This window comes from Amblyraja radiata, chromosome 39 (genome assembly GCF_010909765.2).
Source record: "Amblyraja radiata isolate CabotCenter1 chromosome 39, sAmbRad1.1.pri, whole genome shotgun sequence".
Taxonomy (NCBI): Eukaryota; Metazoa; Chordata; class Chondrichthyes; order Rajiformes; family Rajidae; genus Amblyraja; species Amblyraja radiata.
This window is the reverse complement of record NC_045994.1, coordinates 7293993-7366081: the sequence shown is the minus strand read 5'-3', so window position 1 is coordinate 7366081 and position 72089 is coordinate 7293993. Positions and strand designations below refer to the sequence as shown.

The window sequence follows — 72089 nt, the reverse complement described above, 5'->3', positions numbered from 1 at the left end:
AAACAGGATTTCCCCTTCACAAAACCATGCTGGTTCTGTCCGATGAAGTCATGTTTATCCAAGTGCCCCGTTAGTGTTTCTTTAATAATTGTCTCTAACATTTTACCCACCACCGATGTTAGACTAACCGGTCTATAGTTACCCGCCTTCTGTCTACTTCCTTTTTTAAATATAGGTGTTACATTGGCCATTTTCCAATCCACTGGGACCGTTCCTGCCTCCAGGGAGTTTTGGAAAATTATCACCAATGCATCCACAATCCCCACCGCTATCTCCCTCAAGACCCTTGGATGTAATCCATCAGGCCCAGGGGATTTATCCTCCTTGAGTCTCATTAATTTCCCTAATACCACCTCCTTGGTGATCTTAATAGTATTTAGCTCCTCCATTCCTACCGCCCCCTGTTTATCCAGCGTTGGAATATTTTTTGTGTCTTCTATGGTGAAGACTGATACAAAATACTCGTTTAATGCCTTTGCCATTTCCATGTTCCCCACCAACAACTCTCCAGTCTCACCCTCCAATGGACCAACGTTCACCTTAGCCACCCTTTTTCTTTTTATATAGCTATAAAAACTCTTACTATTAGTTTTTATGTTGTTCGCTAAATTCCTTTCATAGTCTATTTTCCCCGTCTTAATTAATCTCTTAGTTATTTTTTGCTGACCTTTAAATGCTTCCCAATCCTCTACCCTCCCACTATCTCTGGCTACCTTATATGCCCTTGCCTTCAGCCGAATACTATCCTTTATAGTTTTACTGAGCCATTGCTTCCTGTCAGGTTGGGGACTGACTCAAATATGACGTTTCTGTATTGTTTTCAGTATTTTGTATCATCATCATTTTTTGCCGCTGTTTCAATTATTTAATGGAATTTTGTTCTTTCCATTCGATCTCGAAGCGTCCATGAATCTGACTATGATTGGTGATGACATGGCTGCTGTTTTTGCCCATGTAGAAGAACCCTGTTGTTGTATTATGGACAATGGTACTGCATTTACCAACGGAATGGATTTTATCTGAAAGTTGGCATCTAAGTTGGCACTTGGAACTTCACAAGTTCACAAGTTCACAAGTTATAGGAGTAGAATTAGTCCATTCGACCCATCGAGTCCACTCCGCCATTCAATCATCGCTGATCTCTGCCTCCTAATCCCATTTTTCTGCCTTCTCCCCATCACCCCTGACACCCATTTAAATCAAGATTTAGTCTATCTTTGCCTTAATAATATCCACTGACTTGGCCTCCACAGCCCACTGTGGCGATGAGTTCCACAGATTAACTGCCCTCTGACTAAACATCCTCCTCACCTTCTTTCTAAAACAGTGCTTTTAATTCTGATGCTGTCCCCCCCCCCCCCCCTGCGAGTGGCCCAGTGCTCATCACATGTAAACCCACTCATTCCTGGAATCATTCTTGTAAACCTCCTCTGGACCCACTCCAGTGCCAGCACATCCTTTCTCAGATCTGGGGCCCAAATGCCTTCAAAACAAATCCCATGATTGTCCTTTGTGGGTAGTTTGTGGCAGTTTGCTGGATATTTGCAGCAGATTTTAAGTTATGAATTCTAATAACACATCCTCATGCAGAAACTTATCGTTTCTACACACCAATGAGAGATAACGTATGTACCCTACACACAATTAGAAAAGGTCTGACGAGATGTTAACGTTGAACATTGCCCTTCATGTTTTAAACCCTGTATGTAAAATGAACTGGCCACATTCTGCAGAGGCACAGCAAGTCTCTGCAAAACCTGCTTGCATGTTGAGCTGGCAGGAAACACCTGGCATAGTGGTGTTTACTGGGCTTATCTCTAAATTGTCATATCCTCTGATTTACCAAAATATACAAAACATTTAGAGATAAATGCTGTACGTATTTCCACAGTACACTGTGCTTTGATTTGGAAGATTTTGGATCCAAGTTCTATTCCAGAACCTTAATTCAAAATCCTTTGGTCTGGAGAAGGGTCTGGACCCAAAATGTCACCTATTCCTTTGCTCCAGAGATGCTGCCTGACCTGCTGAGTTACTCCAGCTTGCGTTGTCTTTGATTTAAACCAACATCTGCAGTTCCTCCCGACACATTTTGTTTGCTCCACAGCAAAGGTTTGTAAGTTAATAGGCTTGGTATAAATGTAAAATTGTCCCTAGTGTGTGCAGAGTAGTGTTAATATGTGCGGGGATCACTGGTCGGAGCGGACTCAGTGGGCCAAAGGGCCTGTTTCCGCGCTGTATCTCTAAACTAAACTAAACTGATAGTTTGAAATGCAAACCCCCAGATTCAGGAACAGTTTCGTGCCGGCTATTATCAGGCAACTGAACTATCGTATCACCAATGAGAGAACAGTCTTGACCTCCCATCTACCTCATTGGAGACCCTCGGAGTAACTATAATCAGACTTTACTGGACTTTATCTTGTACTAAACGTTATTCACCTCGGTTACACGTGACAATCAATTAAATTGAGTTTCCATAGGATGATCCCACACCATCTGCTACCAGGGGGGAGATCTGATCAAACATGTTTTCGCCTTGGCAGCTTGGACAAACGTTGTGGAGGGTGGTTGTTAACAACACCACAGAAACTAATGTGGGTGATGTCACAAAGCCTCTCACCTTCTGAATTGAATGGAGTCACAAATACAGATACCAACCAGGGGATATGGGGAGAAGGGAGGAGAATGGTGCTGAGGGGGACAGATAGATCAGCCATGATTGAATGCCGAAGTAGACATGATGGGCCGAATGGTCTATTTGTGCTTCAATGACAAATGAAGTTATGAACACAATGTCAGGGAGAGCTCTTGTTGCTTTCCATAGATTCTCCCCTTATTATTCCCTTGTCATGTATCTGTTCATCGTAAGTTGCAGACTTACACTTGCAATTACCTTTTAGTCATCCATTTTTAAGAGGGTTTGCTCCTTTTAAATTCAATATATGACGATAAATTCTGAAATGTATTGGAACTTAACTTTAACAATGGTCATTCATTCTTCCAAACATCTTTATTAGCGGGCACTTGAGGTCTGCTCTCACAGTCCACATCTGCCCTCCGGTGGTCAATAATGCAACAGCATTTGAAGTCCCGAAAACCAAGACCAGTCACAGGATTTTTACACTAATGATCGTCAACTTCCCAAAATAGACAAATTAGAGTCATAGAGTGATACAGTGTGGAAACAGGCCCTTCGGCCCAACATGCCCACACTGGCCAACATGTCCCAGCTACACTAGTCCCACCTGCCTGCATTTGGTCCAAATCCCTCCAAACCTGTCCTATCCATGTACCTGTCTCACTGTTTCTTAAACGTTGGGATAGTCACAGCCTCAACTACCTCTTCTGGCAGCTTGTTCCATACACCCACCATCCTCTCTGTGGAAAAGTTACCCCTCAGATTCCTATTAAATCTTTTCCCCTTCACCTTAAACCTTTGTCCTCTGGTCCTAGATTCACCTACTCTGGACCATCTACTCGATATACCTGATCTTTTCCTCTCATGATTTTATACAGTGTCAGATGATTATGCAAGTGCATTATGAACTATTATGAACTAGTACACAAACACAACACCCAGCTCATTTTAGCTCTGCGTTGGTACTTGTTCATTTTGTGAAGTCGGGTATCAATCCTGACCACAGGTACTGTCTAAATGGAGTTTGTACATTCTCCCCGTGACCTGTGTGGGTTTTCTCCGTGTGCTCTGGTTTCCTCTCGCACTCCAACTATGTACAGGTTTGTAGGTTAATTGGCTTCGGTAAAATTGTAAATTGTCACCAGTGTGTGTAGGAGAGTGTTAATGTGCGGGGATCACTGGTCGGCGTTGACGTGCTGGGCCGAAGGGCCTGTTTCCGCGCTGTATCTCTATACTAAACTAAACTAAATTATTGAATGGCTGAGTAGACTAGATATTCTGCTCCAACGACTTATACACATGAATAACATTAAAACTCTGAGTTATCCTCAGTTTATAATATGTAAACATTAGGCTTCACTGTGTTTCCTACAGATTTCAGTTTATCTGCCTCTAGCATTTCTGCCTCTGCCATAGAGGAATTCCCACTGGATTATTGTAGCTATCTATCCAGGTGGATATTGTGGGAAAATGGAAAGTGATGTTTTAAATGGTTCGGTTTCAGCTGGATGTGAATCAAACAGCTAAAGTACAACTGCCCAGGAGAGGGCAGCTCTGAGCTGTAATGGCAGACCACAGAGAGCTCGTCGCTGCAGATAAACTGAATAGAATTAGACATTCAATTGGATTGAAATGTAAAGCAATATAAACACAGTAGTGTATGTCTATGTGCGTGTGTCTATGTGTGTGTGTCTATGTGTGTGTGTGTCTATGTGTGTGTCTATGTGTGTGTGTCTATGTGTGTGTGTGTCTATGTGTGTATCTATGTGTGTGTGTCTATGTGTGTGTGTATGTGTGTGCCTACGTGTGTGTCTATGTGTGTGTGTGTGTCTGTGTGTGTGTCTATGTGTGTGTGTGTGGCTATGTGTGTGTGTGTGTCTGTGTGTGTGTCTATGTGTGTGTCTGTGTGCGTGTCTATGTGTGTGTCTATGTGTGTGTCTATGTGTGTGTCTATGTGTGTCTATGTGTGTGTCTATGTGTGTCTATGTGTGTGTCTATGTGTGTGTGTGTATGTGTGTGTGTCTATGTGTGTGTCTATGTGTGTGTCTATGTGTGTCTATGTGTGTGTCTATGTGTGTCTATGTGCGTGTCTATGTGTGTGTCTATGTGTGTGTCTATGTGTGTGTCTATGTGTGTGTGTATGTGTGTGTGTGTATGTGTGTGTGTGTATGTGGGTGGCTATGTATGTGTTTATGTGTGTGTGTATGTGTGTGTCTATGTGTGTGTCTATGTGTGTGTGTGTGTGTGTGTGTGTGTGTGTGTGTGTGTGTGTGTGTGTGTCTATGTGTGTGTGTGTGTGTGTGTGTGTGTGTGTGTGTGTCTGTGTGTGTGTGTGTGTGTGTGTGTGTGTCTATGTGTGTGTATGTGTGTGTGTGTCTATGTGTGTGTGTGTGTGTGTGTGTGTGTCTATGTGTGTGTCTATGTGTGTGTGTGTGTGTGTGTGTGTGTGTGTGTGTGTGTGTGTGTGTGTGTGTGTGTGTGTGTGTGTGTGTGTGTGTGTGTGTGTGTGTGTGTGTGTGTCTATGTGTGTGTGTGTGTGTGTGTGTGTCTATGTGTGTGTATATGTTTGCATCTATGTGTGTGTCTAAGGTACACAAAAATGCTGGAGAAACTCAGCGGGTGCAGCAGCATCTATGGAGCGAAGGAAATAGGCAATTTTTCGGGCCGAACCTTCTTCAGCGCGTGTCTATGTGCGTGTCTATGTGCGTGTCTATGTGTGTGTCTATTTGTGTGTCTGTGTGTGTGTCTATGTGTGTGTCTGCGTGTGTGTCTGCCTGAGTGTCTATGTGTGTGTCTGCCTGTGTGTCTATTTGTGTATGTGCGTGAGTGTGTCTGTCTATGTGTGTCTGTGCATAGGGAGGGCTTGGCTAAGTCTGGCATGATCAGAGACACTGAGATATCTGTCGGAAGATGTTCAAAATTATCAGGAAGATCAGGAGAAATTATTCCCAGTGGGAGGTAGCGAACACAGGGCACAGATTGAAGGTGTTGCCAAAAGAACCCGAGGGGGTTTGAGATTTTTTTCATACACAGTGAAATTTATGAGGTGGAATTCACTCAGTGGAAGGGTAGTGGATGGATATTTAATAATGACTCTCAAAAGGGAATAATCTATATATTTATGATGACAGAATGTAAAGGTTATGGGGGAAGGAGCAGGGGTATGGGATTAATTGGACAATTCCACCAAAGTGTTGGCACTATACCAAGGGTCTTTGCTGTGAGATTCAATGATTCCAAAATCCACTCAGTACAAAAGGCACCACTAAACATCTATTTCAGCTGCTCTCGTCGTGCCATTTCTATTCAGCTAACGTCAGCCAAACCACCAATTAGTTTTCCTCAATTATTTATCTTCTGTTGTTCTGTTCATTTACTGCACCTATTTTCTATGTTTCTATGAAATAGATGCACACCAGGTTTGCCAGAGTCCAAACGCACGCAGCCAGAACTGAACCTCCTGTTCCACTTGAGCAGCTTACAACCCAATGGTATGAACACCCCATTCTCCAATTTTAGGCAATACACCCCCCACCCTCCCTCCACCCCGCACCTTTATTCCCTGTGCCACATGCCTCTCACTCATTATCATGCTCCCTATTACACATCCCCGTCATTTATCTCCCTTCCTTTAATTTAGTTTAGAGACACAACATAGAAACAGACCCTTTGGCCCATCGAGTCTGCACCGACCAGCGATCCCCGCACATTAACACTATCCTACACACACTATGGACAATTTACACTTATACCAATCCAATTAACCTACAAATCTGTACGTGTTTGGAGTGTGGGAGGCAAAACGAAGATCTCGGAGAAAACCCACACGGTCACGAGGGAACATACAAACTCCATAGAGACAGCACCCCCCCAGTCAGGATCGAACCCAGGTCTGTGGCACTGTAAGGCAGTAACTCTACCGCTGCACCACCATGCCTCCTCTGCCTTCGCATGCCACTCCTCTTCTCCACTTTGTCTCCTGTTCATCAGCAGTCTTTGTCCACCCATCTGCCAATGGAAACCCCGCTCGCCTGTATTCACCTATCACTTGTGTATGAAGGAACTGCAGATGCTGGTTGAAACCGAAGATAGACACAAAAAGCTAGGAGTAACTCAGCGGGTCAGGCAGTATCTCTGGAGAAAAGGAATTGGTGACGTTGCGGGTTGACCCCCTGCTCCAGACACCCCTATCACTTGCTAGGCTCTGTCCAACTTGGTCTGAAGAAGGGTCTGTGCCGAAACATCGCCTATCCATGTTCTCCAGAGATGCTGCCTGATCCGCTGAGCTACTCCAACCCTGTGAGAATGGTGCTTGAGTCAAAATAAAGGCCTGGTATTTCTGCACTTTTCTTTTCCAAGTGAATTTGTTCAACCTCTCGTAAAATGAAAATCAGTTTTACTAGAAGTAAAATAATTCGAACTATATGTTCCTCGTCTTAAACTGAGGCCTGGCAGCAGCTCTGAAGATCATGCACCCAATATGTTGTATGAAATTTTATATCTGGCAGCGCAGTTCTTTAATATTAAGGGGATTTTGATTTCCTTTCAAGTACTGAGTGGCCTGAAACATATTGCCAACAATGCCATTTACCGTTGTTTGAAGTCCTCCAGCAAACCGCTAATGGAACATTTGCACAAGACAAAGTTTCATAAGCAGCAAGATGAATGACCGGTTAATTTGATTCAGTGTTTGAATGTTGGCCAGGCCACCAGGAGCCTCAAGAGAACTGTACGTCGACCAAGATTCCAACATCTGTAAAGTGCTGGAAGAGCACAGTTGGTCAGGCAGCATCTGTGGGAGGGAATTAGAAGTTTGAGGGGGGATCTTATAGAAACTTACAAAATTCTTAAGGGGTTGGACAGGCTAGATACAGGAAGATTGTTCCCGATGTTGGATGACGTCCAGAACAAGGGGTCAAAGTTTAAGGATAAAGAGGAAATCTTTTAGGACCGAGATGAGAAAAACATTTTTCACACAGAGAGTGGTGAATCTCTGGAATTCTCTGCCACAGAAGTAAGTTGAGGTCAGTTCATTGGCTATATTTAAGATGGAGTTAGATGTGGCCCTTGTGGCTAAAGGGATCAGGGGTATGGAGAGAAGGCAGGTACAGGATACTGAGTTGGATGATCAGCCATGATCATATTGAATGGCAGTGCAGGCTCGAAGGGCCGAATGGCCTACTCCTGCATCTATTTTCTATGTTTCTATGTTTCTATGAAATGCACTCTAGTGGCACTTTGTGTGTCGGGTCGGGACCTTCCTTCAGATGTCCACTTCCCACTCCAGCTGCTGCCAGACTTGCTGATTTTCACCAGGCGCAAACTGAGTCTGAGGAAGCTTATGTCCAACAAGTCTGAAGAAGAATCTTGACCCGAAATGTCACCCATTCCTTCTCTACAGACATGCTGCCTGTCCCGCTGAGTTACTCCAGTTTTTTGTGTCTATCTTCAGGGGGAAAACTTCTGTTCTTCTTATAGAACATGGTTTGATGGGTAGCTTCACCTTGTGGAACAAAGAACAGGTGGAGTATTCAAACTGATGGGAGAATGAAAGGCGATAGTGTACCCAGGACCTGGGTCTCTCCGTATGTGGATAGCAGAAAGTTAGCATACAGGTACAGAGAACAATTAGATCTTTGTTGCAAGATAATATCAGCGCATGTGTAAAGACATTACGCTCCAATTTTAACTGGTCCTTGTGTGAAGACATCTGGACTAGAGGGCCCAGGTCCTCAGGAAGGAGAAACGTTGCAATTGAGGGAATGGGGTGAAGATTCACCAGGTTGATTCCTGGGATAGAGGGCTTGATGTACAAGGTGAGGTAAAGCAGATACCTTCGCTCAGTCCACCTTGGCCAATGCGATCTCCTGGTTGCTAAACACTAAATCCCCCTCCCATTCCCATACAACCTTTCATTCCTGGGCCTCCTCCACTATCACCATTTATCACTGTTAAGCCCAGGCATCCTCATCTTCCCTACAATGGGGGACGTTATCAAATGCCTTATTAGTTGGTAGATTAGAAATGTGCCCTTGTTTGGAGAAGTGTGTAGACGCATGCTAGAATTGGAGTGGAGTTAATTTGAATGTAGGGCGACTGAAATGGAATTATGGAGGATTTGTGTAAATGGATGCTTGGCTGTTGACATGGATATTTTGGGCTGAAGGGCCTGTTTACTTGCTGCCCTGCACTATGTCCACACTTTGCACTAGGTCTGAGGAAGGGTCTCGACTTGAAACACCACCAATTTCTTTTCTCCAGAGATGCTGTCTGGCCCGCTGAGTTACTCCAGCTTTTTGTCTATCTCACTTATTGGTCAAGAGAATTGACCGGCACCACCTTTTCTAAGGGGAGATTTTGATGGTCATTGTATGTTGCCTGGCAATTGATGCCATTTAGGGTCTGACCATGAATTGTATATTTTCTCCTTGCATTCGACCTTCCAAAGTGCGACACCTCTTACTTATGCCCCTGTCCCACTTAGGAAACCTGGACGGAAATCTCTGGAGACCTTGCGCCCCACCCAAGGTTTCCGTGCGGTTCCCAGAGGTTTTTGTCAGTCTCCCTACCTGCTTCCACCACCTGCAACCTCCGGCAACCACCTGCAACCTCCGGAACCGCACGGAAACCATGGGTGGGGTGCAAAGTCTCCAGAGGTTTCCTAAGTGGGACAGGAGCATTACTTGGATTAAACTCCATCTGCATTTGCCATCTCATCTCACAAAGAAGATTCACTCTGGTCCAATACCAACTGAGCCAGACGCACTCTTGCCCTTGATCGAGCTCCGACAAAGAATCTAACTTTATTAGTTGTGTTTTAATGAAATCCTGTAGCTTGAGGCAAAAGACCACCATGTGCCTGTGCAATTACTAAAGCAAATAATTCATCTTTTTTTTTTTGCCAGTCCCCTGAGGATTCCAACTTCAGCTGCGTACAGAGAGACTTTGCCAAAGAGCAGTTTTCTACAGTCAGATGTCAATTTTCTGAGTAAGCCTGAGTGAGATATCACTTAATGTTTAGTGAGCTTCTCTGCTGATGTGTTGGAATAGTTTAATAACCAAGATTATTACAGTTGGTAGACAAAAATGCTGGAGAAACTCAGCGGATGAGGCAGCATCTATGGAGCGAAGGAAATAGGCAATGTTTCAGGTCGAAACCCTTCTACGACCAGAAACGTTGCCCATTTCCAGTTATGGTCTCCTAATTTGAAGAAGGACATCCTTGTGATTTGAGGCAGTGCAGCGTAGGTTCACGAGATTGATCCCTGGGATGGCGGGACTGAGGAAAGATTGAAAAGACTGGGCTTGTATTCACTGGAGTTTAGAAGAATGAGGGGGGATCTTATAGAAACATATAAAATTATAAAAGGACTGAACAAGCTAGGTGCAGGAAAAATGGTCCCAATGTTGGGCGAGTCCAGAACCAGGGGCCACAGTCTTAGAATAAAGGGGAGGTCATTTAAGACTGAGGTGAGAAAAAAAATTTCACCCAGAGAGTTGTGAATTTGTGGAATTCCCTGCCACAGAGGGCAGTGGAGGCCAAATCACTGGATGGATTTAAGAGAGAGTTAGATAGAGCTCTAGGGGCTAGTGGAATCAAGGGATATGGGGAGAAGGCAGGCACGGGTTATAGATTTGGGACGATCAGGCATGATCACAATGAAGGGCGGTGCTGGCTCGAAAGGCCTGAATGGCCTCCTCCTGCACCTATTTTCTATCTTTCTATCTTTCTATGCTGCCTCACCAACTGAGTTTCTCCAGTATTTTTGTCTACCTTCGATTTTCCAGCATTTGCAGTTCCTTCTTAAACATTATTACAGTTGGTTTAATATTGATATTGATTAGAATGGTTTAATAATCAATAATCAAGGGGGCATGGTGGATGCAGCAGTAGAGTTGCTACCTTACAGCGTCTGAGACCAGGGTTAGATCCTGACCACCGGGACTGTCTGTACGGAGTTTGAACATTCTCCCCATGACCGCGTGGGTTTTCCCCAGGTGCATCGGGTTTCCTCCCACATCCCAAAGACGTACAGGTTTGTAGGTTAATTGGCTTCGGTAAAAATTGTAAGTTGCCCCTGGTGTGTAGGAGAGTGTTCGTGTACTGGGATTGTGGTCGGCGCTGACTCGTGGGCCAAATGGCTTGTTTCCTCTCTGTGTCCTCCAAACTAAACTAAACTCAACTAAAATTCGCATAAGTTGGACAATCACTGCGTCCCGCTGCGAGATTGGTTTTATCGCCACTGAACGAAATAAATAAATGTATTTTATAGCACCGGTCGAGGCAGTGAGACATTGCAAACCATTTGTGCATAACTAGTTCCTACATCCAGCTGTGCAATAACGAGGATATACGCTGATTCAATGACGTTGGTTCTGGAATTAGGTTGGGAAGCAGGGTAGAATTCCCTTGGACCTCTTCGAAACAGTGCCCATGGTTTTATACCTAAATGGGATCGGCAGTTTAGTTTATAGTTTAGTTCAGATATACAGCATGCAGCCGAGTCAACGCCGACCATCGATCACATGTTCACACTGGTTCTATGTTATCCCACTGTCATATCCACTCCCTAAACACTAGGGGCAGTGTTACAGAGGCCAACTAACCTCCGAACCTGCTTTGGGATGTGGGAGGAAACCGGAGCATCCGGAGAAAACCCACGCGGTCGCAGGTAGAACGTGCCAACTCCACACACACACACACACACACACACACACACACACACACACACACACACACAGCACCCAAAGTCAGGATCAAACCCGGGTCTCTGGTGCTTGTGAGGTAGCAGGTCTACCAGCTGTGCCACACTCAGAGAAGTCTTAGTTTAACATATGATGTGGATTTGCGGCACACTAGTGCATCACCCTGGATCATCTTTAAGGGATGTTAGTAACAACATCAGTGTGGTGGCGAGCTGTCCCGCAGAGCAACTGCAGACATGGTGATGGTGCTTTCAAACACACAGTGGAGCAGTGGTAGAGTTACCAGAGACCCGGGTTCGATCCTGACTACGAGTGCTGTCTGTACGAGTGCACCTTCTCCCTGTGACCGCGTGGGTTTTCTCCGGGTGTTCCGGTTTCCTACTACACGTCAAGGACATCCAGGTTTGTAGGTCAATTACCTTCAGTAAATTGTAAATTGTCCCAAGTCCTGCTCTGGTTTGGTCCCACCAAAACGCAGCACCTCACACTTATTCATATTAAACTCCATCTGCCATTCCACAGCCCATACACCAGTTGATCAAGATCCCGTGTGATTCACAGTACAACTTTCTTCACCATACTGTACCATCAGGTTTAGTTACAGAGTGCGTTTTAGTTACCATCAGTTTTAGTGCGACGCGTAAAGTTAACAATGCATCGTCATTCAAATCCAAATAGTTAACAAATAGTCAAATGGCACAGCTGTCGAGTTGCTGCCTTACCGCGTTTACAGCACCAGAGACCCGGGTTCGATCCTGACTACGGGTGCTGTCTGTACGGAGTTTGTATGTTCTCCCCGTGACCACGTGGGTTTTGTCTGAGATCTTTGGTTTCCTTCCTAAAGTTATTGGTGAAAAATAACTCGTTGCCCCAAGTCCATGGGCAAACCAAGACGTCCTTTCACCTGCTACCGAGGTATATTGAAAATGCTTGAAACATCTTCTAGTAACAATTAGTCATTTTTAATCAAACTTGAACAATTGGTGCGGATCAAGTGGAGACACAAGGTACTGCAAATGCGGGAATCTTGCACTAAACTCAAAGTCCTGCAGTGAAAATGTAGAAACAAGGAACTGCAGATGCTGGTTTACACAAATAGGAGACATAAAGCTGGTCATTATTTTGGTCAAGCAGCATCTCTGGAGAACATGGAGAGGTGACTCTAGTCTGAAGAAGTGTCTCGACCCGAAACGTCACCCATTCCTTCTCTCCAGAGATGCTGCCTGTCCCACTGAGTCACTCCAGCATTTTGTGCGTGTGTCTATGGATAGGCTGGTGTTTCAGTTCGGGACCTTCTTCAGATGTGGAGTAACTCAGAGTGTCTGGCAGATCTAATATTACTTTTGCATTCCTTTATCTAAACAGATAACCTTGATTTTCAAAGTTATCCACGACGGATTGAAATACAGTAAGTCTTGCCGGCTTTGTCATTTGTTTTGAAACTTCATTTCTCAGGATCCTAGACAATAACATGATGTATGGGGGCTCATGTGACTTCATTACATACAGACAATAACAATGTCAAAGCTAATCAGCATCAGGTTACATTAATAACTTGTAATCAAGACTTTCTTCCCTATTGACATGACACACATTATGTGACTATTCCTTGCATTCAACCAAGGATAACTAAAAATAAATACCTGTCTTTATTGTTTCTCTGATCATGTAATTGACATAATTGTGCCTTTTACATTTATATGTGTTGCCCTACATTTGGGCTTACTCTCAGCGCCAAGTTATAAGGTCACACACACACACAAGCCCTACTTCTGATCTGTCATGAAGTCCAGCGGAAAATGGCACTACAATATGAAAGGACAATAGAACAAACCAATAACATTCGGGCGCAAGGAACTGCAGATGCTGTTTAAAAAGAAGGGCACTGGAGTAACTCTACAGGTCAGGCAGCATCTAGATGATGTTTTGGGCCGGGCTGATTGTAGTGACTTCAGACATACAATGTGGAAAGAGGCCCTTGGTTGGGCCCACCGAGACCAAACCGACTGGCAATAACCCCATACACTAGTACATGAGGCCGCTTCTCTGGTTACTTTCAAGAGAGAGCTAGATAGCGGAGTCAGGGGATATGGGGAGAAGGCAGGAACGGGGTACTGATTGGGGATGATCAACCATGATCACATTGAATGGTGGTGCTGGCTCGAAGGGCCAAATGGTCTATTCCTGCACCTGTTGTTTATTGTCTATGTCTACTATCCTACACACTGGGAACAACTTGCAAGTTACAGAAGCCAATTAACCTTCAAACCTCCATGTCTTTGGTATGTGGTAAGAAATTGGAGTTCCTGGAAAATAACATGTGGTCGCAGGGGGAACGTACAAACTCCGTACAGACAGCCCCCTCATAACCAGGATCGAACTCGGGTCTCTGATGCTGTAAGGCTGCAACTTTACCAGCAATGACCGACTGATCAGTCATAGAGGCAGAAACTTGCAAAGCCAGTTTTTAAATAATCTGGCTTGGCATATAGGAGGATCAAAGATACTAGAGGAGTATCTCTGGGGGGGGGGGGGGGGGGGGGGTGGCTCTGGGGCATTTACCATAGAGGAACGAAGATGTACACAGCCAAACTAAATCACTTCAACCTGAGCAAAGTTTGGTGAAAGGGAATCCAATGAATAAAACCTGATTTGTTTCCTCTAACCCGGCCAGAATCCGGACTGGAAGACCCTCTGCCACGTGAAATGTCATCATTATGTATATCCGTGTGGAACTTTCTTTTCATTACTCTTGGAAAACTGCGAACATTGATGAATCCATCTCCCTGTTCAACCTTTAAACAGAGCAGCCTCAAAAAAAATTTAAAATGGAGCTTCAGAGAATTCTCCACATTTCTGTGGTGATTGCTTGTCATCTGTGTTTTATTAGTGGAGGAAACCTTGGGAGAAAATAAAAGCACTGGTAATTATTCAGAATATGTCTCTGAAAGCAGCAACTAATTCATCTTGGACATGAGATGAAATACTTAGGCTGTGTCTCACTGGCACCAATGCTTACAACCAATTGAATATGGAGCACACGCCATTATCACGGGAACATCTTGAATTGTGTTCTTATCATTGTGGTGGTCCCAACCTTTAGTTCAGAGCTCATAAGGTCATAAGTGATAGGAGAAAAATTAGGCCTATTGACAAACATCCTACGTTTATCTCCAAAGACAGACACAAAAAGCTGGAGTAACTCAGCGGGACAGGCAGCATCTCTGGAGAGAAGGAATGGGTGACGTTTTTGGTCGAAACCTTGAAAAAGGGTCTTGACCCAAAATGTCACATAGAAACATAGACATAGAAAATAATAATAATAATAATACATTTTATTTATGGGCGCCTTTCAAGAGTCTCAAGGACACCTTACAAAAATTGAGCATGTATAGGAAAAACATGTAAGGGGAATGAAATAAATAGTAGAGACATGACTAGTACACAAAGTAAAGACAGAATTCAATACAAAACACAGCATGAGGCAATTAATGCACAGATGAAAAGGGACGGGGACGTGGGGCTAAGGATAGGCAGAGGTGAAGAGATGGGTCTTGAGGCGGGACTGGAAGATGGGGAGGGACACGGAATTGCGGATCAGTTGGGGGAGGGAGTTCCAGAGCCTGGGAGCTGCCCTGGAGAAGGCTCTGTCCCCAAAACTGCGGAGGTTGGACTTGTGGATGGAGAGGAGACCGGCTGATGTGGATCTGAGGGACCGTGAGGGTTGGTAGGGGGAGAGGAGGTCAATGAGATATGTGGGGGCCAGATGGTGGAGGGCTTTGTAGGTGAGGACCAGGATTTTGTAGGTGATCCGGTGGGAGACGGGAAGCCAGTGAAGTTTTTTGAGGACTGGAGTGATGTGATGCCAGGATTTGGTGTGGGTGATGAGTCGGGCGGCTGCGTTCTGGACCAGTTGGAGTCGGTTGATGTAGGTGGAGCTGATGCCAAGGAGAAGTGAGTTGCAATAGTCCAGTCGGGAGGAGATGAAGGCATGGATGAGTCTTTCAGCAGCAGGCGGTGTGAGAGAGGGTCTGAGTTTGGCGATGTTGCGGAGATGAAAGAAGGAGGTTTTAATGACATGGCGGATGTGAGGCTCAAGGGAGAGGGTGGAATCAAAGATCACGCCAAGGTTGCGGGCCTGGGGAGATGGGGAGACAGTGGTGCCGTCGATGGTGAGAGTGGGGTTATTGATTTTGCTAAGTGTGGCTTTGGAGCCTATGAGGAGAAATTCTGTCTTATCGCTGTTGAGTTTGAGGAAATTATGTTGCATCCAGGTTTTTATTGCTGACAAACAGGAGTTGATATGGGAGAGGGGGGGGTTGTGGGGGGATTAGGTGCAGGAGTAGGCCATTCGGCCCTTCGAGCCTGCACTGCCATTCAATATGATCATGGCTGATTATCCAAATCAATATCCCATCCCTGCCTTCTCTCCATACCCCCTGATCTCTTTAGCCACAAGGGCCACATCTAACCCCCTCTTAAATCCAGCCAATGAACTGGCCTCAACTACCTTCTGTGGCAGAGAATTCCACAGATTCACCACTCTCTGTGCAAAAAATGATTTTCTCATCTCGGTCTTAAATGACTTCCCTCTTATCCTTAAACTGTGACCCCTTGTTCTGGACTTCCCCAACATCGGGAATAATCTTCCTGCATCTAGCCTGTCCAACCCCTTAAGAATTTTGTAAGTTTCTATAAGATCCCCCCTCAATCTTCTAAATTCTAGCGTGTACAAGCCAAGTCTATCCAGTCTTTCTTCATATGAAAGTCCTGTCATCCCAGGAATCAGTCTGGTGACCCTTCTCTGTACTCCCTCTATGGTAAGAATGTCTTTCCTCAGATTAGGAGACCAAAACTGTACGCAATACTCCAGGTGTGGTCTCACCAAGACCCTGTACAACTGCAGTAGAGCCTCCCTGCTCCTATACTCAAATCCTTGTTTTCACCCATTCCTTCTCTCCAGGAATCATCAATTGATGAGGTGGTAGTAACCAACACCATCCCACACGAATTACAGAAGCTCCAATGCCATAAATAAAGGCCGTTGACATCAGCATGATCTTGTCCGAGGCTATTCGAAGAAACCACAATGGTGAATCAATCTTATCTATTCCGAAATATTGGTATGGATAATTGAAATGGTGTTCCCTAATGCTGCCTGTCCCACTGAGTTACTCCAGCTTTTTGTGCCTACCTTCAGTTTAAAACAGCATCTGCAGTTCCTTCCTACACACTATGTTTATCTCCTTTTGTTTTCCTCCCTTTGTTATCATCTCGACCACATGTCTACACTAGCCAGCCCACACATCATTATGAGTTCATAAGTGATAGGAACAGAATAAGGCCATTCGGCCCATCAAGTCTGCTCCGCCATTCAATCACGGCTGATCTATCTCTCCTAACCCCATTCTCCTGCCTTCTCCCCATAACTCCCAACACCTGTTCTAATCAAGAATCTATCTATCTCTGTCTTAGAAATATCCATTGACTTGGCCTCCACAGCCTCCAGGAAACTGAAGGTGAGCAATGGCCAGAACAAATCCGGGCCAAAATTACAATATAAATGTTCGAGGGGACTGATGTGCTTTCCTTCAACGTGGAACATTCCTGGTAAACTGGTGCAAGTTTGTGCAGTGATGAATTTAGCTGTAGGATTAGAATGTCATTCCAGATGTAGGTACACAAAGAGTGACAAGCTAAAATTCAGTTAATGACTGGTTAATAAGGGAAATGGCCTGCCAGATGTCCAGAGTGTTGTACACACAAAGTGAAGTAATTTTATACATCACTGCTCCCAATTATGCCTTTACACACAGATCGACTTATTTAAGTACTTTGATGGATCAAGTTGAAAGTATGAATTGCTCCAGTAAATTCCGTTGATGAATGATGTACCTTCTGAAAACTTGGCTCCTATTTTTACTTGCTTCAGAAACATCATCATATTCTGCCCAGGATTTAAGGAGAGCTGAAAATTTAACAAAGGATTGGGTACTACTGCACATGATTCATAACTCATTTGTGGGCTAAAAAAAACCCCAAACTCTTGCTGAAGTATATCAAGTGCTAGTGAGGGGATCACAGGAAGGAAAAATGGATTGCAACAGAAAAATTTATAATAAATGGGTTGAGAGCTTACGATGAACTGAGTCATGAGAGCATGATGAGATTCAATTTGAAAATTACATCACCTCAAGTCAGTGATAAAGTACAGAGACTGCCTTGGGAAATACTCATCCAGCTTTGGCTTAATACAGCCACTGCCGCACAGAGTGAGAGATCCCAGTTCAATCCTGACTGGAGGCTTGGTCTGCATCGAGTTGATACATTATCCATAACTGTGTGGGTTTCAGAGACCTTGATATGTTATTTGGCCAGAGTAATGCATCGGCGCCATAGTGAAGCCTTATGTCAAGACCACCCCCCTCCGCAACTCCTGGGTTTACTTATCCCTTCCCACCCTAACCCAGGTACTTTCCCCTGCAATCGCAGGAGATGTAACTCCTGTCCCTAGATCTCCTCCCTCCTCTCCATCCAGGGACCCCAGCAGTCCTTGCAGGTAGGTGTGTCAGATGCTCACGTGCACTTCTTCTAACCTCATCGACTGCATACTTCATTTGTGTTCCTGATGTGGGCTCCTGTACTTCGGCGAGATCAAATGTAGGCTTTCGTTTGAACACTTGCGCTAGGTATGCCAAGGTCTCCTGGTTGCGAACCATTTTACCTCCCCTTCCCATTCCCACACTGACCTTTCTGTCCTGGGCCCCCTTGATTGCAGGAGTGAGGTCTCATGCATACTGGAGATACAGCATCTGTCAACCTATCACCTGCCACTCTTTGTCATGTCTCTCTCCTTTCCCAGCTTTCCACTCCACCCCCACCTCCCCCAATCTGATTGAAGTGTCTCGACCCGAAACATCACCTATTCATGTTCTCCAGGGATGCTGCCTGGCCCGTCGAATTACTCCTGCACCTGATATCCTTTTATGTCGCCTGTCCTTTTCCCTCCACGGGTGCTGTCTGGCATCCCGAGTTCCTCCAGCACTTTGGGTTTTTGCTCAAGATTTCAGCATCTGCAGTCTCTTGCGTCTCCAACTCCAAATAATGGGTGGAAGGAACATGCTAGTTCACCATCTACTCACATCTCCCTCCCCTGGTCTAGCAAGCACCTCCTGACCTATCTATCGAAGTGTCTGCAGTTCCAACGTTGGCCCATTGGAACCAACATCGTTCAGTGGAAGCAAGTCATCCTCCATCTTAATGGACTGCCTTCGGAGGGGGCAATAAAAGAATCGGGGGTGCTTGGATAGGGTAGGAAAATGGTGAAGATCGACACAAAAAGCTGGAGTAACTCAGCAGGTCCCGATATCACCACTGGAGGAAAGGAATAGGTGGCATTTCGGGTCAAGCCCCTTCTTCAGACTGAGAGTCAGGGGTTTGGAGGTAGAAGATAAGCCCCAGTCTATTGAACAAAGTAGGCTCAATGGGCCATTCCTATTCATGTTCATACACAATACACCTTCAGGAAACAGCAGCATTCTGTGGAAGCATTTTATTTTTTTAAATCAGCAAAGGTAGAAAACAGAAAGCAAAAAGTTCACACGAACTTGTATCAAAGGACAGGTTTGTTTTTAAAAAAGCATGTACAACAAGCATACAGTAACAAAATAGAATCAGAAGCATCTTAAGAGACAGGCACACCATAGAAACAAGGTCCTGAATTATACTAGATCAGAGGATTTTACACTAATTCCACCCATCAGATTAATTATCAAAGACCTGAGCAGTGGTTTCCATTCACAAATCATTCTACACTCTTAATTGGACTGATATTAAGGACAGATTTGTATAAATAGATAGAGGTTTGCACATTCTTTTTGATGCGGGTACCCTTTTTTTTGAAAAAAAGAAAAAAAAGGATCCTTTGCCTCGTTTTAGTACAACTGTATCAACACTTTAAATCTTACCCACAAAAGTTATCCCCCCCTATTTCAAAACCAGTGTTCGTAACAACTTTAGAAATCTAGGAACGTTGACGGTAGCTTGTGGATATAAAAATATACAATTTACGCATCCAACTTGGCTGAAGAACTAAAAACAGATCACAGCCAGTTTTAAAGCCTAACCAAAACTTTCTCATCCATCCAAAAATCATTAGGCGCAAACCTGATCGGTTCGGGACGTCTCAAGAGTTTGCAGTAACAAGAAAGAACCGTGGCAAGAGCCAGGGGCGTTTTCAATCAAAAGCCACTGACCCGAATTAGTAAAGATGGACTGTCACCCTGGTTCGTCCCAATATTCCCCAAAAGTACCACCCATGAGTGAAACTATCTGCATCACTTAATGTCACGGCATTGCTTGCACCCGACTTCACTGCAGAAAGAGTTGCAAACCCTCTGGATAGTCTCTGTCTGTGTTTTTGATAAAGTCTTGCCATTGGGGAAAAATCACCATCCAGAAATCTGAACATCATTCATTGCAGTGGGCTCCACAGCATTCAGTGTCATTACTGGCACACGGCATCTTTTTGTTTCGGAAAACCCAAGCATGTCTGAGGTGCAACAAAAAAAAATCCACATTATTTGGTCTTGCACATCTCAACTATGCCCATTTCCCCCGACCAAGAGATTAATGCCCCTGTCCCACTTAGGAAACCTGAACGGAAACCTCTGGAGACTTTGCGCCCCACCCAAGGTTTCCGTGCGGTTCCCGGAGGTTTTTGTCAGTCTCCCTACCTGCTTCCACTACCTGCAACCTCCAGCAACCACCTGCAACCTGCAGGAACCGCACGGAAACCTTGGGTGGGGCGCAAAGTCTCCAGAGGTTTCCGTTCAGGTTTCCTAAGTGGGACAGGGGTATTAGAAGCTTGCCGTTGCATGTGGGTTGCCGAAAATGCGTCTTAAGTTTAAAAACGATCTCGTACTGCACTGTCTTAAAAGGCGAAACAAACATGTTACATGATAATTTCTTCTCCCCTATTCAGGTGATAAGTTGCAAAGATTACTTCGGGGAACATATCAGATCACACGAGCAACAGCTGTCAGATACACCACCAAAAAAAACCCTCCATCTGCTGCTCCAGAGACCTCCACTTTCCACACCATCGTTATTCACTGCCAGCTCAAAATCCCAGAGACCCCTTTCCTCTCTGCAACAGACACATTAAATAAATTTCAATTGCCAAACCAAAACCTATGCCAGTACTATTTCTGACACCTTAGGTACTGCCAATTTTAGTGGTGAAATGTTGGGATTCAACAAAAACTTCACTACAATCAAAGCCAAATTCAAAACCTAGATTTATTTATTTTTAAGGTAGACCGTTGCGGAAAAGTTAGATTTAAATTCTTTACTTTTTCCTTGAGAAGTGACCACATTCTTTGTGGAAAAACTATCCGCGGGTTAAATTAAACTATGCAAGGGTTAAATTAAACTGCAAAAATCTCCTGTTGATTTCTGCTGACCCCGTCTCTGGCCTCTCAGAGGGAGATTGCCCTATTAGTGCCAGTCATGTTACAGGCAGCTTGTGTTATGGATGTGTCCACTGGGAACTGACTTGACACCATCAACCCTCCCACCCCCCTCCCCCTTCTCTCCCCCCCTCCCGCCCACTCTCCACCTTCCTCAGACTCCCCTTCACAATTGTGAAGGGGGTTCTAAGTCCACCAGTCTGAGCTGGATTGAAACTCAGGATTGAGAAGCTGAAAAGGTCAATGTTCTGCCCGTTCTACTTCACTGCATAGCTCAAAATGCGTTCCAGAGGTCAGACAAGGTCAGATTTAGTGTCAGACATGATTGGCACCCAATTGTCTTGGACTCTGTTCAAATTATTTTCCCGGGGTCAAGGTCAGGCTTTGTGTGTGTTTTTTTTTTCCTTCTTCTTCAGACTTTTCAAAAAATAAGCAGGAACGGCCCGAGCAACAACGAACACACAGTTAAACAGCGTTTGATACGTGACATTTTCCCCTTTGAAAACTGTAAGACTAAAAAAAGTTTACAAATATCAAAAGTATTTAGAAACTCTGTCGATTCGTGTCACAAAGTACACTTCTATATTACTTCTACAAGTTACAAGAGGAACACAACAAAACAAAATGTACTTCATGCCGACTGTACTGGCTCTAGAAGACTTCTTCCTTGCAGAATAAGCCCAAGTAGCCAACTGCTAAGTGGTGGCAGAGCACTGATAAGTTATTAACCACCAAGAGTACTCAATGCTCCATTCAAGACTTTCATAATGCTTTGACGAAGTTGTGCAAATTAACTTTTCATTACAAGAGTGCAGTCAACGGGTGCCACAAACCCAATTTTTAAGGACGGCTAGACTGAAATCTCGGACTTTCAGTCTGCAGATAGCAATTGTTTTATATTGGAGAGGAGGGTGGGGGGTGGGGACTGAGATCTGGGGGGGAGCAGATGCAGGATGAATGAACGGGAAGAAAAAGCAAATGGAAAAAAGTAGCACAAAGAGACCAGTTTAGCATCACTCAATGGAACTCAGTCTCACTGGAACCAAAATGTCCAGCCCATTGTTTTAGGTGAATAAATAGAATTATAAAAGATTCTGCTTTCTACAGAAACATTAAACTTTTAATTACATGTGCAAAAAACTTCAAAACATTTATTTCTCTGTAAAACCATCCTTTTCTTTCACTGTATACCTAATCAGCTACCCAACGAGGTCATACAATGGCCTCTTGAAGTCATATCTACAGTAAGTGAGGGAGACATGCCAACAGTGAAAACATCCCCAAATTTAAACAAGTCCAAGTCACCTGTGCCACTGCTGGACTCATCACCAACACATTCTCAGGGCACGACCACCCTAGAATTCGTGGCAGAGATGTCCTTTGAACACTTCCGCTGTTTCCACTAAACACACCTAACCACATAATTTCTTATTTAAACCTTTCTGACAAACTGCCCGGTTTTCCTGTCAACGTCACATTAGAAGCAGTCCACCACATTCGGGTCGCCAGGCTTCATCTTGTACACAGCGTTCGTTATCCCCCTCCCTTCCCCTAATCTCCTTCCCAGAAGGATTTAGCCTGCTTGATCACTGGCAGGAGCTCAGCGGTAATCGGTGGCAGATTACGATGGCCAATCCATCCCAGGCTTCTTGCCCGCCGATCGAACAGGACATTTTGCTGGCCATTGAGCAAGAACCAGTCAATTTTAACCTCACAGTATAGTGTCACTGTATTATTATAGCAGTTCGCCCGTTACGATTAGATATCTTATAACCTGGCCTTCCTCTCTGGACAGTTTAGTCCAGTACGTGGCAGCAACCTACCTGTTAAGATGAATGCAGGTAGGTTCTCGGAAGCCGAGAGTACTCTTAGGGTTAATGACGTCACATGTCAAAGTACACCAGCAAATAACATCTTCGATTAGTGTTACACAATATTCAAAGGTATCAGACAACTAGGAAGTTACACAACCGGACAGCATCACCATTATACAAACACCTCAATTGTTCCCCTTCAGTATAACTGGAATTTAATATTTTTACTAAAGGAAAAATCAGTGAAGAAAATAAATTAATCAACATGGTTATTTGCATCCCCCCCCTCCCACTATTGTGGTAAATATTCAAAATTAAAACACGTCACAAAGCGTCCAACTTTCGGGTGGAACCAGGGTCCTCAAGTGTTTGTGGAATGGTAGCCCAGTCACGAGGTAGGGTAAATGCTCGGTGCAGTATTGGTCCCCAGGAGAAGTGGTCCATATCCTTCGCTGCCTTGGTCCCACTGGAAGAGAAAACAAATGGAAAAAAAGAGGTTGTCCCACTCAATACATGTCTAAGCAAAAGCATCCTTGAGATTCATTTGAGAAAGGGACATACATTTCAGTAAATGCACTGCTTAGTATCATCAATATTAAACAAAAAGAAAAATAAGGCCGTGTCAACTCTGTTCCATAACACATTAAACCAACTCAGTAGAAGGGTAAGTGTCAAGTATCTAACTTTATTAAATATACTTTTTAAAATATCAGCCTAACATTCAACCAAAACCAGAATATTCTCAAGGAGCTCTTCCAAAGTTCCTCACTACCTGATCTCTAGTTGGGATAACTTCCATTACTTGAATTCTCACAGGATGGACATGAACTGTTGCCATGAGGGCAAAGTCAGGAAAGAGAAGAGTTAAAATGATAGGTGATAACCACAAATTAGTGCCTTAAAGCATTTTTGCAGTCAATTCATGCATGAAATGGAGTTCCAGAAGGAATAGACTCATGTGGAGCATACACACAGGCATGGACCTTCATATTTGAGCTGATTAGCAGGTTACCATGCTGTAAATAGTATGTAAGCCTATGGAAACATTGTACTTAAGTTAAGTACCAGCTGGAAACACAATGAGGTCCTTCTGAACAGATATTTTATTTTCAGAAAGATTTTGAAAACTAAATGATGTTTTGGGTGAGAACCTTAAGGTACAATGGAGCGGAACGGCTGACACAAGTCACAAGGATACGAATCATGCTCGTGGAGGAAAGGTCGACACGGATACATTTAAAAATCGATCTTGACATTTGTATGAATGGTCTGAATTTATTTTAAAATTCAAAATAGACACATAAACAATCATGGAAACATGAGACAGGAATAGCGAAGGTGGAGTGAGTCAATGTAGCACATTATACGAAAAGTTGGACAACCAGCTGTAACTGAAACCAAATCTAAAGGCAGCATGTAAAGAGATTAATGTCCTGCAGGTGTGGTAATTACTTGTAAATTGTATTTCCTGTCCATGTGTTGAAAGTGAAAAAAAACAACTTGATATACCTTGACAAAAACAACTTCAAAAAAAAGCCATTGTCCCTCTCCTCTCCCTCCACCAATACTAACTCTCTGCGCTAATGACTACTCTACCAGAAACACACAAACATTTAGCACCATCTACAAACTATAGCTCACACTCCAGAGCGAGGGCATGCAAGAGGGGGAGGGGGAGGGGGAGGGGGAGGGGGAGGGGGAGGGGGAGGGGGAGGGGGAGGGAGGGGGAGGGAGGGAGGGGGAGAGGAGGGAGAGAGGGAGGGAGAGGGGGAGAGGGATAGAGGGAGAGAGAGAGAGGGAGAGAGGGAGGGAGAGATGGAGAGAGAGGGAGAGAGAGGGAGTGGGGGAGAGGGAGAGAGGGAGATTGCACAAACTGCACAATTAAAGCTGGCTTGCCGTCGTGAAGGACTTGGGGCACGACAGATTTTCATTTTGATCACATTTTTAAAAAAATGTTTTAATCATATTTAAAAGACAGTTTGATCACATTTAAAAGAGATTTTCAACATGGAGAGAACTTCATTTTTGGTCAAAGATTTTGAACAGCACCTAGGACTGTAAAGAGAAAATAATCATGCATGCTGGAGTAACTCAGTGGGACAGGCAGCATCTCAGGAGGGAAGGAATGGGTCAAGACCCTTTTTCAGGCTGATGAAGGGTCTCGACCCAAAACGTCACCAATTCCTTCTCTCCTGAAATGCTGCCTGTCCTGCTGAGTTGCTCCAGCATTTTGTGCCTATCTTCGGTGTAAACCAGCATTTGCAGTTCCTTCCTACACAAATAACCTTATATTCTCTGTTGCCAGAAGTTCAGAGCAGCAGCAGGAATGTGCGAACATCACATTGGTTGCGAAGTATTTACATCTGTGGTCAATTGAGTGGACATCTCCTTTGAGCCAGCATCATAAGTATTTCTAAGGCTATTTATTACCGTGGGGAATTTGAACAGAGAGCCGGTAAGCAGACCAGCTATGCAAGGTAGTGTCGTGCACCTCGACGGTGCTGTGGGCTGCCGGAGGCCTGGCAACAACCTGGGGCTTGGCTGGATTGGTGACCGATCCAAAGGGCTTAGCGTGTGGACTGGACGCTGCCTGCGGCTGCATGGCGTGGTGGAGCACATAACAACAACTGGGACTTGAGATTGGTGCCAAATCTGACGACTCTGTATACTGTCTGTGTACTACTGCTATACACTTGGATGCTTATTTAAGATGTGTCTAAGTGCTTATGTATAGTGATACCTGTACTAAACTATACACAAAATGAATTTCACTCTACCTGTGACATGTGACAAATAAAGTACCATTGAATAACCTTAATAATGGCTCTTACATTATTGTTAATAATGGAGCAATAATTAAGTTTACAATATTAATTGCCAATAAAATATGGTGCGTACTTTAATGGGGCAAACGATTTTCTTCTTATTACTAAACACTTAATAAAATACATTTCTAAAACCTATTGATTAGATCCGAGTCATATAGTATTAAACTAGCATTGTGCAACAATCTCAAATGTTTAATTATCAATTGACTGATGAAAAGCGCTGTGCTGTTACCTCACCTGGCAAATGATAGTTGCAGTAAACTGCTGACAACCAACTAGTGAGTCAGTCAGAGTATTGAGCTGGCATCAATTATCATAATGGAAGCATTCACAATTAAGGGACATTACCGAGAAGTGACGGTGGCGGTGGGGACCAATTGATCACAGGGAGAGCATTTTAAACTCAGAACAACTGCCCAAGTGAGTCTAGCATTGGCATCCCTTGTGTTAATGTACACCAGAGATCAGAAATAGAAGCACAAAGTGGATGCAGGCAAATGGGACTGGCCCAGAATGCCAACTTGTTCGCCATGGACAAAGTGGCACGTTTCCAACCTGCATAGCTCTATAACTATGTCGTCGGGTGAGGCACCTTCTGTGGAAAAGAAAGAGCATGGCTCGAAGTGAGAATGGAAGGGTAAAAGGGCAGTCGGCGACACCATTGATCAGGTGAAGCTTGAAAGGAATTGAACAGAAAATTATAGTGCTAGCTTTGAAAGGGTGGTGCAAATGTGTTGATCATTAACTTGTTCACCGCCAAGATTTTTTGTCTGGGTAAAATCTCCTTTAAACTTTGCCCCTCTCATCTTACAGCTAGTCCTTGATAGTTTTACCATGGGAAAAAGGTTTTGACTGTCTACCCTATCTGTGCCCTCCATAAATGTATGTACTTCTATCAGGTCTCCCCTCAGCCTCTGACGTTTCAGTGAAAACAATCGCAAGTGTTTCAAACCTCTACTTATATCTAAAACCCTCTAATCCAGGCAGCATTCTGTAACCCTCCTTCGCACCATCTCCAAAACTTCCACATCTTTCCTGTATTGGGGCATCCAGATAGGCATTCAGTGTTTTTTTTATTTGTTGCTAGCCTGAACTACCGAGCACTTCCAGCAATTTGCTTTACGTCTAAAGATCAGGATATATGTTATCTAGATCCCTGCTTGTGTACATTTTCTACCAAGGTAAATAAGTCACTGCAAAGACACGATTTTTACAAGAAAAAATGCTGGCCACCAATTGTAAACAAATTTCACACTGGTATAAAGCTATTGCCCGAGAATGATACAAAAGCATTTTCAGGAAATGCTGAGTTTTGCTCATTTGTGCATTGCAGGTTGTATATTGTCTCCCAGCTGTATTCTCATGTAAGGAACTGTATCTGTTCAATGCCAGCAAGTTATGCAGTCTACTGCCTCCGGAGGCACTCAGGAAGAGAATATACTCTAGGTACTAACTAAAATAATGTTAAACCATTCTTGGATGAAATCCTCTTCATTCAATTGAGATCCTGCCTCAAGACGCCCTTTCAGAAACATGTCTACAGTGCACGGCGTCTCAAGACATAATGGTGATGATTACGAAAGCTGACAGTTCTACAGTGCACTTAGTGAGAGCATTTCAGTTTGCATTTCTGCTCAAAATGTGCTGGAAGCAGCACTGTAAATTCATACCTTGCTCAATCCACAGTTCATCTTCCACTGCTGAAACTTCTATCTTCATAAATGGAGATCTCGATCTGCACGTGCCAAGGGTTAAGGAATTGCACATATATTCAATGCAATGGATTTCCTTTGCAGTCATTTGTAAAGTATTGATATGTGGACCAGGCAACTGAACAGATAGAATCCAAAAATGTTGTAATTTTGTACAAATTTGATTTAAAAGGATAAACTGTGCCCCCCCCCCCCCCTCCCCACACACAAAAAGCGCTTGCCATGACTTGACAGTCCACAAATAAACACATTTTGCACACATATATCAATCAATATTAAGAAGTACAAGGGGTAAATTAAATACAGTTAACAACTATAGAATCACTAAGGTTAACCAATTGGCAAAAAATCAATAGGTTCTCTGGAACAGATGGTTTGTGTGGTTACAGAATCATGGCGACTTCTTGGAAAACGTGAGCCTATTGCCAAATTTTGTGATCCAACTGTTACCTACGGCAGACATTGATACACAGTGGTGAGCTGCATCAATGTGCCAAGGAGAAGATCTTAAGATCAAGGCTTCAGACCTGGCACAAAGCCTGTGGTCTACCAGGCAGCAGCAATTCCTGTCTTTCTCTCACTTCAGACATCCATGCTGCCCAAAGCAGGTATCTCAAGGCAGTGAAAGCGATCCAAGCAAAATCATCCACATTAACTGGAATATTGAGTGAACCAACATCAGCAATATTCTCCAAGCCGACATCCCCAATACTGAACGTACACAAAAATGCTGGAGAAACTCAGCGGGTGCAGCAGCATCTATGGAGCGAAGGAAATAGGCAACGTTTCGGGCCGAAACCCTTCTTCAGAATGATGGTTTCTTAATCCCCAATACTGAACGTTTAGTTCACTTGCATATGTTGGGAAGGTTACGTGGATTGCATTCCTGAAACCGAAGCATCCTACTTCAAACTGTGTCATGGAAGCAGATTACCAGGCAGACAGGAACAACTTAAAGGTTTTGCTCAGAGTTTCTTTGAAATGTCACACCTCCACTGATTTTTAGTAACCTTTGACTTATGACCACCAAGGGCAGCAGCATCACCAAGGACGAGTCGCACTCTGGCCACTCCCTCTCCATTCAGGCAAAAGGGAAAGACGTGTAGAAACACACACACACACGATTCAGGGACAGTTTCTTCCCAGCTGTTATCAGGTAACTGAATCATCCAACCAACAACTGGAGAACTGACCCTCGGACTATCTTTGAATGTACTTTACTTTGCACTAAAATGTTATTCACGTTATTCTCTTCATCATGTATCTGTTTGCTGCGAATGGCTCGATTGTAATCGTGTATTGTTTTTCCACTGTCTGGTTAGCTTGCAATGAAAGCTTTTCACTGTACCTTGGTACATGTGACAATAAACTAAACTGAACTCATTTTGCTGGACCAATAATAATACAATGCATCACTGACCCATGAATTATAACCCTCCCCTGTCTCTAAAGCACCATGGACTGTTAGAAACTTAAATAAATAATTAACATTTAACAAAGTGGTAAACATTTAAGCCTTACGGGACAGAGGCACACAGCCCGAAAGAGTCTCAGAACTCATAAAACAGAAAGGAGGCAGAGCAGAGAAGGGAGATAGAAGAATATTTCAAAAGTCTTTGGATTGAAAAATTTGCAATTTGAGGCACGGATTCCAAAAGTGTGGAGGCAAATATGTAACAACAGCCGAAGAACTATTATTGGGAAAATAGTAGAATCATCATTCAGGGCTAATGGGCATCGCAGTGCTGCAGCCTCACAATGCCAGAGAACTGTGTCCCGATCCCGACTGGTGTAGAGTTTGCATATTCCCCCTGCGACCACATAGGTTTCTTCCAGGTGCTCCGGTTTCAATAGACAATAGGTGCAGGAGTAGAGGCCATTCGGCCCTTCGAGCCAGCACCGCCATTCAATGTGATCATGGCTGATCATCCCCAATCAGTACCCCGTTCCTGCCTTCTCCCCATATCCCCTGACTCCGCTATTTTTAAGAGCCCTACCTAGCTCTCTTGAAAGCATTCAGAGAACCTGCCTCCACCGCCCTCTGAGGCAGAAAATTCCAGACTCACCACCCTCTGTGAGAAAAAGTGTTTCCTTGTCTCCGTTCTAAATGGCTTACTCCTTATTCTTAAACTGTGTGTGGCCCCTGGTTCTGGACTCCCCCAACATCAGGAACATGTTTTCTGCCTCTAGCGAGTCCAAGCCCTTAACAATCTTCGGCATGTTTCTTCCCACATGCCAAAGACGTGTGGGTTTGTCGGTTAATTGGCCTCAGTAAATTGTCCCCAGTGTGTTGGATGAGAAAGTGGGATAACATAGAATTAGTGCGAATGGGTGATCGATGGTCAGCATGGACTTTGAGGGCCAAAGAGCCCGTTTCCATGCTGTATCTATCACCTAAGCAATAGCAGAATATTTGAAAAGTTAACTTACAGTGTTAGTACAGCTTTGTTACGGGTAAAATCGCCTCTTACAAATGTATTCACATTCTTGATGAAGCATCAGCTAGAGTAGATGGAGGGGTATTTGGCTTCATAAAAGATGTTCGACGAGCTGCCGATTACTTTGCAAGGCAAGATCTCATGTGTGAGGGGCAGTATATTAACATGCATAGAGGAATGACTAACTAGCAGGAAACAGCAAATGGGGATAATGGAGTCATAGGTCATTTGTTAACAGTGCAGGCACTGCAGCTGTTTACAATATATTGTAATGATTTAGAGGAAGGAAATGTCGCCGAATTTGCAGGTAATACAAAAGTAGAGGAAGAATTCAAGGATACAACAGTTCACCGAGAGATATTGGCAGTTCAAGTGTAAAAAATGATGTCAACTCGAATGTAATGTGAGAAATGTGAAAGCCTTTATCCAACGTAAACAATAATAAAACATTGTTATATAAATAGTGAAAGATTGCACAAAGCCCCAATATTTGGACGTCCTTTTACAACAGATAGAATGCCAATACTTAGATACAGCATGCAATAGGGAAAGTTAATGAAATATTGGCTTTAATTTTGAGGGGTGGGGTGCTCTAAGTAAGGGAGAACTTAGTGCAACCATACAGGCAACAAAGGCGACCACATCTAGATATTTTGTACAGCTTATTTAAGGAAGGATAGATTATCATTCCGGGCAATTCAGAGTAGACCCACTTGGGTGATCCCACATATGGATGGCATGTGTTATGGTAGAAAAGTTGAACAAATTGACTCGAGTAAAAAAAAGGAAATGTTAATTAAATAAACAAGATTGTTAGGCAGCTTGACAGGGTAAAGCCAGGAGAATATGCCCCTCAGGGGGGATTCAGACAATAGACAATAGGTGCAGGAGTAGGCTATTCTGCCCTTCGAGCCAGCATCTCCATTCAATGTGATCATGGCTGATCATCCCCAATCAGTACCCCGTTCCTGCCTTCTCCCCAGAGGGTATAAAGGCCAAGATTAAGGAGACGCCCCTTTAAGACTGAGATAAGGAAGAATATCTTCTATCATAAGTTTGAGAGTCTGTAGAATTTCTTACCTCAATGTTGTGGCGACTGATTCCTCGAGTACATTTAAAGATGAGGCTATTTTTTTTAATTATCAATGATGGAACAAAGAGTTATGTGAAGTGGACAGAAAAGTGGACTGTAAGGCAGAGAAGACTTGAGGGGCCAAATAGTCTGTTCTTTTATTTTGGTCAAAAGTTACAACATCGAGGAAATCAAGGTTGATTCAATCAAGCCTTGCTTTCGTCCTTTTAAGCAGGGAAAGTTTTTTTTTGCATTTTTCTCCAAATCCAACCAGGCCAGATTTAATTTCCCCAATGTTTTTTGCATGGTTACAACTGGCAGCTGTGAACAAGTCTGTAAATCATTTAGTTTGTCTCAAATAATTGATTAACCATCATATCCTTCATTACACAGGAATGAAACCAGTGAATTCACTATTGTGTTGTGTTAAAGGAGCCCAATGTGTAACAAAAATGAAAAATTAACTGAAATGTGATTAATTTGCAAACAGTTTTCCTTCTGCAGGCTTTATCCATCAATAATTATTGGCCGAGGGGCCAGAAGTTGGTGGCAGCCAAAATCTCTGAAGCGGCAAAGTCATGAAATTAGTCTGCTCCATCTACTGCAACACTTAAGCCTCAAGCAATGCGAGATTAAAAGAGCATCAACACAACTCATACCATATAAATAGGAAACCACACTTCTAGAGCAGACTTTTTCTTGGATGGGAGTAGAAAGGAAGTGGGCAAATTTACACGAGTTTGATTTAATTCATTTAATGTGGATTTTGTGGGCCAAAGGGCCTGTTTCTGATCTATATGACGATGACAGAGCATTTCAGACATTTGTGTTTTTCGTTTATATCCCACAATAACACATAATTAAGCTTCTAAAACTATCCTACAAAGTATTCCATGGAAATAAAAAACCCCGTATTAGCGCCCAGCAGAACTTGTGATGTGCAGAGCATATCCCCATTATGGGATTCGAGCCAAGTCTGAAGAGCACAAACACTAGAGCCCACGCAGATTCCAAATCCTGCCTTTAGTCTGCGACAACATCTGTGTCACATTCTCATTCATTTTCTTCCTCCCTCCAGGCATTTTCATACACCAGTAACACAAGATTACCATTTTTGAGCCCAAATTCAGACCACTTAAAACTCCAGATACTTAATCCAGAATTTTAGACTCCAGACATCAGTGGCACAATCATCTGAAGAAGGGTCTCGACCCAAAACGTCACCTCTTCCTTTTCTCAAGAGATGCTGCCTGACCTGCTGAGTTTCTCCAGCATTTTGAGTCTATCTTTGGTGTAAACCAGAATCTGCAGTTCCTTCTTACACAACATCTTTTCAAACTACTCTAATTACATGGACTGGTCCAATAATCACCAGCCTTGCCTCGAATAGTTATCAGATCATTAAGTTATATTAGTTGAATCATTTCAAAGGGGCACTTCAAAAATATTAATAGATTTGTGACAGCCACCTCGGAATTGTAAAAGAAAAATCATGTTTAATCATTCATCAAAACAAAGTTTGGAAGTCAAAAAATATACTAGCTTTATTACAAGAGGAGTTGAGTATAAATGTAAAGACATCCTATCCAAATCACATAATGCCCCAGTGAGACTACACTCTGTTGTGTACAGGTATGGTTGTTTGGTGATACAGCTCGGAAACAGGTCCTTCGGCCCAAAGTCCACGCTGACCAGCGATCCCCGTACACTAACACTATCCGAAACAATAGGGACAATTTACAATGTTTACCAAAGCCAAATTAACCGACAAACCTGTACGTCTTTGAAGTGTGGGAAGAAACCTGAGCACCCGGCGAAAACCCACGGGGATACAGGGGGAACGTACAAACTCCGTACAGACTGCACCCGTAGTCGGGATTGAACCCGGGTCTCCGATGCTGCAAGGCAGCAACTATACCGCTGTGCCATATTGAAACAATAAATTTGCAAGAGAGAGAGAACACAATGTAAGTTTGTCACACTGATTCCAGGAACTGTCACAAGAGGAAAAATTAGACAGACTGGGATCGCACTCTTCAGGGATTGGAAGAATGAGAGGTGACCTTCTCAAAATGATTTTTAAACGGGGCTTGACAGGGAAGATGCAGGCATGATGTTTGCCCTGGTTGTAGGCACTAGAAACAGGATAATAGGGATAGGTCATTGAGGGATGAGGACTGAGTTGAAAAGAAATGTCTTCATTCAGAAGGTAGTTAACCTACTACAAGACAAGTGCTGAGAACCATCAAGACAGATCAACAGATTTGTGGAACACAGTATTGGTCCAGGAAATCTCTGCAGAGATAAATGACACCAAGTGCTGGCATGAATAGCCTAGTAGTCTCACCTTGTTTGCTCACTTAAAGCACCCAACCCACCCAATCTGGGAAAAATGTACACCTTTAATGCATTACATTGCTTTTGACCTCCGAATGTTTCAATGCACTTTAGAAACAATAAGGCACTTGTGGATTGAGTTATTGTTTGGAAACACTGATCATTATCAAATGAGAATTTTGGTCCTTTTTTTGTGCAAATTGGGATGCAATGTCTTGACGGTTCAACAGAGATTAATTATGGCAGGATATTGAGATTTATTCAAATGGCCCTTGAAATAGTGTGTCAGGGTCTCATGTTTAACTGAAGGAAAAGACAGAACTTTGGTGTCTCTCGTATTTAGACCATTGGCAGTTTTGCACTCCCCTAAGGTTGGATCCAAGCTCTCAAACTCCTAATACAAGTAAATGTACCAAGAGAGTTGCACTACTCAAGAAAGATAATGAATAGAAAAGATGCAATACTTTGCAACGTCTGTGACAGCTGTTCATAATTCAGGGAAATTGGGCTTTGGATGACTGTGCAGCAGTGATATTCTCCTTTTATATCTAGTGTACTTATCGCCAGCATCAATAAAATGTCAGTAACAATAAAACCAGTTTCTGTGCTCAGAGGCTCTTTTCCCCATAAGTTTTTTTTTGCTAGTCTTCCTCACATCCTTCCTGCATGCCTTACTCCACACACCTATAACTCAAACCATACTCTGCAAGAGAGCAGAGACCGTGAAATTGCTGTGGTATTTTTGTTAAATATTAAATAAATACAATGTGTTGAACACATCCCCAGCATCAACTGCTCGGTGACAACATCTGTGTCACATACACACACAATCTCAAGACCTTTTTCAGGTACCAACACAAGGCCACCATTTTGTAGTCTCAAACACAAGATGATCCGATTGCTTCAGTCACTTTCTTAACCGTGTCTAATTCGGGCTGAAGAAAATAAAACTGAATCCCCGAAGTTAGAGGCACACTGCCATAGGTAATTGGCATATCTCACCAAGGCCAGTGAAGCTTTGCAGAAATAACTAACCATACAAAATTCAGCAAGTGAATTACACTGGCAAGATTTAGAACCATTTGCAAAAATCTGCCATATATTAAAATAATTAATTTTAACCTCCGGGGAAAAGTGCACGTATTGTGCATTCCTGAGCCGCAGTTCTGAGAAGTTCCATTGCTCTGCTTAGTTAGCTGATTGTATCTGGGGCTTGAGGGCACCAGCCTGGGGCCAGGAGAGTTAAAAAGAAACTGCATAGTTTCATTACTGCTACCTGGTGACTTCTGCTAGAAAGTCAATGCCCACGGAAATTGTTGGAGGCCAGGATCAGGCACACCAGTGCCGCACTTCATAGTTCAAAACCACTTATTGACAAAACAAATCTAGTTACATGGCTGAGGTCCTGTAGGCATTCTGGTGACTGCAGAAATGTTGAGTCACCATTTTCAGATGAAAGGAGGATGCCAATGCAAGCAGGATGCAAAGCAGTGTTTACTTAAATTGTTTTGCAAAAAGTGATATATTTTTTTATAACTAAGCAAAGAATTGCAGCTCAAGAAATCAGAACATAATTCACCTGACACTCCAGTTTTCTACTTCCATATCCTTCTTCACCCAATATCCTTCACGAGGTCTCATTTCGTAACCCATCTTTAACAGTGCTGCTGTATACCTATTCCTGATGTTACTTATCCTTACTCCATGTTGAAATAAAGGCATCTTGAGGAAAAGTGTATAACTGGGCCAACTAACATTTTCACAATATTACTCAATTCTAAATTGTAAACTCAATTTGCGCAACATTCCAGGGATAAGTGAACTTAAAAGAACTAGAAATAAATGCAGCCATAGAATGCAAAATGGAGCCTTCCAACAGAGGCTTAATGGCATGATGCTGCTGAAGATAAAGCAAGTTGTAGCTCTCCGAGTCAACTACGCTACATTGTCAGCAATTCTGGGCACCATATCTGAGGAAGGATGTGCTGGCTCTGGAGAGGGTCCAGAGGAGGTTTACAAGAATAATCCCTGGAATGAGTAGGTTGACCTATGATGAGTGTTTGTCGGCACTGGGCCTGTACTCGCTGGAGTTTAGAAGAATGTGGGGGGGGGGGGACCTTATTGAAACATTCAGAATAGTGAAAGGCTTGGAGAGTGGATGTGGAGAGGATGTTTCCATTAGTGGGAGAGTTAGGTCATAGCCTCAGAATTAAAGGATGTTCTTTTAGGAAGGAGATGAGGAGAGATTTATTCAGTCAGAGGGTGGTGAATCTGTGGAATTCTTTACCACAGAAGGTTGTAGAATCCAAGTCAGTTGATATTTTTAAGGCAGAGATAGACAGATCCTTGATTAGTACTGATGTCAGGTGAAGGCAGGAGAATGGGGTTAGGAGGGAGAGATAGATCAGCCATGATTGAATGGCAGAGTAGACTTGATGTGCTGAATGGAATAATTCTACTCCTATTCCATATGACCTTATGATATTCAGGAGAGGGAGGAAGTGCTGATGGGAACAACAAATTAGGAATATTATTGAGAACAGTCTTTAAAATGAAAATGTTCATCCTGTTCTATCTAAATAAAAAAGGGACCCAAACAAGGATGTGCTGTGGTAAAAAAAATGCGTCTTTGCTTTCATTAGAAAGAGAAAAATAGGTGCACGAGTAGGCCATTCGGCCCTTTGAGCCTGCACTGCCATTCAATATGATCATGGCTGATCATCTAAAATCAGCACCGCATTCCTGCTTTTTCTCCATATTCCTTGATTCCTTCAACCCGAAGAGCTAAAGCTAACTCTTGAAAACATCCAGTGAATTGGCCTCCACTGCCTTCTGTGGCAGAGAATTCCACAGATTCACAACTCTCTGGGTGAAAAAAAAGGGTAATTGAATCTGAACAATTCTCCAATGATCCTTGTTGTTCACCGTGGTAGTTCCCTTACATTGTAAATTTTTAACTAAGTTTTTATATTCAGGTGATTGTACAATTGTTCCCTGGTTCTGGATGTCACAAATGTATTCCACATTGTGTGGACTGAAGGTGACTACAGCAAACCCGTTATTTCATATAAAGAACCAAGGATTCATCTCCAGTCATGAAAGATTAACAGTCCCTTTTAATTAATAACCTCTAACATTACTGATATACCCTTCAGAGGAGCAATTAATTTCTAATTCAATTATCCACCATAGATCTTTCAGCCTAATTAGTATAAACTGATGGTGAACAATCAACATAGGTGTTAAACCAACTGAGGCCTCTTATATACTAGATCAACATTGATATGTAGAATACTGGATTGTGGGAACATCAACAGAAGCAGCAGCCTGAAGAAAAGACTGTTTTAATAAATAGAGACCACTGGTTTAGACTTTACTTGTGAAAGCAGGCCACCATTGAATCCCTGGTGCCAGTAAGAGTCGTCTCTAGATACCTCAGCCAGCCTTATGGCAAGTTAAAAATCAGAACAGAAATGTCCTATGTTATACTGCTTTGCTTTCCAAATTCACAGGATAACCAACTGGACGAATGCACAAACAGAATTCCTGGGCACTTATCAAATTAAAGTTACTCGTGAGAAAAGCAGGTGGACTCACTGCAAGCTGTGGTTCATAATGCATCATGGTGTTCAAGCACTTTGAAAGGAATTTGATAATTTGTTTAAAGTCTGCCAGGAAAGTAATCTATTTTGCTTCACCAATTATGGCTGTGAAAGACTTCCAGAGACTAAAACTTATGCAGTCTGAGAGTTTCACACAAAGCTCCTTCAGCCATGTTATTGGAACAGTGCTTTATCGCTCCACAGAACTGCACATACAGTGCCCTCCGTAATATTTGGGACAAAGACCCATCATTTATTTATTTGTCTCTTTACTTCACAATTTGAGATTTGTGATAGAAATAATCTCATGTGGTTAAAGTGCACAGTGTCAGATTTTAATAAAGGCCATTTTTAAACATTTTGGTTTCACCATGTAGAAATTACAGCTGTGTTTATACTTAGTCCCCCCCATTTCGGGACACCATAATGTTTGGGACACATGGCTGCACAGGTGTTTGTAATTGCTCAGGTGTGTTTAATTGCCTTCATGCAGGTATAAGATAGTTCTCAGCACCTAGTCTTTCCATCACCTTTGGAAATGTTTATTGCTGTTTATCAACATGAGGACCAAAGTTGTGCCAATGAAAGTCAAAGAAGCCATTATGAGACTGAGAAACAAGAATAAAACTGTTAGAGACATCAGCCAAACCTTAGGCTTACCAAAATCAACTGTTTGGACCATCATTAAGAAGAAAGAGAGCACTGGTGAGCTTCCTAATCGCAAAGAGACTTATGGACAGATGAGACAAAGATTAACCTAAACCAGAGTGATGGCATGAACAAAGTATGGAAGAGAGAAGGAACTGCCCAAGATCCAAAGCATACTACCTCATCTGTGATACATGGTGGTGGGGTGTTATGGTGTGGGCATGTATGGCTGCTTAAGGTACTGGCTCACATCTTCATTGATGGTACAACTGCTGATGGTAGTAGCAGAATTAATTCTGAAGTATAGACACTTCCTATCTGCTCAAGTTCAAACAAATGCCTCAAAAGTCATTCTACAGCAAGACAATGATACCAAAGATATTGCTAAAGCAACAAAGGAGTTTTTCAAAGCTAAAAAATGGTCAATTCTTGAGTGGCCAAGTCGACCATCCGATCTGAACCCAATTGAGCATGCCTTTCATATGAAAAGGGGACCAGCTCCCAAAACAAGCATAAGCTGAAGATGGCTGCAATACAGCCCTGGCAGAACATCACAAGAGAAGACACCCAGCAACTGTCCATGAATCCCAGACTTCAAGCAGTCATAGCATGCAAAGGATATGCACCAAAATACATAGACGGCACCGTTTCCCCATCTCCCCAGGCCCGCTACCTTGGCGTGATCTTTGATTACACCCTCTCCCTTGAGCCTCACGTCCGCCATGTCATTAAAACCTCCTTCTTTCATCTCCGCAACATCGCCAAACTCAGACCCTCTCTCACACCGCCCGCTGCTGAAAGACTCATCCATGCCTTCATCTCCTCCCGACTGGGCTATTGCAACTCACTTCTCCTTGGCATCAGCTCCACCTACATCAACCGACTCCAACTGGTCCAGAACGCAGCCGCCCGACTCATCACCCATACCAAATCCTGGCATCACATCACTCCAGTCCTCAAACAACTTCACTGGCTTCCCATCTCCCACCGGATCACCTACAAAATCCTGATCCTCACCTACAAAGCCCTCCACCATCTGGCCCCCCCATATCTCATTGACCTCCTCTCCCCCTACCAACCCTCACGGTCCCTCAGATCCACATCAGCCGGTCTCCTCTCCATCCACAAGTCCAACCTCCACAGTTTTGGGGACAGAGCCTTCTCCAGGGCAGATCCCAGGCTCTGGAACTCCCTCCCCCAACTGATCCGCAATTCCGTGTCCCTCACCATCTTCCAGTCCCGCCTCAAGACCCATCTCTTCACCTCTGCCTATCCTTAGCCCCACGTCCCCGTCCCTTTTCATCTGTGCATTAATTGCCTCATACTGTGTTTTGTATTGAATTCTGTCTTTACTTTGTGTACTAGTCATGTCTCTACTATTTATTTCATTCCCCTTACATGTTTTTCCTCTACATGCTCAATTTTTGTAAGGTGTCCTTGAGACTCTTGAAAGGCGTCCATAAATAAAATTTATTATTATTATTATTATTACTTTCATTTACATGACATTGCTGTGTCCCAAACATTATAGTGCCCTGAAATGGGGAGGCTATGTATAAACATTGTTGTAATTTCCACACGGTGAAACCAAAATGTTTAAAAATGGCCTTTAATAAAATCTGACAATGTGCACTTTAACCACATGTGATTTTTTTTCCTGTTACAAATCTCAAATTGAGGAGTAGAGGCAAATAAATAAATGATGGGTCTTTGTCCCAAACATTATGGAGGGCAATGTATATACCAAATGAAGCAGGCTCACTTGAAATCTATAAATTACTCTTTGGCATCTAGAAGACCACATACACAAACCTCATACTTAGGTCATGTGTTAAATTTTTTTTTTTTTTAGTGTTTTTGTTGTTGTTTATTTTATTAGAAGTTAATACAGTACAAAACAGTACAGTGGAACCTAATTTTAGGTGCCAACTATGTCATACCGTAATCCATTCTATGTACAACCTCTAGTTTTATGTTTTGAGAAGGAAGTAAGCAAGACAAGAAAAAGAAAACAATAGAAAGGGGAAAAAGAGGAAATCAAAGCAAAATAAAGTATTTTCTTAAATTAAATAGAATTGGTCTGCACAAGAGATTTGAGTAGATGTTACAAGATGCATTTCAAACCCAAACATTCCATTCTTCTCAATACAAGTTGTGATACATTTTGCTTCCTGATCAGCTTTTCAAAATTACAATTTACTTTCATTCAGAACATAATTGTTTGCATCCTGCCCTGCACCAAAACCACTCTCTAATCAGCTCAAGAAAGCTGGGAGGGGCAGGACACAGCATGGCAGGTGAACACAGGCAAGGGGGGAGAGGGGTTGATAGGTAGGTGGTTGGACAAAGGCACTGTCACGAGATGCTTCCATTTCAACATCTTCCTATCAAGACAACCGATGTATTTAGGTGAAACAAGAACTGCAGATGCTGGTTACAAAAGAAGACACAAAGTGCTGGAGTAACTCAGCGGGAAAGGCAGCATCTCGTGAGAAAATGGATAGATGATGTTTCAGGTCACCTGAAATGTCACCTACTCACGTTCTCCAGAAATGCTGCCTGACCAGCTGAGTTACTCCAACATTCTCTGTCTTCAATGCATTTATTTAACTGTTTTAGCCATGTCAATTCACTGATTATTTACTCAGCGGGGTTATCACCTCAGGCAATTACCAAATCATTTTATTCAAGGGACAGGAAGTTCTATTTAACAACCCCTGTATCGTACCAGCAATAAATATTTCCATTCCACCCAAATGTAGCTCAGCACAGTAAATTGTGTAGGATTTGCACAATTGGTGGTAAGTTCCTTTCATTTAAACATTAGGAGCAAGAGCTGGCATCAGGCCTACCCCTTTTTCATTATAGTGAAGAATTACCTACACTCCACTTTCCCATCCCATTCACATATTCCACTGTTCCCCTGAGTGTTCAAATTTATCTCGGTCTTGGTCTTGAAGTTAGTGAATGACTGAGGACCAACAGCCTTCTGATGCATGCAAACCCAATGATTGAAGGAATTCCTAATTGTCTCCCATCCAAGAACATAATTCGTAGGTTTAATCCATTAAGTGCAGCCTTTTGAATGAATCCAAATTTTGTAGAACAAATCCTTTTATTTTTATTAATATGTTTTTGTTCATCTTTTATTATTTTTATTTTAATCTTAAAATGAACTATTTAAAACACCAAAGAGTAAAAGAAGATTCAACTAAATAATCCCCCCCCCCCCCCCCCCCCCCCCGACCACAATTAAAACATTAGTAAGTCGTGAGGACTATTTTAACAAAATAATGTACATTTTGAACTATATCTAATTGAAGTTTCTTGGATGCGGCCTTACTAGATTACAGCTAACTTAATGCGGCATTCCAACATCAAAATGTTCCCCACTCCAGGTCTAATCTATCCAACCAAGTGAAACCATCACACATTATATCACATCCTCCAAGAATACTGCATATTCCGATTAAGGAAAAAGATCAGAAGGCCATAAGTGATCGGAGCAGAATTAGGCCATTTGTCCCATCAAGTCTACTCCGCCATTCAATCATGGCTGGTCTATCTCTCCCTCCTAATCCCATTTTCCTGCCTTCTCCCCATAACCCCTGACACCGTACTAATCAAAGACCTATCTCTGCCTTAAAAAATATCCATAGGCGTAGCCTCCACAGCCTTCTGTGGCAAAGAATTTCACAGATTAATCACAATTTTCATTTTGAAATTTGATTCATCACCATCAAGCAAAAGGGAACTATCGATTAAGAAAAATGAGAATGTTAAGTATCTAGCAAGGCTGCCTAACTGCCATGTTAAATACAGTAGTTTGTGATGCAGCAGAGTCTTGGTTGGAGAAACTGGGGCTAATAATTGTGTGTTTCACTGTCAGTATTTAATTAGCTTTTCAACTTGCTAGTTTCCTCTCCGTAAACTGTGGCTTATGGCATTATTTAGGGGGATTCTAGAGTTATTTTTTTAAAAACAACCATCTCAGTTACATGCAAAAGAGAGAGTGCTTTTGTCAAAGTTTAATCAGTAGGAAATGTAATTATTTCTCTGCTTCACACATGCTGGAGGCAGCATTGAAACATTACAAAACTGCCCAGCTATGTATGTGGTTATATAAACAGCATTCAAAGAGACCGATCTTCTAATAAATAGCAGAAGCAATCCAATAAAACCAAAGGATACAACTCTCAACCCTCTTTCAATTGGATCGACTATGACAAGACCTCGTGGTGCATATATCTTCTCATTCTGTTCCTGGATGTATTTAGCAATCTTTTTCAACACCTGCAAACAAAGAACACAGCAACAATAGTTATTTCAAATAAGTCTATTCCAAACATGATTCATATAACTATCTATTTCCGTTAAAAGCTAAAGGATTACATAAAACTAAGGATATCCCTGTACAATTGTGCATTTCCCTTCATTTGGATGCATAAGCCTAATGTCTCTTTCTGATTCTTAAAGGTAGAGAGAGACACACCTCGGATTACACGAATATTAAGCAAAGTGGAAAATCAAAATTAAATTTAAATTCAAATAGTCAGTTAACTATGGCTTAGCAGTAGTTACTGCCTTACAGCACCAGAGACTCGGATTTCATCCTGACTACGGGTGCTTGTCTGTACGGAGTTTGTATGTTCTCCCTGTGATCAGCATGTATTTTCTCTTAGGTCTTCGGTTTCCAGCTACACTCCAAAGACGTACAGGTTTGTAGGTTAATTGGCTAGGTATAAATGTAAAATTGTCCCTAGTGTGTGTAGGATAGTGTTAATGTGTGGGAATCGCCGGTCGGTGCGGACTCGGTGGGTCGAAGGGTCTGTTTCGCTAAACTAATTTTTTTTTAAACTAATCTGGAATTGCATTTTAAGAGTTTTTCTTCCTGCCCTATAAAAAACACATAATTGACTGTACACTTTACATATTAATTTGAATCTGTCACAATGCATCTGCATAAGAGTGAAATGGATCATTTCAGGATGGGGACTGATGGTGGACTATGTGGAAGAGTGGCTCTTGTGTTTTAAAGCACAAGCATTAATCATGCCCTCACCAAACTGAAACTTGTATTGTCTGCTCATCAATGTCTCAATGACCGATGACAACAATGAATGAGAGAAAAGCAGCCAAGCTATAGTCTGGAGTCACTTCAATCCTCCATTCTCCAAAACTCTTGATGTGCCAGAGCTGAAATGGTAGAAGCTGGATCATTTTCCACAATCAATAATACGTGACACATATCCTCACTGGGAAGATTGTATGACCAGCACTCTTTACCTTGCTTATAAAAGGAGCCCTTCATAGTTTAATTAAGTCCTGCATACTTCAAGTCATAAGAAACCCACTAGATGATCAAATCAGTGCACAGTCAGATCTGATTCAGGTTGGTCAGTTTCTGTAATTTGAATCCAAGCTTGAAGAACAACCTGTGAAAGATTGATAATTTCCACATATTTCACAAGGTTTCTTTTTACTTTCACTTTTTTTTTTCCAGTCATGATCCACTTTTAAGATTGTGGCAGAATTTACTTCAATTAGATAATTTCACGAGAATAAATTTACATTCTGCAAAAATGTTTGTCATTCAAAACTCACTATGGCAAGGAAGCTGGTAAGGCGCAGAAGCACAAACAGAATAACAGCAAAAAACATGTTTCACCACCCACCACAAATTAAACTGGCATATTCAAAAAACACCCAGTGAAGTGGAATTAAAAACCCCCAGAAAATGCTGCAAATGCACAGTACATCAGGCAGCATCTACGGAAAGAAAACATGTTACAAATATTTCAGGTCAAAACAGGAGATGGCTTTATTCCGGTGGCTTCATTCAGCACAAGGATGCTTCACTAAATAACTCGGCATACAACAGCAGTTTCAGAGCATTTTGATTGCTTATTTAACTCTTGCCAGACCAGTCAAGAACAAATTAAATGTAGCTAACATTGCAGAACATACCATGACTTTATAACATTGACTCCATGCACAACAATGATAAAACACTGCAAATAAAAGTGCAGATTTGGGAAGACTGAAAATATGTAGATGGTCATCCTGAGTTTGCAGAGGAGATAAAATGTCATTTCTGAAACAAGTATTAACCTGCCCATTTCCTCCTTAATCAATGCTGATGGACTTAGTTAGTAAATTGGCCACAATTTCGTTTTTATTCCGCATGCAATGCATTCAAAAATCGATCACTGTTTAATAACAAATTAACAAGTCCTATAATAGAATATTCTGCAAGAAATTAATTACATTTAGGATCAGATAAACAAGGCAGCTGAAAATAAATGTCCTAGTCAACTTATTAGAAAATTATAATAATGTGATTTCTTAAACTATCTATGGAAATATCCATTACATATATTTTGACGGTACACAAAAATGCTGGAGAAATTCAGCGGGTGCAGCAGCATCTATGGAGCGAAGGAAATAGGCAACATTTCGGCCCAAAACGTTGCCTATTTCCTTCGCTCCATAGATGCTGCTGCACCCGCTGAGTTTCCCCAGCATTTTTGTGTACCTTCGATTTTCCAGCATCTGCAGTTCCTTCTTAAACACATATTTTGACCATCAAGAACAACAACTCGTATGCAAGCAGATTTGCTGGAGGCAGTTTTGCAAGAATGGAAATGAACCTTTGACAAATATTAAATTCAATTGATACTCCATCATTCTCAAGGACATTCTGCAAGAACATTACCTGTATAATGATAACCACTAGCAAACAAAATGTAACCAGACTCAAATTACAAAACATTATTAAACCCTTTTTACCACCCATTCATCCAATGTGTGGGATTTGTGTAAGATTTGTGAAAGCAATTACAACAGGTTTTGCATGCTTGGGTGATGGATAGATTAGGCTTGTTACTATCCTATTGCCATTCCAAAGGTTGGATAGTAATGTACAGTGTTTGACTTGCAGTAGTCCTATCCATTTAAGTAACTTTATCACCAGTAAAATCCTAACTCACCTTCTCATAATGAGTCTCCATGCACAAGAAGATGGTGTATGCAGTCATACATGCCAAGCAGCCCTCCAAGTACGACTGTCCCCCCACCTTCTCAGCCTCTGCGTACAGGTTGTTTAGCACTCGGATGGTTTCTTCAAATTGTTGTCTGTCAACCTGTGGAGAGCATATTACTTAAAGGAAAGGAATTTGGAAAATCCAAGCCATACTCCCAAACAAACGGAAGATACATCAAGACAGCTGTCAATGCTTGTGAATCTGATGTTGCCACAGAACTAAAAACATTAACACCAAGTAGTCGAGGCAAGTTGATTCTTTCAGAGAAAATTGGAATTGGAAGTGAGACTGCCAATCCCGAGCATTAAGTTAAGAAAATGTATTGTTAAACTTGAATTATTACATTTGAATGCAACAATATCTAGACGCTGAGCCAAAAGCAAGAGAGACTGAAGTCAAAACACCTTCTCACAAATATCAGATATCAATACCTACTATGCCATAGTCAAATAGCACGGAAACAGGCCCTTCAGTTCAGTTTGAGTTTAGTTTATTGTCACGTGTACCAAGGAAAAGTGAAAAGTTTTTGTTGCGTGCTATTGTATGGGGCCTCATATATATTCTTTACACAATCGGTCTCCTTACTCAATATCACGCAAAACTGATGGAAAGAGAAGTAGATACATAGATGGGAAAGGTTTAGCGAGATATGGACCAAGTGCAGACAAATGGGACTGGCTTTAGATGGGCCAGCTTGATCACCATAGACAAGTTGGAATGAAGGGCCTGTTTCCGTGTTGTCCGACTATAAATAGAATTGGCGTTTCAGGTTAAAGACCCTTCATAAAAATTGCAGACACCAGGAAACAAATAAATATCACGATGCATGAATGGTGAGATGGTGGGGTTGGAGAACAGAAATTGTGCAAAGGAAATTGTCCAATCCATCTCCCTCTTATCTTCCCTGCAGCTTGAAAATGACCCGTTCTCTCGCCTCCCCTTTGATATTAAACATTAATTGTCCCTTTTTTCTACAAATGTTGCCTGACCTGCTGAATGTTTTCAGCATGTTGTTTTCATTTCAGGATTTCCAGCATCTACAATTGACTTTCTGAGAAAGACGGATTTGCCCATGAAAGGAATGCAGTGCATCTTCACTTGATTGGTCCCAGACAAGGGTGGCTTCACAAAGAAACTGGGTGGAATAGATCTGCCTCCTTTGAGGTTCAGGCAACCTCATCAAAACATGCAGATATCTCTGGAACTTAATAGGCCGAGTGTGACCTGATAGAAGTTTGTAAAATTACAAGAGGCAGAGAAGGGGTAGACAGTCAGAACCTTTACCTCAGGTTGAAAAATTCAAATACTAGAGGGGGCATAGCTTTGATGTGAGAAGGGGAAAGTTTAAAGTGGATGTGCCAGGCAAGTTTTTGATTGATACAGAGTGGTATTTGCGTGGAACACACTGCTAGGGGTAGTGGTGGAAGCAGAAACAATAGCAGCAATTAGAAGCGTTTAGCTAGACTTGTGGATATGCAGGGATATGGAGGGATATGGACCACGTGCAGGCAAAAGGGATCGGTTTAATTTGGCATCATGGTTGACATGGGCACTGTTTAATTGTACTAATCCATATCTTTTCCCTCAACATTAATTCTTTGTGCTACAAATACTTGTACCTCACATAATCTTGTAGTTGCATCTTACCCTGGTTTCCAGTTCACAAGGGAATTTAGTTTGAAACTGACACACTGTCCCACTCGAGTAATCCCTTTGAATGAAGACTTTGGATGCTAACGCTGTGTTCTGTCTCAGGTCCTGCAGGCAGTGAGTCTACAAAACACAATAGATGAAATATAGAGTTAACAAAAAAAATAACTAGAGACCTTAAACATTCGGACATTTAAACTTCCCACACCTACAGAAAGTGGGTGCAGATTGCAAAATAGATTGCAAAGCCAGATTCTGTCATTCATTCAACAAATACACACGTTACAGACAAATCATGTTCTGAATCATTTCAGAAGCCAGAGGACTACAATGGAAGCTAGTTATAGTTGCACAGGAGACATTTATCAGCAAATGAGTCGAGGCAAGTGCAGAGTTGAGCAATGCTACAGTGGTGGTCACAGGTGGACTGTGGTGGAATCTGGTAGATTCCAAGCAGAAGGATGGAACTGATAACAATCTTCAAAACAGTGAGGACCCTGTTTTCTCATGCCAAAAGCAGCTCATCAATTCAGATGAGGATAAACATAAAATGCTGGAGTAACTCAGCGGGGCAGGCAGCATCTCTGGAGAGAAGGAATGGGAGACGTTTCGGGTCGAGGCCCTTCTTCAGACTGATTCAGATGAGGATGTACTTAATGGAAAATGAAATCAAGCTCTTGCACAAATGTTGCAGAGGGGATTTTTTTGCTTTTCTATAAATATTACAGAGAGGGAGAGAATTGTGTTGTTGTTTATTATGATGTTCACAGTGTACCCTGTTTACATATCTGTTGTGCTGCTGCAAGCAAGAATTTTATTGTTCCATTTCGGGACATATGACCATTAGACACTCTTGAGATGAAGAACAAAGGGTGGTCAAGATAGATTCAAGACGCCATAAGAAGCTCTAGGTGGTGGTGGAAGCAGATGCGACATCAACATGTAAGAGGCTTTTAGATGGGCGCATGGAGATGCAGGAAATGGAGGAATATGGATCAATGCAGGCAGAGGAGTTTAGTTTTAGATTTGGGAGCAACAGCAGCAGGAGATTAGCAAGAGATACGACTGATTGGCTCTAGCCCAAGTGGGAGGAGAGAAGTGAAAACAGTTAAAGTAGAGGCCAAGGACAGGCAGACTTTACTCAGAACTGCTGTAGATTTGGGAGCAACAGCAGCAGGAGATAAGCAAGAGATACGACTGATTGGCTCTAGCCCAAGTGGGAGGAGAGAAGTGAGTCAGTGCCGGGAAAACAGTTGAAAACTGAGGAATTTGGTTTGTAAATTGGTAAATCAGGAAATTTATCAGTCAATTTAAGCAAGACGGCTCTTAGCGAGCGGCAGTGAGTGAAGTGCCCTGTGAGAAAAGTGTGAGTCTTTGGCTCGAGAGTCTTCGGCGAGGAGACCACACAATACGCTTGAGAGGTAGAGACGAAAGAAGATGTCAGGCAAGCTGATTCAGTGCGATGCTTGCAGTATGTGGGAGGTCAAGGACACCGATGGTGCCTCTGGCTGCTACAAATGCGAGAAGTGCGTCCAGGTAGAGCTCCTGAAGGGCCGTGTTGGGGAACTGGAGAAGCAAGTGGATGACCTCCGGTTCGTCCGAGAAACGGAGTCGTTCCTCGACAAGTCCTACAGTACGATTGTTACACCTAAGGTACTGGAAGAGAGAAGGTGGGAGACAGTGAGAACGGGAGGGAAGCATGGAATGCCAACGTCCCCGGGTGTTGTACCTCTTGTGAACAGGTTCACCCACTTAGAAGCTGTCGGGACAGAAGAGGTGTTTACACTGGGCGGCGGACTGGCTTGTGATGCGAATAGGGCTGTTGAGCCAAAACCAAAAAGGCCTAAGGCAGGCAACGCCATTGTAGTGGGAGACTCCATTGTGAGAGGTACGGGCAGGGGTTTCTGAGGCAACAGACGGGATGCGAGGATGGTGTGCTGCCTTCCTGGTGCCAGGATCCAGGATGTCACGGACAGAGTGCAGAAAATCCTCAAGGGCGAAGGTGAACATCCAGAAGTGGTAGTGCATGTCGGCACAAACGATGTCGGAAAGAAGGTGCGTGACTTTAGAGAGCTCGGAAAAATGCTGAAAAGCAGGACCTCCAGGGTTGTTATCTCCGGTTTGCTTCCAGTTCCTCGTGCTGGCGAGAGCAGGAACAGGGAGATACGGGACCTGAACGTGTGGATGAGGAACTGGTGCACGGGGCAGGGATTTAGATTCTTAGATCACTGGGATCTGTTTTGGGGTAAGGGGGAACTGTACAAAAGGGACGGATTGCATCTTAACAGGTGTGGGACCAGCATTCTGGCAGGCAGGTTTGCCACTGCTACACGGGTGGTTTTAAACTGAATAAGGGGGGTGGGGTGTCGAATGGGATAGTGGAGGATGGAGTTAAAGGGAAAGGTTTCTTAAATGTGTGAGCGTAGAGACAGAGGGGTGTAAAATGAGGGTAGAAGCAATAGGTAGCAAGGTGAAAAGTAAAAGTGGCAGGCAGACAAAACCGGGACAAAAATCAAAAAGGGCCACTTTTCAACATAATTGTATAAGGGGTAAGAGTGTTGTAAAAACAAGCCTGAAGGCTTTGTGTCTCAATGCAAGGAGCATTCGTAATAAGGTGGATGAGTTGAATGTGCAGATAGCTATTAATGACTATGATATAGTTGGGATCACGGAGACATGGCTCCAGGGTGACCAAGGCTGGGAGCTGAACATCCAGGGATATTCAATATTCAGGAGGGATAGAGAGAAAGGAAAAGGAGGTGGGGTAGCGTTGCTGATTAGAGAGGAGATTAACGCAATGGAAAGGAAGGACATTAGTTTGGAGGATGTGGAATCGGTATGGGTAGAGCTGCGAAACACTAAGGGGCAGAAAACGCTGGTGGGTGTTGTGTACAGGCCACCTAACAGTAGTAGTGAAGTTGGAGATGGTATCAAACAAGAAATTAGAAATGCGTGCGACAAAGGCAAAACCGTTATAATGGGTGACTTCAATCTACATATAGATTGGGTGAATCAAATTGGCAGGGGTGCTGAGGAAGAGGATTTCTTGGAATGTATGCGGGATAGTTATCTAAATCAACATGTAGAGGAACCAACGAGAGAGCAGGCTATTTTAGACTGGGTATTGAGTAATGAGGAAGGGTTAGTTAGCAGTCTTGTTGTACGTGCCCCCTTGGGCAAGAGTGACCATAATATGGTTGAGTTCTTCATTAGGAAGGAGAGTGACATTGTTAATTCAGAAACAATGGTTCTGAACTTAAAGAAAGGTAACTTTGAGGGTATGAGACGTGAATTGGCCAAGATTGACTGGCAATTAATTCTAAAAGGGTTGACGGTGGATATGCAATGGAAGACATTTAAAGACTGCATGGATGAGCTACAAAAATTGTTCATCCCAGTTTGGCAAAAGAATAAATCAGGGAAGGTAGTGCATCCGTGGATAACAAGGGAAATCAGGGATAGTATCAAAGCGGAGGATGATGCGCACAAATGAGCCAGAAAAAGCAGCATACCGGACTGGGAGAAATTCAGAGACCAGCAGAGGAGGACAAAGGGCTTAATTAGGAAAGGGAAAATAGATTATGAAAGAAAACTGGCAGGGAACATAAAAACTGACTGCAAAAGTTTTTATAGATATGTGAAAAGAAAGAGATTAGTTAAAACAAATGTAGGTCTCTTGCAGTCAGAAACAGGCGAATTGATCATGGGGAACAAGGATATGGCGGACCAATTGAATAACTACTTTGGTTCCGTCTTCACTAAGGAAGACATAAATAATCTGCCGGAAATAGCAGGGGACCGCGGGTCAAAGGAGTTGGAGGAATTGAGTGAAATCCAGGTTAGCCGGGAAGTGGTGTTGGGTAAATTGAATGGATTAAAGGCCGATAAATCCCCAGGGCCAGATAGGCTGCATCCCAGAGTACTTAAGGAAGTAGCTCCAGAAATAGTGGATGCATTAGTAATAATCTTTCAAAACTCTTTAGATTCTGGAGTAGTTCCTGAGGATTGGCGGGTAGCAAACGTAACCCCACTTTTTAAGAAGGGAGGGAGAGAGAAAACGTGGAATTACAGACCAGTTAGTCTAACATCGGTAGTGGGGAAACTGCTAGAGTCAGTTATTAAAGATGGGATAGCAGCACATTTGGAAAGTGGTGAAATCATTGGACAAAGTCAGCATGGATTTACAAAAGGTAAATCATGTCTGACAAATCTTATAGAATTTTTCGAGGATGTAACTAGTAGCGTGGATAGGGGAGAACCAGTGGATGTGGTGTATCTGGACTTCCAGAAGGCTTTCGACAAGGTCCCACATAAGAGATTAGTATACAAACTTAAAGCACACGGCATTGGGGGTTCAGTATTGATGTGGATAGAGAACTGGCTGGCAAACAGGAAGCAAACAGTAGGAGTAAACGGGTCCTTTTCACAATGGCAGGCAGTGACTAGTGGGGCACCGCAAGGCTCAGTGCTGGGACCCCAGCTATTTACAATATATATTAATGATCTGGATGAGGGAATTGAAGGCAATATCTCCAAGTTTGTGGATGACACTAAGCTGGGGGGCAGTGTTAGCTGTGAGGAGGATGCTAGGAGACTGCAAGGTGACTTGGATAGGCTGGGTGAGTGGGCAAATGTTTGGCAGATGCAGTATAATGTGGATAAATGTGAGGTTATCCATTTTGGTGGCAAAAACAGGAAAGCAGACTATTATCTAAATGGTGGCCGACTAGGAAAAGGGGAGATGCAGCGAGACCTGGGTGTCATGGTACACCAGTCATTGAAAGTAGGCATGCAGGTGCAGCAGGCAGTGAAGAAAGCGAATGGTATGTTAGCTTTCATAGCAAAAGGATTTGAGTATAGGAGCAGGGAGGTTCTACTGCAGTTGTACAGGGTCTTGGTGAGACCACACCTGGAGTATTGCGTACAGTTTTGGTCTCCAAATCTGAGGAAGGACATTATTGCCATAGAGGGAGTGCAGAGAAGGTTCAACAGACTGATTCCTGGGATCTCTGGACTGTCTTATGAAGAAAGACTGGATAGACTTGGTTTATACTCTCTAGAATTTAGGCGATTGAGAGGGGATCTTATAGAAACTTACAAAATTCTTAAGGGGTTGGACAGGCTAGATGCAGGAAGATTGCTCCCGATGTTGGGGAAGTCCAGGACAAGGGGTCACAGCTTAAGGATAAGGGGAAAATCCTTTAAAACCGAGATGAGAAGAACTTTTTTCACACAGAGAGTGGTGAATCTCTGGAACTCTCTGCCACAGAGGGTAGTCGAGGCCAGTTCATTGGCTATATTTAAGAGGGAGTTAGATGTGGCCCTTGTGGCTAAGGGGATCAGAGGGTATGGAGAGAAGGCTGGTACTGGATACTGAGTTGGATGATCAGCCATGATCATATTGAATAGCGGTGCAGGCTCGAAGGGCCGAATGGCCTACTCCTGCACCTAATTTCTATGTTTCTATGTTTAACTTGGCACAATGTCGGCTCAGACATTGTGGGCCGAAGCACCTGTTCCTGCACTGTTCTATGTTTATAGCTACTCTGTGTTGAAAATACCAAATTCCAACAAATTGGACACTTTTTAATTCATCTTTCGCGGTCAGATTTTATAATTAAATAGTCGTTTCCCAAAAGCGTGCACTGCATTACATAAAATAAACCCCAATGTGTCAACTGGCTAATGCACAACAGTTTGCCTAAATAACAGAAAATATTTAGAATCAGAATAAAATGTTAGAAATAGTGTACACAAAATCCACATCACTTTTGAATCCAAAACCTGAAATGGTTTATAACATTGAACTTGAAAACTGTCACCAGTTACAGTACATGATCGTGATGGTGATGAAAGACCAAGCTCGTGAAAATTGGTGGCTGTAAAGCAATTCAATTTGCCCGATTTTGGGTTACACCAAAAGGCTTAAGAATGGCTTTGGTGTCATACCCAGCTTTAACACTGTGAGGAAAGAGTTAACAGACATGGTTGATTTAGACTAGGGATAGAAATATAACTTAGAAAGAAATAAGGTGTCAGCAGAAGCCAGACTGCTGGTAGAATAGAAAGTAACAATATAAAGAACAGAGAGAAATTCTAGATAATAGCAGCAAGTACAGATGGTGACATTTCAAGGATGAGAGTCAGAAGATAACCACAGTCAGACAAGAACATAACGATAACTGGGGGAAGGGGCATGGACTACTCTGTACTGCACTTGCTTGATGAGATTCCATGAAAATGTACTCACACCCACTATGACAAGATGCCTAATTTAAATGCATATGCGATGCATGATAGGGGAGGTGCCTTTGACGTTGGGTGGGCGTTCCACGACGTTCTCGTGGGAATCTGGGCTTTATGTTATGATTGGAAGAAGCTCAATGGGGAGAGATGAGAATGTGATAATAATGAAAAGAAATGTATAAAGATAGAAGACATCCCGATCCTCAGTGTGCCTCTAGCGGACATCAGTGGAGAGGCACCTATTCTGCAGAATATGAAATTAATAAAAACACTTCTTTGTCTGAATTTGTCTCAAGAGCATTTGTGATTTTTGAATCTCACAACACCAAGTCACAACAAATTTTGCATTCACAAGACAGCCAAAATGAGTTCTGGCCCAAATTGGACTGCATTGAGGAGAAGGTTACTAATTTGAAATAGAATAATAGCTGGCATGAAGTTTGGAAAAACTGAAACCACAGCCGTTCACAGGACATGAAACCTTTGTTAAATAGCCCTTCCATATGACTGCTCCTGTTCAATGTTTAATCCAATTCAGGTCAAGTGAATGAATAAGGAAGCACAAAGCATCTGTTGAAACATTTATCAGTCGCCAAGTTTTTGGAAATTAAGTTAGTATTTTGTGGAAGCGAGATCTGAGAGAGAAGCTGAAGCAATGTACAACCTACTCCTGGAGGACCATAATCCAACAAGGGGTGGCACAATGGAGCAGTGAGTAGTACTGCTGCCTTACAGCTCCAGTAACCCAGGTTCAGTCTTGACCCCTGGTGCTATTTGCACTGCTTCCCTTCCTTCACGTGATCCAATTTTCTACTGCACTGCCAAAATGCACAGTTTGGCAGATTAATTGGCCGCTGTGAATTGCCCCAAGTGGGCAAGTTAGCGGTCGAGCCTGGGAGGGGAAAGTGGCAAAAATGTGGGAGGAATAAAATGGATTATGGTAGGATTAGTTCAAGTTCAAGTGAGTTTATTGTCATGTGTCCCTGTATAGGGCAATGAAATTCTTGCTTTGCTTCAGCACACAGAACATAGTCGGCATTTACTACAAAACAGATAAGTATGTCCATATACCATAATATAAATATATACACACATGAATAAATAAACTGATAAAGTGCAAATAACAGATAATGGGTTATTAATAATCCATGTTTTGTCCGAGCCAGGTTTAATAGCCTGATGGCTGTGGGGAAGTAGCTATTCCTGAACCTGGTTGTTGCAGTCTTCAGGCTCCTGTACCTTATACCTGAAGGTAGCAGGGAGATGAGTGTGTGGCCAGGATGGTGTGGGTCTTTGATGATACTGCCAGCCTTTTTGAGGCAGCGACTGCGATAAATCCCCTCGATGGAAGGAAGGTCAGAGCCGATGATGGACTGGGCAGTGTTTACTACTTTTTGTAATCTTTTCCTCTCCAGGGCGCTCAAATTGCCGAACCAAGCCACGATGCAACCGGTCAGCATGCTCTCTACTGTGCACCTGTAGAAGTTAGAGAGAGTCCTCCTTGACAAACCGACTCTCTGTAATGAGTACAAAAGCTTGTGCTTAACGGCATGCACTGACTCGATGGGCCTATTTCTGTGCCATATCTCTGCGACACTTGATAATCAGTATCCTAGGACAAGCAGCAAAATACAATAATTTTTTGTATCATTCTGCTGTGGCGAACGTATGACAGAGTCTCAGAGGATTTGTTGGTTATTTTCTTCAAGTGGAAAAATAGCATGTGATGGTAAACGCACACGTTAGAAATCAAAGTGTTGATGTTGGCAATTAGAGGAGACGATCTATAAATGGGCAGCACATTCCCTTCTGATAAGTGTGACATGTGAGATATTAGTCATGTTCCCAGACCATAGAAAATCTTTATGCTCCTGCAATTCGACATCCATCAAAAATCTCACTGTATGCAAGAGATTTAAATATCGTACGGAAAAAAAAAACAGATCCAGTAACGCCTCTTTTGGTGTATTTTTTATTACAACTACCTCAATAAAGAGGAAAATGATATGGTGGAATTCTGATTTGTACTCATGACAGATTTAACTGCTGACACTTGGGACTGAATCTCAACTCGCAAAACAGGCTTCCTGCCGTCAGGTTAAATTGAAACATCCACCATCGCCAGTCTGCCAGCCGCAGGTTCTAGCAGTGTCAGACTGAGGGAGGTGACAAATTCACACGTATGAAGGAGCTTGATAGTCGAGTATAATGAGATTGGTTGCGTTCATTTTTAAACAGTTATCATATTTTAACTCGAGCCAGCCAAGGTTTCTAGGGCTCAGTGCTGGCAGGTATAAAATTACAGGACTGTAATTGCTAATATTGGAGTCATGGGAGTCAAATGACAGCAATTAATTCAGAGGGAAAACCAGCAGCTTGAAAATACTCACGAAACAGTCTAACTCACTCCTTTCAACTTACTGGTAGACATAAATGCTGGAGAAACTCAGCGGGTGAGGCAGCATCTATGGAACAAAGGAAATAGGCAAAGTTTCAGGCCGAAACATTGCCATTTCCTTCGCTCCATAGATGCTGCTTCACCCACTAAGTTTCTCTAGCATTTTTGTCTACCTTCGATTTTCCAGCATCTGCAGTTCCTTCTTAAACCTTTCAACTTACTGTTAGCTTCATGAAGTAAATTAAGTTGATATTGTACTAACTGCAGAGGGCAAAGAAAGTAACATTGTTGTAGGCCAGTGATTCCAAACCTTTGGGGACATGGCAAATTTCAGGGGGGGCCACAGAAAAAATGTGGGATTTAGGGGCCACAGAAAAAATGTGGGATTTAGGGGCCACAGAGCTACCACCCTGTTGCCTCCTAAATTTCAGTTCTAATAAATTTAAATCTATGTAGTTGAAATATTTTTGATATTTGTGGAATAGAATAAAAGAGAATTAATAGACACTGATGTTTTTTATGGAAGGTATTATAATATTGAAGTACTTTTATTCCGTTAATAATGTCAGGGGGGGGGGGGGGCACAGAAAAATTAAAAGATCCCAAGGGGGCCATGAGCTAAAAAAGGTTGGGAACCACTGCTGTAGACAAACCAAAAACAGAGCTCTCGCTTAACTTTTTTTCCCTGTTGCCAGCCGGGCAACCTTGACAGCTTTTTAGGTTGCCAAATGACAGTTTAGGTGGTCATTTAAGACGGGGTGCATGAAGCGTGTGATAATGTGCTTGGATGAAGTGCGTAGTTACCAGTTGGAATTATGCTCAATAAAGCATTCACATATTATGTTCAAGAAGGAACTGCAGATGCTGGAAAATCGAAGGTAGACAAAAGTGCTGGAGAAACTCAGCAGTTGCAGCAGCATCTATGGAGCAAAGGAAATAGGCAACGTTTCAGGCTGAAACCCATCAATCTGAAGAAGGGTTTCGGCCCGAAACATTGCCCATTTCCTTCGCTCCAAAGATGCTGCCGCATCCGCTGAGTTTCTCCAGCACTTTTGTCTACGTTCACATATTATTTCTGCTTCAAATAAAGTCACAAACTAAACATATTCACCAATCAAGACATTATATATACCGCAATGACATGCTGCAAAATTAGAATACAATATCTCAACTCTTTTTACATATTGCAATTGATGCAAGCATGTTTTCTGTGAAGGACCGAAAATGATCATGACATGGCCATAGCATGGGTCGTTATTGCTATTGGCACAGAAACACTCTCGCTTCCCACATAATTTATCCACAACAAAATATACAGGTTGCAAGGAAATTTCTAAAGGCATTTCATGATAATAGCTGTTAAAGCCGACTATACCCATCTGACAGGTTAAACATTACACTAACTGACAAGAGACGGCCAAAGGACATAACTACAACAAATGTTCTTTTGGTAAAATGTTTAAAGGTGTCAAAACAAATAATAACTTTGGGAATTAAAACACATTTGATTGCATTCCGTTATCAAACATAGTCAATGTTCGCTCCGAAGACCATGAAGCACAATAGGGTCAGGGGATGTGTGAATCAGTGCGGGTGGATAGATGGCGGGGGGGGGGGGGGGGGTTTGAGAAGGCAATCAGTGCGGAATGGATGGATTGAGGCAGGTGAATTAGTACGTGTTGGTTGGAGTATGTAAAATTGTGAGGGGAGATGTCAGTGGTGTTGAATGGGGGGATCAGTACGGGAAGGATGGGGGAATCAGTACAGGATGAATGGGGGGAAAATAAAAATGCTGGAGAAATTCAGCGGGTGAGGCAGCATCTATGGAGCTAAGGAAATGTGCAACGTTTCGGGTCGAGACCCTTCTTCAAACTGTTCCTCCCATTCTTCCTGAATGGGGGGGATCAGTACAGGATGGATTGGGGGGGGGTCAGCACAGGATGAATGGGGAGGATCAGTACAGGATGAATTGGGGGGGGGGGGGGGGGGGGTCAGGACTGTGGATCGGAGGGTCTGTGCAGGATGAATGGGAAATCACTACAGGATGAATGAAGGGATCAGTATAGGATGAATGGTGAATCAGTACGGGATGCATGAGGGGATCAGTACAGGATGCATGAGGGGATCAGTACAGGATGAATGGGGCATCACTACAGGATGGATGGGGGGGATTGGTGCAGGGTAAATGGAGGGTGGGTCAGTAAGGGATGCATGGGAGGATCAGTGCAGTATGAATGGGGGGAGAAGTGCAGGATGGATGGGGAGGGGGGTCAGTACAGGATGAATTGGGGGACTAGTGTAGGATGGATGGGGAGGGGGGGGGGGGTGGCAGGAGAATCAATGAGAGGTGGGTAGGGTGATGAATAGATTGGGGAGGGGAGAGGGGAGGACATGGGATGTCAGTGAGGACTGAATAGAGGAGGAGGGAATGGGAATCAGTGCGGGATGGAGAGGAAGGGTCCCAGGATAAGAGGGGTGGAGGGGGGCGTACAAGAGAGAGAGAGAGAGAGAGAGAGAGAGAGAGAGGGTGGGGTGGAAGGTGCGGAGGAGGTGGGAAGGAAGGTCAGCGCTCCTGGGACAACATCGCCCCGCTGCCTTGGCCGACCCTGTCCAACGCCAAAGTGCCGCCGCCTCCCCTCCTCCGCCAGCCGACAGGAAGGTGCGGGGTCGAGCGGTGCTGCTCAAAGATCCTATAGCTATAGGGTCTGTCGTGCAGCTGCTTCAGATGGTGGAAGGAGGCCTCCACCTCCCTCCTCCCTCCTCCCGGCCTCGGCGTGCGGGAGGGGTTGTGAAAGTGCCATTGGCGGATTTGTAAGCATTGCGATAGCGGCCAAAGATCTTATAGCGGAGATCTTTGATTGCGGCCGCAAATCCGTCAACGGCGCTTTCACAACCCCTCCCGCACGCCAAGGCCGGGAGGAGGGAGAGAGGGAGGTTCCTTCCGCCGGGCGGGGTGTGGGAGGAGGAGGCGATGCAGCCGCTGTCGCAGCCGCTGTTGCCTCTGTTCGGAGCCAGTTATTCGCTTCGACCCTTCGCCACCACGCACCTAGTATTTGCCCCACAATCAAAGATACTAGACGAATACAGCCGCCACCGCCGACACGAAACGTCACGTTCCTATTCTCCAGAGATGCTGCCTGACCCACGGAGTTACTCCAGTTTTTTGTGTCTATCGGTATAACCCAGTATTTGATTGCCAAGCCGGGCAAAATGAGTTGGCATTTAGGTTGCCCGGCTGCACTTTGAGTGGTCAATGGCACCCGGGCAACCTCTAATTTCGAGCCCTGAAAATGGTAAAAGCAATTGACGGTACATCCAGTGGACTGCTCAGTCAGACAAGATGGTACAAGACAGATGAATCAACACAAATTATTTAAAAGAATCATTGCAACTTCAAAATATGTTGCCGTGCTTTTTCAAAATAATTATTATGGAATTTGATGAACTAACTAATTAGAAAGATGATTCGAAGTGCTACCAGATTTTACTATCATATTAAAAGGAAGCAACAGAGCAGGTACAGCTATTTAACGTTTATCTGAAGCCGTCTCATATAGTAGCTAAGCAATAGTTTGACAAAATTAGTCTCAGAATCTTGCCGAACAAACCCTGTCAGACATCAGCAGCAAGATTCACTCCAACTGACAGGAATACTGCCCCGAGAGAACGTGAAAATGTTGCACAAATGCACTTGACATTAAGCCACACAAGATATTAGAAAACCAGTAAGAAGATACTGCATTTGGAACCAATTGAATATTACTAGTCTGAAATATCGATCGATTAAGAAAATATTTAACAGCCCTGCAGTTTATGATGGCAGCTGAACAACTTTCACTCTGGTGTGTAACTCAATTCCACCTAAACAAAATCATATCACATCCACAAATGACTGAGCATTCAACAAGTAGAGTGAAAGCACATCAGTTTAGTTACCAGACGAGCCAAAGATCCAAGTTCAAATCCAACTACGGCAGATGTGGAATTCAGAAAAGCAAACACTGCATTTAGCAATAATGACCATGAAACAACTAATTGTCGAAAAAAAATCCTCCTGGATCATTCACCAGCCATTCTTAATCAATCTAAACTGCACGGGACTGACACTTATCCCATGTGGAGGACTTTAAAACGCCCTGGAAGCGGCTGAGAAAGCCACTCAGTTGGATCATTACCAATAAATCACAGAGACCTCCAGGTTTTGACTAGCGCTTCCAATGCAGTTGGCCTTGCAAAGTCTTCCTCACAAACATCTCAAACTAGTGTCTAAATTGGGAGCACTGTCCAAGACACTAGTCTGGCAATAGACTATTACTCAGCACAGCTCTGTTCCACAGAGAGGACAGGTCCATCAGTGGTGATGGTGAATCAGAAAGGAGGGAATTGCAGCAGGCCTCTTCAACATTGATTCCAGACCTCACAAAGTCTCATTGCATCGTCAAACATGAGAAGGGAAACCTTTCTGTCTGCTATGTCGACAACAATTAACAAGTTCATCAGTGATAGGAGCAGAATTAGGCCTTTCGACCCATCAAGTCTACGCCGCCATTCATTCAAAGCTGATCTATCTTCCCCTCTCAACCCCATTCTCCAGCCTTCTCCCCATAACCCTACTAATCAAAAATGTGTCAATCTCTGCCTTAAAAATATCCATTGACTTGGCCTCCACAAACATCTGTGGCAATTAATTACACAGATTGACCACCCTTGGACTAAAGAAATTTCTCCTCATCTCCTTTCTAAAGATACGTTCTTTTATTCTGAAGCTATGGTCTCTGGTCCTGGACCTCCCACTAGTGCAGGGGTGAGGAACCTTCTAGGCCATTAAGTGCGGCCTTTTGAATGAATCCAAATTTTGGAGAACAAATCCTTTTATTTTTATTGAAGAAGGAACTGCAGATGTTGGAAAATCAAAGGTGGACAAAAATGCTGGAGAAACTGAGCGGGTGAGGTCTGAAGAAGGGTCTCGACCCGAAACGTCGCCTATTTCCTTCGCTCCATAGATGCTGCCTAACCCGCTGAGTTTCTCCAGCTTTTTTGTCTACCTTTTATTTTTATTAATATGTTTCTGTTCGTCTTTTATTATTTTTATTTTAATCTTAAAATAAACATATTTAAAACACCAAAGAGTAAAAGAAGATTCAACGAAATAATCCTCCCCGACTGACGGCCACAATTAAAACATTAGTAAGTCATGAGGACTATTTTAGCAAAATGATATACATTTTGAAATATATCTAATTGAAGTTTCTTGGTAGCGGCCTTATTAGATCACAGCTAACTTAATGCGGCATTCCAACATGAAAAGGTTCACCACCCCTGCACTAGTGGAAACATCCTCTCCACATCAACTCTATCCAGGTATTTCACTATTGGCAGAAGATCTGAAAGTAGCTAGGACACGGAATGTACTACTCAGTGCCTTCCATAATGTTTGGGACAACGACCCATCATTTATTTATTTGCCTCTTTACTCCACAATTTGAGATTTGTAATAGAAAAAAATCACATGTGGTTAAAGTGCACATTGTCAGATTTTAATAAAGGCCATTTTTATACATTCTGGTTTCACCATGTAGAAATTACCGCTGTGTTTATACATCGTCCCCCCCATTTCAGGGCATCATAATGTTTGGGACACATGGCTTCACAGGTGTTTGTAATTGCTCAGGTGTGTTTAATTGCCTCTTTAATGCAGGTACAAGAGAGCTCTCAGCACCTAGTCTTTCCTCCAGTCTTTCCATCACCTTTGGAAACTTTTATTGCTGTTTATCAACATGAGGACCAAAGTTGTGCCAATGAAAGTCAAAGAAGCCATTATGAGACAAAGTTCCATTCCTTTTGCAACTCCTCGCTAATGAAGGAGCCCCACCTGCATGCAGAAAGCACAAAACCACTTTCACACACAGCAGAGAGGTGGCAATGAACATTCGTAACACAGAAGACCCAAGCAATGACCACCTCCAAGAAGACAGAGAATCCAGCCCCCTATATTCAAAGATCAATGACACTACCTTCAACAAGTCCCCTCCAATCAATATCCTGGGGTCAATATTGACCAGAAACTGAAGAGGGCAAGATATGTTTAGTTTAGAGATACAGCATGGAAACAGGCCCTTCGCACTGACTCATGATCCTCGCATACTGATATTATCCTACACACGCTAGGGACAATTTACATATTTACCAAGCCAATTAGCCTACAAACACAATAATAATTGATGCAAATACAACAAGTGCAGGACTTCGGCTGGGTATCCTAGTGTGAGTGACTTCTATCCTGACATCACAAGGCACATGTGCAAGGGAAATCTTCACATTTGTCTGTATAAGTACAGTACCAAAAATAATGAAGAATGCCTGAATCGTCCAGGTCAAAGTTGCCTGTTTGTTTGGTTCCCCATCCTCCTCTCTCACCATTCTTTGCCCCCACCACTGACACACAGGCAGCTATGCACAAATTACATTGCTGTAGCTACTCCCACAGCCGCCTCATGATGCCTGCAAACTCCTGCAGCTCCCCCTTCAAGTCAATGGAACTCCTTTCCCAACAACTTGGTGGGAGCACCTTTATCAAGACAAGGAGGCTTCCTAGAACCACGTTTACAAGAACAATAACTGCTGCCTGTGCCAGTGACATCCAGATCCCCAAAAACATATCTCTGAGAGAATCTAGATGGTTGCATGACTTGGCAATAGATTTTGTTTTTGTCTCTTCAGTGGTATAATCTGATGGAAGATGTGTTTGGCTTTTCATTTACATTGAAGGATTCTGTACATGATTTTTGAATCTCTGCATCTCAAAATCAGAACTCAACTAATCTCCAGGCTTTTGCTTTAAGTTACAGATTCTTGTCACACAGGTTTTCAAAAAGTGTCAACTTGCCACTTGTAGGAATGCACATTCACATCATAATGACATGAGATTGTAATCTCGTTGATTAACAATTATATGCTTTCCATCCAACAACACATCACCCCTGCCTTCCCACACCTCAATTACTCACAAGGCTAATGTTTGGATCTATTTAGCTTCTGATACTAAGCCTTGTATATTTTTATATTTGTTATAAAGCTCGTTATCATAAGTCATATTTGCCTACGCTTCCTGAAAGAGAGGAATTCCACAATCATCTCAAAATCTACTTTGGCCAAGTCATTGCTGTACAGTAGACCAATATATTCAGTCCATGTCAGCTCTGTTCAGCGCAAATCATTCATTTCCATTCGCCCCCTTGCTCAAGCCCTATCTAATTCCTTTTGAAATCTCGATGTAAAGATGCTTATCAACTTTCACTCCTGATCCCAACACCCCCTGCCCCAGATGCACCTTTCAGTAATTCATAACCAAATATCACTGACATAAATATTGATTTTAACAAGTAAGTATTTATGTTTAGATTTATCATTGTCACATCTAACAAGGTACAGGGAAACGGTATTTTTAACATGCTGTTCAAAACAGATCAGATGTATCATACATAAATACAAATGTCCGTTTACAAGAACAATATTAGATAGAAGAAAGGGGAAGATAGAGTGCGGAACAGAATATCATTCTCAGCATTGTGGCACATCAGTTCCAAAGGCAAAGTCCAATGTCTGCAATGGGGTGGAGGTGAATCACACAGTGTCCTAGCTCATGGAAAGGCCTCTAACCTGATAACAGAGGGGACAAAGCTGTCCCAGGTGTGGTGTGCATGCTTTCATGCCGATTAAACAAACACAAAGTCCACCACCACCCCTTCTTTCAGATAGACACAAAGTGCTGGAGTAACTCAGCGGGTCAGGCAGCATCTTTGGAGAAAAAGGATGGGTAACGATTCGAGTCAGGACCCTTCTTCAGACCCTGAATGAGTCTGAAAAACGATCCCGACCCAAATTACATCCATCCCTTTTCTCCAAATATGCTGCCTTGCCTGCTGAGTTACTCCAGTACTTTGTATCTATCTTTGATGTAAACCAGCATATACAGTTCCTTTTTTCAGAGTGACTAAACCCCATGCGTTCATTACTCAGGGATTGTGCAAGCTTTGACTGAAAGGGAGTGAAGTCCCAGGTTATTAATGCCTTTCCTAGTGATTATTTGTTGAACACAAACCTAACTCGTGATCTCTCCTCATCACTGACCTTGCCCCCATCCCCTCCCCTCCCCTCACCCACCCTGAGACGGCAAGGCAGCAACAGTAGAAGCTGTGGCAAGATCATGAGGGGAGAGAATAGATGAAGGGAGGGGAGAGGACAACAGACGAGATGAGGGGAGGGGAGAGGAGAATGTATGAGATGCGGGAGGGGGAGGGAAGAATAGATGAGGGGAGAAGAAAATATAGATAAGAGGGAATGGAATAGGGGAGAAGAGGAGAGAAGTGGAGGGGGAAGAGGAGAGGGGAAGAGGGGAGGGGAGGAGGGGAGGGGAGAAGAGGAGAGAAGAAGAGAGAAGAGGGGAGGGGAGGGGAGAAGAGGGGAGAAGAGGAGAAGAGGGGAGGGGAGGAGGGGAGGGGAGAAGAGGAGAGGGGAAGGGGAGAAGAGGGGAGAAGAGGAGAGGGGAAAAGGGGAAGAGGGGAAGAGGGGAAAAGGGGAGAAGAGGGGAGAAGAGGAGAGGGGAGAAGAGGAGAGGAGAGAAGAGGAGAGGAGAGAAGAGGAGAGGGGAAAAGGGGAAGAGGGGAAAAGGGGAAAAGGGGAAGAGGGGAGAAGAGGGGAGAAGAGGGGAGAAGAGGGGAGAAGAGGGGAGAAGAGGGGAGAGGACAGATTAAGGAGGCGAGGCCCCGGGGCATCCACCACCCCGGGTTTCCCCGCCACTGCAGCGCCGCCAGACTAACACCCGCCACCCTGTCACCGGGCGCCCCGACGCCCAAACCCCGTCCACCCGCCGCGCATCCCCATCCCTCACCTCCGCCATCTTGAGCCGCAGCCTGCTTCCGGGTTGCCGCGTCCCACAGACACGACTCCCCCCCCTGCCGCCAAATGGCGAACTAAAGGGCCGCCCTCCACCGACTGTCCCTCTCAACTTCTCCAGCCAACAAACTATTGCAGTTTACAAATATACATTTACATTAAATTCCGCTGCACTATTTAGTTTGAATATATATATATATATATATATAATATAAGATATCCTATTTATCCTGAATATATATATATAATATATGATATGCTTTTATTTAAACAACATTTTTGCATTATTCAGGTTCAATTGCATTATTTTTCAATATTTTCACATCTAGAATCTCTCCCTGGGATAATTTCGAAAATGATAAATTCGTTAACACTGTAATTTAATGCAGAATAGAGCAAGCATTCTGCAGTATCAATATATATATTATTGTATAAAATTAGTTATTCGGTTATTTTCAATGCATAGTGCATGACAAATAAAATTACTGAACTATAAATTTCAGGAAAAACACAACCGTGTTTTATGTAAAGCTCCAGCAATTGATAATTTCTCATCCTAAAGCGCATGATAATTAAAACTCTTGACTCTTGTTCCCAAGAATTTCTCCTGCAGTTCCATCTAACTCATCTCAGCCTTTCAACATTATTTTTACTTTTATTTCCTCTCATGTCTCTGGTTTCCTCTTGAAAATGTTTGAGTCATCTTCCACTGGGTTTAACATTTCAGTGAATAAGAATTTCCTTCTCAGATTCCTTTATTATTATTAACATTACATAATAATTTTTTAATTGCAAAAGATTGCAACTTTACACTTTAATCTCATTTTTGCTAATATATCCTGCCTTTTTCTTACCACAGACCTACCTTGATATTCACTCACCCCTAATTCTAGATATTTTTAAATGCATTTATCTCTAATTGTTTTCTATTTCAGTAAAAAAATAATCAAATGAAACATTATCTATGGAATGCTTTGCCACAGAAGGCAGTGGAGGCCAATTCACTGAATGTTTTCAAGAAAGAGTTAGATTTAGCTCTTAGGGCTAAAGGGATCAAGGGATATGGGGAAAAAGCAGGAACGGGGTACTGATTTTAGATGATCAGCCATGATCATATTGAATGGCGGTGCTGGCTTGAAGGGCTGAATGGCCGACTCATGCACCTATTTTCTATGGTAGACAAAAATGCTGGAGAAACTCAGCGGGTGCGGCAGCATCTATGGAGCGAAGGAAATAGGCAACGTTTCGGGCCGAACCCCTTCTTCAGACCTATTTTCTATGTTTCTATTAACTCTGTGTCAATGTTTGCACATTTTTCCTGACCTCTTCAGCAACCAGCATTTTTGGTTTGTGCTACCTTATTAGCTTCCTTTTTTTTTAGTTTTAGTAGTAAAAATAACCCTTGGATCCCTTTGATTTCCTAATCGAGATGTCTCACTGTTTAATGCTTTTTAAGATTTGGGATTTTATCGAATTCAACTTAATTCCACGAAAAGAAGTTAGCAGGATGGTTAGTTGGACAGAGGAATTCACATTGAAAGAGTGAGGCCTACGTTGCTGTGGGAGAGCATTGTAGTAGTTGTACACGCGTTAATTAGTGGCAGTTCAAAGATGATAACAGACAAAGAAGCAGACTGTTTTGCTACTAGCAAAGCTATTGTGTATGACAAGCAGGTTCGGCTGTGTTCATGGGCATAGAACAATTGTTACATAACCTCGTCTATTCTCTTTTTTAGTTTCCCGGACCAATTTCAAATTCTCCAATAAAGATAGACACAAAATGCTGGGGTAACTCAGTGGGGCAGGCAGCATCTCTGGAGAGAAGGGTGATGTTGATACCTTTCATCAGACATAGAGTCAGTGGAGATGGAGACTAGAAATATGGAAGGGTAAGGTGTGAAACAGACAGATCAAAGCAGACAATGCTCAAGAAAATATAGAATGCTTCATTGTTGGCTGAGGGGAATGTGGCAATGAGGCACACAGTCAGTACAATTAATCAGGAGGACAGTGAAACCAAAGATCCTATAGCGGAGCAAGATAGACCACGCCTGCTAAATGCAATGGGCTGACGTGCAGTACGCAACGGAATGGAACGTGGGCCTTTTTTTCATCCATTTCAGTAACCCAACCCGACTCGCAGTGTAATCAACATTTAATAAATTTAAATTCTGAAAATGAGAAGAAGATTTTTACCAAATAACTTTTATTTTACCAGGATGTTTCCGTAACCGGCTTCCATCTCCGCACTAGTTATCTTTGCTCTGCTATGGGATCTTTGGTGCGGAGACGGAAGCCGGTTACGGAAATGGGGCTGAAAATTACCCATGAATCTGCCCATGACCGTACTACGTCTTTTTCGTCGAGTGATCTCAGATTCAGATTCAGATTCAGATTCAAACTTTATTGTCATTGTGCAGTGTACAGTACAGAGACAACGAAATGCAGTTCTATCTTGCATTTATCTTGCTCGCTATAGGATCTTTGAGTGAAACTAGTCGGAGAACTTAATTTTCCATTTCATTTTCATCTCTTTTGACGGAATATCAAGGTAAATGTCATGTTCGTAGAGTCATCAAGGGTGTAACAAATCTATATGCAAGCAACGTGTATGAGTACATTCTGGTTTAGTTAGACAACACACCTTTGTTCAAGGCTCCTGTATACTGCAATTGTTGTGGTAAGTAGAAATTACCCAATAAAGCTGATGTTAAGGACACAAAGTGCTGGAGTAACTCAACAGATCAGGCAGCATTCCTGGCGAACATGGATGGGTGACGTTTCGGGTTGGGACCCTTCTGAGGAAGGCATAGATGCTGATTGCTGCCTGACCCACTGAGTTACTCCAGCACTTTGTGTTTCTATGTGTAAACCAGCATCTGCAATTCCATGTAGAAACAAGGAACCTTCTTTCTGAGTGATGAAACCCCATGCGTTTGATACTGTCAGGGATTGCACAAGCTTTGGCTGATCATCAGGTCGGGAAGTTTAGTAGCCTCGGTCTCTACCAACCGGTTTGCAGAGGGATCATGAAAGCAGTTGTCCTAAGGTCATCATTCGTAAGATTCATTCTGGTTGTTGATCTAACTTTCAGATAATTAACTTCCACATTGGCATTGTGGTACAGCAGGTAGAGCCATCGCCTCACAGTACCAGAGACCTGGGTTTGATCCTGACCTCAGGTGTTGTTGGCGTGGAGTTTGCACATTTTCCCCGTGACTGCATAGATTTCCTCCAGGTGCTCCAGTTTCCTCCCACATCCCAAGGATGTACAGGTTTGTAGGTTAGTTAGCCTCTGTAGAATTGCTCCTAGTGTGTAGGGAGTGTGAACTTGTGTATTGGGCATGGAGGGAGGAGTAAGTGGGATCACATAGAACTAACGTGAACGAGTGATCGAGGGTCGGCATGGACGCGGTGGGCCGAAGGGCCTGGTTCCGTGCTGTATATCTGAACTAAACTAAACTAAGCTGTTGTATTGGTATTTTAAACCACAATTTATTACCCATGAGGGTTCAAAATGGCAGGGAATGGGTGACACAGTTGAAGGGGGTTTTGATAGGGAGATGGTTGGAACAATGGCCAGAGATTAAAAGACAGGAGGTGTAAGACAGTAGAGTTGTGAATTATGAAGCTAGAGAAAAGAATGTAGGTGGGGGGGGGGGAGAAATAGATGTGAGTACAGGGGAAAAGGATGGAGAAACTGAGTTTGGGGGAGAAAGAGTAGTCAAGAAGGCTTTCGTTACATTGGTCTTCATCAATCAGAGTATTGAGTGTAGAAGTTGGAAGGTCATGTCATGGTTGTATTAGACATTGGTGAGGCCATGTTTAGGGTATTGTGTTCAGGTTTGGGCACCATGTTGTAGGAAAGATGTTGTTAAGCTGGAAAGTGTTTGCAGAGAAGATTTACCAGGATGTTGCCACGACTTGAGGACCTGAGCTGTTGGGAGAGGTTGAGCATACTAGGACTTTATTCCTTGGAGTGCAGATGGATGAGGAGTGATCTCATAGATTTGTACAAGAGGATGAGAGGAATAGATTGGTTAAATGCACAGAGTCTTTTGCCCAGAGTAGGGGAATCAAGAACCAGAGGACATAGATTCAAAGTGAGGAGGAAAAGATTTAATAGGAGCCCGATGGGTACCTTTTTTATACAAATGGTGGCGGTAGTGGCGGACTGGCCAGGGTGTCAGCTTGCCCGATGGCAAGTGGGCCCCTGATGAAGTGGGCCCCCTATATCAAGTGGGCCCCTGATGAAGTGAGCCCCCTTTGTCTCCTGGCAACCAATATTTTTAGACCCAGTCCGCCACTGGGTGGCGGGTATATGGAACGAGCAGTCGGAAGAGGCAGTTGAGGCAGGTATTATCATAATATTTCAGAGACATTTGGACAGGTACATGGATAAGGTAGATTTAGAGGATTTTGTCCAAGTGCGGGCAGATAGGACTCGTATTGATGGGACTTGCTGGTCGGCGTGAGCAAAGTGGGTTGAAGGGCCTGTTTCCACACTATGACTCTCTGTCTCTGATTCTATGGGAGGGGGATAGGGGTGGTTTAGAGGTTCCCTAAACTTGGAGGAATCAATGTTTTATCGTTGGGTTGTCAGCAGGCCAAGTGGAATATGAAGTGTTGTGCACAGGTGAGATTTCATCATCAATATTTTAGCCTGCAAAGAATATTATAGGCCGTGAGTGCCTTGCTTGAGGTTGCAAATAATCACATGTGTTTAAACCACTTGTGACCTGTCGCAGCTATGGCAAGGATTACCTAACAGAGTTCCATGAGCATCCAAAGAGCACCGCAGGATATGCATTTTATGCTGGCGAAAGGGGAATTGTGCCAATTTAGGAATAGCACAGAAAACAAAATGTTTTCCCTTTATAGCATGAAGTTTTGGCAACCGGCATTCATATTTGGGACAACAGTGGAAAGTTATAAGTACATTTTCATGTGGTATTCGGCATGCACTGATTCCACTCCTGAGAATGTAATTCGTTTTTTTTTTTAGAAGCACATAAAAAAATAGAATTGGGTCATACACAGAGGGTAGACCAGTTCTGCACAAGAACAGCCGCTTCAGCCGATAGTGTCCACGCCAAATTAGAAGCGAAGACCATCTCTTATCTACCTGCATATAATCCATATCCCTCCATTCCCTCCATTTCCATATGTCTATCCAAAAGCTGCCTCAACCACCTTCCCTGGCAACGTGTTCCACACATTCGCCACCCTCTGTGTAAAAAACTTGCCCTGCATGTCTCCTTTAAACGTTGCCCCTCTCACCTTAAAGCTACGCCTTCCAGTATTTGTTTTTTCCATCCTGGGAAAAAGTTCTGATAGTCTACCCTATCTATGCCTCTCACCATTTTATATATTTCTACCAAATCTCCCTATATCCTCTGGTGTTTCAGTGAAAGCAAAGCAAACATGTAAGATATCAACAAAATGCCAAAAGATTAAACTGTAAGAAACTCTGTAGGCCTTTGAATTAATATCAACAAATTAGAATCGTGGTCAAACAGACCCTTCTGCCCAACTTACACATGCCGACTAAGATGGTCCATCTGATGTGCAGGAAGGAACTGCAGATGCTGGTTTAAACCGAAGATGGGCACAAAATGCTGGAGTAACTCAACGGGACTGGCAACATCTCTGGAGAGAAGAAATGGGTGACGTTTCGGGTTGAGTTTTGTACTTTTGTTGAGGGACTTTATCCTACAGCCATTTGAGATATTTTCAGCATTTTTATTCAGTGAAATGTTTTACAGCATTAGTTGTTGATAGCGACGAACAATTTATAATCTGCTACAAAGCTATATTTATGCTTTAAGTGCTATGAAATCCAATGAATAAAGTCAGCATAAAGATGAAGCCATTTTTTAATTTGATTTTCGTGTGAAGTGTTGCCAGCGGAATTTCACCTCCATTTTATAAACATTTACTCATCAAAGGCAGATAAACCATAATTGGTATCAACTTGGAATGACAACTTTACTTTCTGTTTTCTTATTTCTTCAACACTTTGAAGGGTGATTCGCGCTGTTAATGTATGAGTGTGTGCAGTTGTGCTAGGGGAATCAAGAGCCAAAGGACAAAGAATTAGAATTAGATCCTTTATTTGTCATTCAGACCTTATGGTCTGAACGAAATGTTGTTACCTGCAGCCATACATACAATAATAAACAACAGAACAGACAGTAAACACAAATTAACATCCACCACAGTGAGTCCACCAAGCACCTCCTCACTGTGATGGTGGCAAAAATCTTAGGTCTGCTGTCTCTTCCCTCCTCATCTCCCTCTGCGCTGAGGCGATACCCCACCGAGCGATGGTAAGTCAGTCCCGCGGCTCACCGAGCTCTGCGAACGGGCCGGTTCAAATGATATGGAATGAACTGCCAGAGGATAGTAGGTGAGGCAGGTATTCTCACAACGCTTTAAACAATATTTGGACAGGTGCAGGATAGATTAAGAGTGATATGAGTAATCTAGGCAAATGAGACTCGTGCAGATGGGGCATGTTGGGCGGTGTGGGCAAGTTGGGACAAATGGGCTGTTTTCATGCTGTATGGCTCTATGACCTTAGACGTATTGCACCTACCATGTCTTCACACTGTCAGCGATGTTTCCCAGGTATCACGCACATTTCACTGCTACCTATACTTCTTTCTGAAGTCTGAGAGTACAAGAGATCAAGCTGGAGCATGAAACTAATTTCACGCACAAACAAAACTAGCGGTGCAGACATACATCCTAAATAGAGCATTCAAATGTATTTAGGGAACATCCAACATACAAGCCATAATACTAGAAAAGTACCATAGCAACATCTAAAATATATTTGGACAGGTACATGGATAAGAAAGATTTAGAGGCATGTGGGCCAGATGCAGGCTAATGGGCCTAGGTGGGGCATCCTGGTTGTCATAGATGAGTTGGGCCAAGGGCCTGGATGAGGGGCCTGTTTCCGTGCATTATAACTCCACGACTTTAGTGGTAATCTTGGTAAACTAAAAATTAAGGAATTAAAGGTGCATGTAAAATAAGTAAGACATAAACATGGAGGAAAAGTAAGGTAGTCATTTCATGCTGACACTAATTAAGGCCTATTTGCTTTGATGAGAGAAGTTTAGAAAATCAATATGAACTTTAATCTATCTAATATGGACTTCATTTTATACTTAATCTATATCACACTTGCGATAGTAGTGTGGAGGACACATTTATAGACTAAGAGACAGTTTTATAGAATGATAAATTCAGGAATCCACACGAGGACATTTAATTTTAATCCATAATCTAATATTATGTGAAGAGAAATTATGAATTTTAGAGTTAACATACTTTAAGTTGATAATATGATAGAATTTTGCATGAAACTTTGTACATGATGACCAGGCTTTAGACCTGAGACCATGCTTGGCTCATGCCCTTCAAAACCTTTCTGATCCACGTACCTGTCCAAATGTCTTTTAACCATTACCAATGTACCTGCCTCTACCACTTCCTCTGGCAGTTCCTTCTATATGTGTACTCCCTTTTGTGTGGAAAATCAGAAGGGATTGAACATCTGGTCTCTCAAAGACAAATGAATTAATGGCACAAGGTTGAAATCGGTGTCTTAAATCTAAGCAAAAACTGACAGGTATGAGGCAAGTTGTCTACGGCAGTGGTTCCCAACCTTTTTTAGCTCATGGCCCCCTTAGGATCTTTTAATTTTTCTGTGGCCCCCCCTGACATTATTAGCGGAAACAAAGTACTTCAATATTATAATACCTTCCATAAAAATATCAGTGTCTATTAATTGCACATATATTCTCTTTTATTCTATTCCACAAACATGAAAAATATTTCAGCTACATAGATTTAAATTTATTAGAACTGAAATTTAGGAGGCAACAGGGTGGTAGCTCTGTGGCCCCCTTCATTGAACCTGTGGCCCCCTAAATCCTCAAATGTTTATGTGGATCCTCTGAAATTTGCCATGGCCCCTTTGGGGCCATATGGCCCCAGGTTGGGAATCACTGGTCTACGGCAAGTTGGGAAAAATAGATCAGCCATGAGCGTAAGGCAGAGCAGCCTGATGGGGGGAATAGCCTAATTCTGCTCCTGTATTTTATGGTCTTATGGCGTGCAAGTTTTAAGTTGGATAGAAAAAAGCCTTTGCATTTGTCTTGAGGTTAGACTGGCTATTAATCTGCTATTAATTTTATACATGAATAATTCTCTCATGTGGCTAATGTTTTAGTAGTGCAGCAATGTTTCCAAAACCCCGCAGGGCTCCCCCTCATCCCTGCTGAATCCAACAGACCCACATCCAAACTGCCACCCGCTGCTTGCTGTCTCCTGAAGATTGTAAAAACAGTTCATATAACATGAAAGTTGCTTTATTTATTGAGTGAGTTCATTTGTGTGTGGAAAGAGCAGCCAAGAATGAGTAATTCGTTTTGGTGAGAGATATAGCATGGAAACAGGCCCTTCGACCCACAGAGTCCGTGCCGACCAATGATCATCCATAAACTAGTTCCATCCGACACACTGGAGACAATTTACAGAAGCCAATTAACCTATAAACCTGCTACTATCTGAACT

General features: G+C 42.9%; 1 protein-coding gene across 1 annotated transcript; it reads right to left on the bottom strand.

Annotated features, from left to right (window-relative positions):
• Positions 1-21141: 21141 nt before the first annotated feature.
• On the bottom strand, positions 21142-63544 carry golga7 (golgin A7). The gene is made up of 6 exons (XM_033014043.1): positions 63496-63544; positions 45959-46084; positions 44258-44410; positions 41460-41561; positions 27130-27194; positions 21142-23097 (listed from the first exon to the last, which is right to left on the bottom strand). The coding sequence occupies exons 1-5, from the start codon at positions 63502-63504 to the stop codon at positions 27147-27149; spliced, it is 438 nt and encodes a 145-aa protein (XP_032869934.1). The 5' UTR covers positions 63505-63544; the 3' UTR covers positions 21142-23097; positions 27130-27146.
• Positions 63545-72089: the final 8545 nt, after the last annotated feature.

What these genes read in the sequence shown, in the direction of transcription:
- golga7 (XM_033014043.1), bottom strand. An exon ending in CTTGTGAACTGGAAACCAGG is followed by an intron (nt 44,411 to 45,958) that starts GTAAGATGCAAC and finishes TGCTCTCCACAG; the next exon opens with GTTGACAGACAACAATTTGA. An exon ending in TGGAGACTCATTATGAGAAG is followed by an intron (nt 41,562 to 44,257) that starts GTGAGTTAGGAT and finishes CTTTGTTTGCAG; the next exon opens with GTGTTGAAAAAGATTGCTAA.